Source organism: Bufo gargarizans, chromosome 11 (genome assembly GCF_014858855.1).
Source record: "Bufo gargarizans isolate SCDJY-AF-19 chromosome 11, ASM1485885v1, whole genome shotgun sequence".
NCBI classification, from domain to species: domain Eukaryota; kingdom Metazoa; phylum Chordata; class Amphibia; order Anura; family Bufonidae; genus Bufo; species Bufo gargarizans.
The window spans coordinates 17,386,920-17,458,974 of NC_058090.1; the positions used below are offsets into that span (position 1 = coordinate 17,386,920).

General features: G+C 46.6%; 1 protein-coding gene across 1 annotated transcript; it reads left to right on the forward strand.

Annotated features, from left to right (window-relative positions):
* Window positions 1–14,465: 14,465 nt before the first annotated feature.
* RCOR1 (REST corepressor 1) lies at window positions 14,466–54,359 on the forward strand. The gene is made up of 12 exons (XM_044271943.1): window positions 14,466–14,866; window positions 14,964–15,023; window positions 39,150–39,230; window positions 40,087–40,139; window positions 41,374–41,535; window positions 43,863–43,981; window positions 45,248–45,326; window positions 47,649–47,843; window positions 49,653–49,730; window positions 50,409–50,466; window positions 50,827–51,056; window positions 51,961–54,359. The coding sequence occupies exons 1-12, from the start codon at window positions 14,707–14,709 to the stop codon at window positions 51,997–51,999; spliced, it is 1,314 nt and encodes a 437-aa protein (XP_044127878.1). The 5' UTR covers window positions 14,466–14,706; the 3' UTR covers window positions 52,000–54,359.
* Window positions 54,360–72,055: the final 17,696 nt, after the last annotated feature.

A 72,055-nucleotide genomic window follows, 5' to 3' on the forward strand; every position in this document is an offset into this window, starting at 1 on the left:
TGTACCTACAGGAAAGCAGCAGAGACTGGAATCCGAGGTTATGTTTTCATTGCACAAGTACCTTCAGTTCTTAAAGGGGTATTTTCATCACAGACAATGGGGGTATATCACTAGGATATTCCCCCATTGTCTTATAGGTGTGGGTCCCACCGCTGGGACTCACACCTATATCGCAGCTGCCCTCCATTCATTTCCTATGGGGCGGCGGAAAATAGCCGAGGGCTATTATATTATCATAAGTAACACAGGATGTAACTGAGGATCAGTACAGAATAAGTAATGTATGTACACAGTGACTGCACCAGCAGAATAGTGAGTGCAGCTCTGGAGTATAATACAGGATGTAACTCAGGATCAGTACAGGATAAGTAATGTATGTACAGAGTGACTGCACCAGCAGAATAGTGAGTGCAGCTCTGGAGTATAATACAGGATGTAACTCAGGATCAGTACAGGATAAGTAATGTATACACAGTGACTGGACCAGCAGAATAGTGAGTGCAGCTCTGGAATATAATACAGGATGTAACTCAGGATCAGTACAGGATAAGTAATGTATGTACACAGTGACTGCACCAGCAGAATAGTGAGTGCAGCTCTGGAGTATAATACAGGATGTAACTCAGGATCAGTGCAGTGATGAAATATATTTATAAGGTTGCTTAGCATTTTGCAGATATATCAGTATGAAAACTGTTTAATTCTGTTCAAGGGTGAACAAATGCTGTAAGTATAGGTTCAGCAAATATTCCCTATTTTTAGCTAAAGCTGAGAACTGCATTTGACAAGGGGGAGGTGTCCCTCCTTCTGAATAGGGGGCTCACAATGTGAAATAGGCTTGTTATAGCGATGCCACCCCTTTCATAACATCATCATCCATTCTATACAAGCCTTTGCTAGGCACTGCATCAGCTCTACATACATTGATGCAAAAAAAACTGTATACAGATACAATGGTAAACAAAGAACTGGGACAAACCCCTGTAGGGTCCATTTAGAGATGTAGCTCAACCCCCCCCATCTCATGGGTGATGTGATCCTGCAGACAACTTCTCTTTTCCTCTGGCACTGAAATGTTAGGACACACACAAGGGTGGGGGGGGGGGGGGGGGGGGGTATCCCAGGGCTTACTCTGCCCTTCTTTGCTAGAAGATATTGGAGGAGGACCAATAAGCATTAGGCCCACCAGCTCCATGACAGGGTATAGTGTGGTAGTGTGAACCATCACTAAGATGGGGAGGGGGGAATTCACACTAATCAGTGCCAAGAATGGGCGAGCAGTGATATCGCCCACACAGGTTACAGACAATGCACTGCCATCCTGCAGGTATTCATCTGCAGCTTTGTTCGTACAGGATGCTGAAGGGAAGCAACAGACATACATAATACAGAGTCGGGGCATTACCAACAACCAGAACCTGCGCCACTTAGATGTTATACACAGAGTGGGATGGATTTAATTCAAAGAAGATGATTTATGCCTAAGAAAGATACCAAACCTTCCCCCAACTAATAGGAACTTAAATGCTACAGTCATCATCATATCTTTAGATACATTGTAACATATAAATGAATACGTTTTCCTAAGTAAACTAAAATATATATATATATATATATATATATATATATATATATACACACTATGTGCAAAAATATTGCCCCATTTACAATAAAACAACTATAATACTGCTCCTATGTACAAGAATATAACTACTATAATACTGCTCCTATGTACAAGAATATAACTACTATAATACTGCTCCTATATACAAGAATATAACTACTATAATACTGCTCCTATGTACAAGAATATAACTACTATAATACTGCTCCTATGTACAAGAATATAACTACTATAATACTGCTCCTATGTACAAGAATATAACTACTATAATACTGCCTCCTATGTACAAGAATATAACTACTATAATACTGCCTCCTATGTACAAGAATATAACTACTATAATACTGCTCCTATGTACAAGAATATACCTACTATAATACGGCCTCCTATGTATAAGAATATACCTACTATAATACGGCCTCCTATGTATAAGAATATACCTACTATAATACTGCCTCCTATGTACAAGAATATAACTACTATAATACTGCTCCTATGTACAAGAATATAACTACTATAATACTGCCTCCTATGTACAAGAATATAACTACTATAATACTGCCTCCTATGTACAAGAATATAACTACTATAATACTGCCTCCTATGTACAAGAATATAACTACTATAATACTGCTCCTATGTACAAGAATATACCTACTATAATACGGCCTCCTATGTATAAGAATATACCTACTATAATACGGCCTCCTATGTATAAGAATATACCTACTATAATACTGCCTCCTATGTACAAGAATATAACTACTATAATACTGCTCCTATGTACAAGAATATAACTACTATAATACTGCCTCCTATGTACAAGAATATAACTGCTATAATACTGCTCCTATGTACAAGAATATAACTGCTATAATACTGCCTCCTATGTACAAGAATATAACTGCTATAATACTGCCTCCTATGTACAAGAATATAACTGCTATACTACTGCTCCTATGTACAAGAATATAACTACTATAATACTGCCTCCTATGTACAAGAATATAACTACTATAATACTGCTCCTATGTACAGGAATATAACTACTATAATACTGCCTCCAGCACCAGAGAGGCCGGTGCCTTTTCCTATAGTGTGCAAGCACGACCACCTCTGATAGATTGCGAAGTGATAACTATGGAAATAAGCAGCGTATAATGTGATGGAAAAAAATGAATCCAACCAGCAAAGGAAGCAATATGGAGAATCACAATACATTAGTACAGGGATCAGCAACCTTCGGCACTCCAGCTGTTGTGAAACTACAATTCCCAGCATGCTCCATTCATTTCTTTGAGAGTTCTGAGAAGAGCAGAGCAAGTATGCATGATGGGAGTTGTAGTTTCACAACAGCTGGAGTGCCGAAGGTTGCCTACCCCTGCATTAGTAAGTGACTTGTAGTAACTATCTCTACATAAAAAAAATTCTACTTTCTGAAGTGCGAGAACCCTTTTAAGATAAAGATCCTTAAAGGGGTTGTCTAAGTTATATTTATTGATGACCTATCCTCAGGATAGGTCATCAATGTCAGATCGACTGGGGTCTGACAACCGACAACAGCTGTTTGACGAGAAGGCGCGCGCCGTGCCAGCGCTGCCTGCCCTTCACGGTTTACCTTCTCGCCATTGCATCTGCAGCGGTGAACAGGTGTAATTACACCCAAGCCGTCCCATTCATTTCAATGGGAAGGATCGCTCCTTACACACTTGAGTGGGACGGCTTGGGTGTAATTACACCTGTTCACCGCTGCAGATGCAACGGCGAGAAGGTAAACCGCGAAGGGCAGGCAGCGCTGGCACGGCGCGCGCCTTCTCGTCAAACAGCCGATTGGCGGGGTGCCGGGTGCCGGACCCCAGCCGATCTGACATTGATGACCTATTCTGAGGATAGGTCATCAAATAATATAATTTAGACAATCCCTTTAAAATAAATTGGCCAATAAAAATGTGGTTTTAAATGTGTGCACGGAGGAGGGTCTATAATCACCGGGTTTTCCTGCACTCCGGCCTCTGAGTGACGCAGGGGGATCGCCGGGTCCCTGCAGACAGCGAGGCTTGTTCTGGAGCGCTGCACGCAATTACTGCGCGATCAACACCATTCGGAAAAAAGATTAAAGACACCAGCAGGACCCACCACAACCTCCCAGTACAGATCCATCACCTGAAAGAGCTATCCGGCAGCAAGGCCCCCTCCCCCGCTTTCCTTCCTATTTAGGAGACATTTTGATAAATGGATTGTGCAGTTTTCCAACAGATCATAGGAAACTATTGTGAGAAAAGGAAAGATGGCGTTATATGCGGTAATCCATTTCACCAAGTGTCTCCAATCAGCTGACAAGGTCACACAGAGAACAGTCCAAAATGAGGGCACGGCGACAACCTCGTAGAGGGGACAAGGGCGTCAAATGTTCCGTAGGGTTGTCCTATCTTCCCTGAATTTGCACCTGTCCCCTCTCCTGACATCAATATTTTACAAACTACTTGCATTCCCCATGTAATAAGAATTCTGGGGCATCTATTCTTATGATTCTATGTTGTGCCATTCCTCTGATATTCCTCCTAGAATTTTATGAATGAATTGCCAGCAGTATGCAATGAAGGTCCAGCTGGGTGTTACCAGTTGGGGGGGTGTACCTGCACAGTCTGTCAATGGTTGCATTGACCAGAGTAGGCATGCTCAACCTGTGGCCCTCCAGCTGTTGCAAAACTAAAACTCCCATCATTCTCTGACAGCCTACAGCTATCATCCTACAGAAGGGCATCGTGGGAGTTGTAGTTTTACAACAGCTGGAGGACCGCAGGTTGAGCATCCCTGGACTAGACGGTTTCCGACTGTGCAGGGACACACCGCCAACTGGTAACCCCCAGCTGGACCTTTATTGCAGACAATTCATTACTGCTGCTCCATCCCATTAATATAAAAAAAACGGACAACCCTCTTAAATAATAGAAGGAATAATAGAGTCCTAAGAAAAGATGCTGTTGAATTGTTAGCAACTAGTTACTACAACAGACAAGTCAAGAGAGGGGACAGGTCTTCCAAGACTTTAATACTGAATAGGTCATCAGTATCTAAAATCGGTGGGGTCCGACCCCCGGGACCCCCGCCGATCAGCTGTTTGAGGATGCACCGGCGCTCACAGTAGCGCCGCAGCCTTCTCTCAGCTTTTCCTAGGCCACGTCACATTCATCTGCCACGTGGCCTAGGAGCAGCTCAGCCGCGTAGAAGTGAATGAGGCTGAGCGCGATGCCAAGCACGGCCACTATACAATGTGCGGCGCTGTGCTCGGTGAGAAGACGGAAGGCTGCAGCACTCACAGGAGCACCGCTGCCTTCTCAAAACAGCTGACTGGCGGGGGTCCCGAGTGTCGGACCCCCACCAATCAGATACTGATGATCTACCCAGAGCATAAAAGTCTCGGAAAAACCCATTTAAGTTAAAAGGTAGCTTTCCAATACACTTTGAATTTCAACTCTTTAAAATTTTACGATGTCTGCTTACTGTCAGTGAATGAGAACATTCTTGTTTATAGTCAGAGGCTGAAAGTCCTGACACACCTTGTCCCACTGCGCAGCGTGGTATACTGTACCCGTGCCCTGCGCTCAAGACTGGTCACTGGCGGTCTATGCCGATTTACGGCGTGCGATGCGATGGCACGGCAAATGTATTGTAAATATTGCAATTTCAATTGCATTTTGCATTGAGAACTTACATGCAATGAGATTTTAAAAAAAACGTGCATATATCCCGATTGAATGGAGCTGCATGCCCACAAGACATTTTAGCAGCAAAACTATATTTTGATACATTTTATGCCATTTGCGCCATTCTCACTGACAAGTAAACGCATGCATCCTGCCACACACTATTGACAGATCCTCCCCTCGGAATACAATCAACATCGCCATTCACTGACAGCAAGCAGTGGCTATTAAGGCAATGAGGAATTGAAATAGAAAGTAGCTCAGGTCTTATGGGAGGGGGGGGGGGGTGCTGTACTGGGGGGTCCCTTGTTTTATACTATTTACAACCCTAGGGGGCGCAGTGGGGGTGACAAAACGGATGCACTGGGGTACTTACAGTAAGGGAGGGTCCAGCTTTAGGGCTCATGCACACAACCGTATGTATTTTGCGGTCCGCAAAAAATGTGGATGACGTCCGTGTGCATTACAGTACAGCTGGCCCCTAATAGAACAGTACTATGCTTGTCCGTAATGCGGACATACGGAAACGAATTGCACATGGAGTAACTTCCTTTTTCTTTTTTGTGCAGACCCATTGAAATGAATGGTTCTGCATACGGTCCGCAAAAAAAACTGAATGGACACGGAAAGAAAATATGTTTACACTGGACACATCTGGTCAGGAAGGATATACGAGACTGTACATAGGGCCAGTTTTCCTTCACAGCAGAAATCTGAGTGCTTCTTCTCGCCGTCTGCTATCTATAATGTACGGTTGCATATAGCGGGGCAGTGTACCCATGACCTAATGTACATGTGCCTACCAGCGGGCGGTCACCAGAATTCGCAGGTCATAGGTGTTTTTTTTCCCCCTAGGAATTCTGGGAAGTGTAATCCAATGAGGGAGGAAGTAGCTAACTTCTCCGCCATCTAGGTTTCAATGCTAATGAGTATACATACAGCCCGAGACATACGAGTATGAACAAAGACGTAGCAAATCTACTGTACAAACCAAGACACATATCTGGAACCGACTGTATCCAAATCTTTGGAAATATGGAGGACTAAGTGCCAGAAAAGACATCCGGTGGCAATCAGACAGCTACTTCCTGCCGGAGAAACTGCAGACGGGTGACATATGCAGCTCAAGAGCTTGAAGGGGTTTTCTGAGAATTTAATACTGATGACGTATCCTCAGGACGCAGCTTACCAAGCACAGCGCCGTACAATGTATAGTGGTGGTGCTTGGTATTGCAGCTCAGCCCCATTAAAGGGAGTCTGTCACCACATTTTAGCATGTTAGACCGTTAAAATAGGGTTATGTGATCCACCCAGAACATAAAAACGGTACCTTTGTTGTAGAAAACTGACTTTTCTTTTTGCCGAAAATGAACTTATAAGATTATGTTCTGAGCCCTCTCAAGTGCCCAGGGCGGTCTCTCAATCCTCGGAGCCCCAGGCAGGCACCTCCTAAACGGCTCATAACCCCGCCCTCCGTGCGCCTCTGCCCGCCCGTTTACTCCCCTCCCCTGTCCTCTTCCACTGCTGCTGTGCGGTCCAAATCGTAGCGGGCGCAGCTCATATAGGATTCTGTAGACTGGATACCATTGTAGCATATCCTCAGCTGTGACTGTGAAGTATTCGGTCTGTACAGGTTTTCAGGCCCTGCAGTGTATGCGAGAAGTTCTCATTCACTTACAGCAAGCGGAGGTCTTGAATACGGCCAGGAATCAAGGCATTAAATATATGAAAGTTGAAATAACTTCCTGTTTAAAGGGGTTTAATACTTGAAAAAAGTGGCCATGCTTTTCTAACCCGGAGCATCCCCTGTAAAGGTTTATTTTCAGGAAATTACAGTTTTTCTGACTATAAGACGCACTTTTTCCCTCCAAAATGGGGGAAATGTGCTTCGTATGGTCTGAATGCTAACGACTGCCTCCATCATGACACTGGTCACCAGCATGCGGGAGGCTCAGGAAGGTGAGGGCAGCACTGCGCTGGCTGTACTCACCTTCCCTGGTCTTCTGCCAGGTCTGGCTGTGGTGTTCTGACCGGGCACAGTGGCAAGACGTAGTGCGCGTAGGCACGCACTATGACCTGACGCTGTGTGTGGTCAGGACATCACGGCGGGACCTGGAAGAAGCAAAGGAGCTGTGTGTCCTGGATCTGCAGTGCCGTCCTGAGCAGGCAAGGTCATTTTTGTTTGTTTTTTGTGACGTCATAGGTCTGATGGGGGCTGGGTGTGCAATCTGAGGCTGATGGGATCCCATTAGGGGTCTGATCTGAGGCTTTGGGCCTGGGGGGTCCAATCTGAGGCTGAGTGTGGTGGGGGATCTGAGGCTGATAGGGTCTGATGGGGGGATCCGATCTGGGTCTGATGGGGGGATCCGATCTGGGTCTGATGGGGGGATCCGATCTGGGTCTGATGGGGGGATCCGATCTGGGTCTGATGGGGGGATCCGATCTGGGTCTGATGGGGGGATTCGATCTGGGTCTGATGGGGGGATTCGATCTGGGTCTGATGGGGGGGATCCGATCTGAGGCTAATGTAGGCTGGGGGGGGGGTCTGATCTGAGGCTGGGAGGGATCTAATGGGAGGCTGATGGAGGTTGGGGTCTGATTTGGGGGTCTAGTGAGGATTAGGGATCTGATGAAGAATGGAAATCTGATTTGGGGGGTCTGCTCTGAGGTCTAATGGAAGATATTTTTTTCTCATTTTCCTCCTCCAAATCCTAGGTGCGTCTTATAGTCCAGAAAATATGGTAAATATTGCTAACTTATTCTCAGTATCTCATTGGTGGGGGGTCTGACTCCCTGCACCCCCTCCAATCAGCTGTTGCTGTCTGGTGAGCGCAGCAGCCTTTTCATAGACCAGTGACTTCACAGTCATCGGTTACATGGCCTAGGCTGAGCTCAGTCCCGTTCAAGTTAAAGGGAGTCTGTCACCACATTTTAGCATGTTAGACCGTTAAAATAGGGTTATGTGATCCACCCAGAACATAAAAACGGTACCTTTGTTGTAGAAAACGGACTTTTCTTTTTGCCGTAAATGAACTTATAAGATTATGTTCTGAGCCCTCTCAAGTGCCCAGGGCGGTCTCTCAATCCTCGGAGCCCCAGGCAGGCACCTCCTAAACGGCTCATAACCCCGCCCTCCGTGCGCCTCTGCCCGCCCGTTTACTCCCCTGTCCTTTTCCACTGCTGCTGTGCGGTTCAAATCGTAGCGGGCGCATGCGCAATGCGATGCCCGCTCCTGGCAGGGCATCGCAATACCTACATGCTGCTGGGTTCAGGATTGTCTAGACTGGACGCAACTGGAACAAACCCTCAGCTGTGAGACGTCTTAGGCCTGTACACATTTATAGCCACTGGATGTGCACAAGAACGTTCACCTCTGCTGAAAGCAAACAGAGGTCTTAAAAATGGTGTCACAATATACAATAGAAGCCTTGAGTTATTTCTATGAAAATGGAAACTCCCTTTATGGCAACACTATTGCCACTGTGTCAGTCTTCACTGCTGTACTGGCGTTCTGTTTCTGAACCTGGAAGCTCAGGATGAGCACAGGTCTGGTGAAATTCCTTATCGGTTAATGTGTCAGAGGAAGCAGCGCTGTGTCTGTCGCTGAGGCTTCCCGGATTCTTTGCGGCCCCGTCATATGTATTAAATCTGATCACGTGTTACGGTTAGCGCTAAATAGGGCAGGTCAGCACGCACTATGCTAAAGTGGAACTCCGAAATCGCCTCCACATGTTCCCTCGCATTGCATACTTTTACTGTGCAGTAAAGGGCGGCTTTAACTCCTGCATTGCTGGATGGTCAATTCCTCCGTCCTACCATTACCGTGTTTACCAAGAGCAAATAAAACGTCTTAATACGCAGCTCAGGCGCCTTGCAAGCGTTAACCCCCGGCGGTCTGCAGGGGACAGCTGCATGCAGCGAGCGCTCCTGTGATCGCTCAGCAATGTCACCTCAGGAGACAGAGGGTGGAATCGACGTCTGCAGGATCCTCACTGCACAGGAAGTAGCTCGATTTCTGCTTGAGAGAAGAAGAAGAAATGAAGTCTGACCCCCCCCCGGGCCCCGGAGCCAGCAGAGCCGGAACCCAACGGATATACCACATGTATCTTGTAGATTTCTAATCCTAATGGAGCAAACCGAGGGATCCCTTCCTAGGATCGGGGGCAGGTTGGCTCCACTGCACATCATCACATGCAATAATAAAGTGACCCTATGAGGAAACAAAATGCCTATAATTTGGGGTTATCCCCCAAAAATCCAACATGAAAACACGAGTGCAAACACAATTCAGTGCAGCAGAGCTGTGCCCCCCCCCCCCCGCCCGCCTTTAAAATGTCGTGAGACTACAACTCTCAGTCTACCCAGACCGACAGAGGCTGCAATCACTACAATTCCTACAGCAATGATTTCTGCATCCCATACTGTTGTGAGACTACAACTCTCAGCATGCACAGACAGCCCAAGCTCCTAAGGGCAGTGACCTCTGGATCTCTAGCTGTTGAGAGACTACAATTCCCAGCAGAGCGGGATAGAAAGAGGCCGTGACCACTACAAATCCTTATGGGAGTGATCTCTGCAACTCATACTGTTGTAAGACTACAACTCCAAGCATGCACAGACTACCCAAACTCCTTAGTGCAGTCACTTCGGAACATCCAGCTGTTGAGAGACTACAACTCCCAGCACACCGGGACAGCCAAAGGCCGTGATCGCTAAAATCCTTACGTCAGTGATCTCTGCAACACATGCTGTTTTGAGACTACAACTCCCAATGTGCCCAGACAGCCAAAGCTCCTTAGGGTAGTCATCTCTGGACCTCTAGCTGTTGAGAGACTACAACTCCCAACATGCCTAGATCCCCCAAAGACAGTGATCTCCAAATTCCTCCTGTTGTGAAACTAAAACTCCCATCATGTGTGAACAGCCAGATCTCAGCGATCTCTAACCACTAACCGTTGTCATACTACAACTCACAACATGCACAGCCAGTGATGTTTGGATCTCCAGCTGTTGAGAAACTACGACTCCCAGCATACCTGGACAGAAAGAGGCAGCGATCTCCAACCTCTGACTGTTGTGAGACTGCAACTCCCAGCATGCCTGGACAGCCAGAGGCAGTGATCTGGAAGCTTCTTACAGCAGCAAGCTCTGGACCACCTGCTGGTGTGAAACTACGACTCCCAAAATGCATGGACAGCCAGAGGCAATGATCTCCTCCCTCTAACTACTGTAAGACTACAACTCCCAGCATGCATGGACAGCCAGAGACAGTAAAGCTTCTTACAGCAGCAAGCTCTGGACCTCCTGCTGGTGTGAAACTACGACTCCCAACATGCATGGACAGCCAGAGGCAATGATCTCCTACCTCTAACTACTGTAAGACTACAACTCCCAGCATGCATGGACAGCCAGAGACAGTAAAGCTTCTTACAGCAGCAAGCTCTGGACCTCCTGCTGGTGTGAAACTACGACTCCCAACATGCATGGACAGCCAGAGGCAGTGATCTGGAAGCTTCTTACAGCAGCAAGCTCTGGACCACCTGCTGGTGTGAAACTACGACTCCCAACATGCATGGACAGCCAGAGGCAGTGATCTGGAAGCTTCTTACAGCAGCAAGCTCTGGACCACCTGCTGGTGTGAAACTACGACTCCCAACATGCATGGACAGCCAGAGGCAATGATCTCCTCCCACTAAACAACTGTAAGACTACAACTCCCAGCATGCATGGACAGCCAGCGACAGTAAAGCTTCTTACAGCAGCAAGCTCTGGACCTCCTGCTGGTGTGAAACTACGACTCCCAACATGCATGGACAGCCAGAGGCAATGATCTCCTACCTCTTACTGCTGTGAGAGTACAACTCCCAGCATGCCTGGACAGCCAGCGACTGATGCAATGATGGGCCCAAGTCGTACTGTGCCTCATGTCTGTCACATATGTACACCAAATGCTCATCCAGAAGAAAGTGTACGACTTGCTGTCAGTGAATGGAAACATTTGTAACAAGTCTGTAACAAGCTGCTCAAGAAATGTTTCCATTCACTGCCAGCAAGCAGAATACATGAAAACAGTGAGGAATGTATATTATTATTTATACTTCGATTACGTAAAAATCTGAAAATTCTTTTAAAAATTGAGACATTACCATTTCTTACCGGCCGCTCAAAAGGGCACCTCGATCTATAGAGGGTCATTAGAAACTATGGTCTGCATTTTTTCACAGAAACAGCGCCGCCCTTGTGGGCCGTGTCTGATATGGCATCTAACTGTAACAAAAGACACAGTTGGATTTATTTGTCCAGCGCTGGGGAAAGTTGGTAGCTTACTAATACAGACAGCGCCACCCCTGCCCACAAGGTTGTGTGTGGTACTGCAGCTCAGTCCCATTCACTTCTCTCATGGGGGGAGGTGTTTTGACCAGAAGGCCTGCCAGGTTTCCCTGATCCTGGACAACTCAGTTTCAAGCAAAAAGCATTTACCACCTAGCCATAGTTTTCTATGATGGGAGAGAAGCATCCACTTGGGCACCGCTTATCTGGAGACAAACAAAAGGAAAAAAATAAATAAATCTAACCTGTCTACTTTTTTTTTTTTTACCATGGGGTGGGAGGGGCAGTTTGTACAAGCATTCAGTATTTGCACCTACCTCGCCATGCCCAGGTCCAGACGACTCTCCTTCTTGTGCTGAAAGAAGAGAAACATGCTTAGAAAAAAGCTCAGGCCTAACGAGAAAAGCCATCACCCAGCTTTCCCGGGATCCTGACCAGCATCAGCCTATTAAGCAACAGTCAGAGAGCAGGCGGCCCCCCAGGGAGTAGGGCAGGGAACAGGCTGTCCCCCCCCCCCGGGGAGGGGGTGGCGAGGAGCAGGCTGTCCCCCTGGGGAGGGGGAGCAGGCTGTCCCCCTGGGGTAGGGAACAGGCTGTCTCCCTGGGGAGGGAGGGGCAGGGAACAGGCTGTCCCCCTGGGGAGGGGGGACAGGGAGCAGGCTGTCCCCCCCCGGGGAGGGGGTGGCGAGGAGCAGGCTGTCCCCCTTGGGTAGGGGGCAGGGAACAGGCTGTCCCCCCCGGGGAGGGGGTGGCGAGGAGCAGGCTGTCCCCATGGGGTAGGGGTCAGGGAGCAAGCTGTCCCCCCGTGGAGAGGGGAGGGCAGGGCAGGGAACAGGCTGCCTACCCCAGGGAGGAAAGTGGGTTAATCCCCCCTCCCCCATGGAGGTGGGAGGGGCAGGGAACAGGCTGTCTGCTGTCCCCCCATGAGGGCAGCAGGGAGCAGGCTGCCCCTCCCCCCCTCAAAGTGCCATTTATTTTGTTGGAATGACCCAAATAAATAGGGATTCAGCCTACTCCTGGCCACCCTGCTCTATAGGGGGAGGGGGCAGCCTGCTCCCTGCCTCCCTCAACAGGGGGATAGCCTGTTCCCTGCCCCTCCCACCTCCATGGGGGTAGGGGTCAGGGAGCAGGCTGTCCCCCCCCCCCTGGGGAAGGGGCAGGGAACAGGCTGTCCCCCCCCCCCCCCCGGGGAAGGGGCAGGAAACAGGCTATCCCCCTGTTGAGGGAGGCAGGGAGCAGGCTGCCCCCTCCCCCCATAGAGGATGGTGGCCAGGAGTAGGCTGAATCCGTATTTATTTGGGTCATTCCAACGAAATAAATAGCACTTTGAGGGGCTTGCAATAAAATGACCGGAAGCTGCAGAACATCTTAGGCAGCAGAGCCGTCAGTCATCATTAGCGTAGCTCAGATTTACACTAGAACAGAAATCCCCCCCCCCCCCTCAGTAAACATGTCTCTCCAATATGTTCTGCAGCTTCCATTGACCTTCCTACAGGGTCCTCTTAAGGAAATATAAGTTCTTGAGTCACGCTCAGCCCCCTGAAGACGTTCTGCAGCGTCTTCTGACCCGACAGTAAATCTCAAGCCTTCCTTTCTATTTACCTGGTCCAGAGTGACCCATTGGAGTCCGCTCCAGTAGGATGACAACCAATATGGCCGCCGTGCCATTTCCCATAGGATTCAGTTTGTTACCCTAGCCTTGTACCATTTAGAATTGCTTATTACCCCCACCACGACACCCTTCCCCTCCCCCAAACCTAGAGGAGTTGTCACCCATCTTTGGGTATGCACTGCAGGCGCTGAACCCAGTGCTGTATATTTGGCCGCTCCGCTAAACCTGGATGACCAATAACGCAGCGGCCATCTCGACGGCCACCCAGCTTTCCCAGGAACGGAACGGATGTGGATTTTCTGGAAATGTCATTTAAAGGGCCCTGAAGGAATGTGAAAAGAAGCTGCAGAACCTCTTGGGGAAGTAAAACGCTGATCGCCGCTCTGCTCGGAATTAACGTACTGTGAATTTACGGCTAATATTTCGTCCCATAAGGCGCTCGTAACCTTTGCATAGGGCGTTCATCGTCACCCGTGCCCCGTTATTAACAATAAAAATTTTATTAATTACATTTATGGGAAATGTGCAATAATCAGATAATTAGAAATAAATTAGGCGGTGGAGACGGAAAAACTCCTGGAAATGCGCTCATTCCACAAGTTGCATGTGGATGCCTGATTTTTCTGGCTAATAAGACATTGCAAAATTATTTGCCCCCCTCCTATCTAAATCTCTCCCCCCCAATACTCCAGGCCTAGAAGCATAACCCCCATCATGGACCTATCACTCTTCCCTATGTATTATACTAAGAGATAAAGAAGTCTACTCTGTGTATCCTTCCGCCCCAGTGAGCAAAAAAATAGTCCCCTTCACTTCTAATTCTTTTTATTGCTTTCAAAGTGTCTCCCACAGCCGGCGGAGCCTCCTTCTCCCCTTCTGTGGAGGTTTCCCGGTGACTTTCATTCAGGTGCCTCTATTTCCACATCCTTTCCACATAAAAAAATAAAAATCCTCACAATAAAAAAAAAGAACCTGATATCAAGGGGCGTAGAGATTGCAAACCCCAAACCCACGTACAAGAGAGAGAGAGGAGCTGCGCCTCAACCAAGCGCGGACAAACGGAAGCGCCGGCTTTCTTTTGACCGACGGCCCCATCGACCAATGGAAAGAGAGATCTCCATCCAAAATTCCCCAGCGCCCAATAGGGATGTCGGAAAGGCGGGAATAGCCCGAGCAGCGGGTTAGGTTGCGCCCTCAGCCGCTGTGGCTGTGAGGCAGAGTGTGGCTGTAGTCGTGCGGGCGGCGATGTGACGGGAAAGTTGTCGCTTGTTTTGTGGGTGACTCGCTCGGGCGCCCGGCGCGGACTTCTCATTACCGGGGATTTATTAATCGCCTCCTTTTAATTCGACTTCACGCCTGGTGACTACTGCCTTCGCCCATTTTTATTTTATTAGAATTTTTTTTCCCCCCTACCTCGGAGGGGCTCCCCTCTAAATGCCAGCAGCCATGCTAGAAAAGGGGACAGAGGGGTCGGCCAAGAGGAGGGGCAGGAATAACGCTGCCAGCAGCAAAAGTTTGACGGCTCCCAATGGCAATGGCAGCAACTCGTGGGAAGAAGGCAGCAGCTCGACCTCGTCCAGCGATGATGAGCACGGTAAGGTGGTAGCCTCGAACTCCCCGCCCTGCACCCCCTCTCCGGGGTCTGCCACCCCCCCATCCTGGCCTCACCCTCTACCTGTCCTCTCTTCCAGGTGGCGGGGGCATGAGAGTGGGCAGCCAGTACCAGGCTGTGGTGCCAGAGTATGACCAGGGTAAGTTCTGCACTATTGTGCTGCTGCCAGCGGTGGAGGTGGTAGCCTAAAACTCTAGTCATGTGCTCGCTTCCAGGGGGGGCTAGCTCTTCCCATGGCTTGTCTGATGGGTGACATGTCTGCTTTAAGGAATGGATTGAATGGGAATTAAAGGAAAAAAACAACAACTTTTTTTTTTTTCATTATTATTATTTTTCTTTTCTTGTTGCATGGAGAATAGCAGGAGATGTGCATCCTGGGAGGGAGAGGATGCACCGCCTGGTTAATTACTGGGGGCGGGCGGTTATTTGTTGTTTAGTCAGTGTGATGCAAGGTAGTATTGTGTGAAGTCACCCAGCTTTTCCAGCTGACAAGGGAGGGGGGGGGGGGGGGGGCAGCGGCAGCCACTTAGTTTTCTAAGACAATAGGTGGTCGTGCATGTCCCCAGTCATAGATTAGAGGGAGAGAATGGCGGGGCACCCAGCTTCCCGAGCCTTGTCGTTACATGGAAGTGAAGGATTCACCCAGCTTTCCCAGACTCCTGACCCTTAGTTACAAGGATGGGGAAGGTGGTCACCCAGCTTTCCCAGACTCCTGACCCTTAGTTACAAGGATGGGGAAGGTGGTCACCCAGCTTTCCCAGACTCCTGACCCTTAGTTACAAGGATGGGGAAGGTGGTCAACCAGCTTTCCCAGACTCCTGACCCTTAGTTACAAGGATGGGGAAGGTGGTCACCCAGCTTTCCCAGACTCCTGACCCTTAGTTACAAGGATGGGGAAGGTGGTCACCCAGCTTTCCCAGACTCCTGACCCTTAGTTACAAGGATGGGGAAGGTGGTCACCCAGCTTTCCCAGACTCCTGACCCTTAGTTACAAGGATGGGGAAGGTGGTCACCCAGCTTTCCCAGACTCCTGACCCTTAGTTACAAGGATGGGGAAGGTGGTCACCCAGCTTTCCCAGACTCCTGACCCTTAGTTACAAGGATGGGGAAGGTGGTCACCCAGCTTTCCCAGACTCCTGACCCTTAGTTACAAGGATGGGGAAGGTGGTCACCCAGCTTTCCCAGACTCCTGACCCTTAGTTACAAGGATGGGGAAGGTGGTCACCCAGCTTTCCCAGACTCCTGACCCTTAGTTACAAGGATGGGGAAGGTGGTCACCCAGCTTTCCCAGACTCCTGACCCTTAGTTACAAGGATGGGGAAGGTGGTCACCCAGCTTTCCCAGACTCCTGACCCTTAGTTACAAGGATGGGGAAGGTGGTCACCCAGCTTTCCCAGACTCCTGACCCTTAGTTACAAGGATGGGGAAGGTGGTCACCCAGCTTTCCCAGACTCCTGACCCTTAGTTACAAGGATGGGGAAGGTGGTCACCCAGCTTTCCCAGACTCCTGACCCTTAGTTACAAGGATGGGGAAGGTGGTCACCCAGCTTTCCCAGACTCCTGACCCTTAGTTACAAGGATGGGGAAGGTGGTCACCCAGCTTTCCCAGACTCCTGACCCTTAGTTACAAGGATGGGGAAGGTGGTCACCCAGCTTTCCCAGACTCCTGACCCTTAGTTACAAGGATGGGGAAGGTGGTCACCCAGCTTTCCCAGACTCCTGACCCTTAGTTACAAGGATGGGGAAGGTGGTCACCCAGCTTTCCCAGACTCCTGACCCTTAGTTACAAGGATGGGGAAGGTGGTCACCCAGCTTTTCTTATATCTGGGTTTAGCACTGCCAGCTCCCAGAATCCTTTTACGTCTTCTTCTTCTATGGGAGGTCCAAGAACAGTCGAGTGAGTGTGCATGCTGGGAGTTGTAGTTTAGTTTCACCGCAGCTGGCGTGCCGAAGGGGACATTGCTATAAGGAAGAAAAGGATAGTCACCCAGCTTTCCCAAACTCTTGGGCCTCATAGCTACGAGGGAGGGAAGGGTAGTCGCCCAGCTTTACTAGTTTTCTTAGACTTCTGGCTATAAGGAAGAGACGGATCGTGACCCAGCTTTCCCAGACTCTGGAGCTTCATCGCTACAAGGGAGGGAAGGGTAGTCACTTAACTTTGCCACTTTTCTTGGCCTTATAGCTGTAAGAAAGAAAAGCATAGCCGCTCAACTTTCCCAGAATCCTGAGCCTCATTCCTACAAAGGAGAGATGGGTGGTCACCCAGCTTTCCCAGAATCCTGAGCCCTATAGCTACAAAGCAGAAAGCGTATCCGTATTTCTTAGACTCACAGCTGTAAGGGAAATTAGAGTAGTCACCCAGCTTTTCCAGGCTGCTGAACATAATGGACAAAAAGGGGAAACTAGACGGGCACTTTGCTTTCCTGGAGAATAAGTAGACGACCGACTTCCCCAGACTCCTGAGCCTCGTAGATACAATGGAGATAAAGGTGGTCACCCAGCTTCCCCAGATTCCTGAGCCTCATTCTTACAAAGGAGAGATGGGTGGTCACGCAGCTTTTCCACATGACTGAGATTTCTACAAGGTGGAGACTGGCTAGGCACACAGCTTTCTCAGACTCCTGAGTTTCTTGGGGGGGGCGTCGTCACCCTGTCTAAAATTAACCTATATAGAATCTGGGAAAGCTGGGTGACTACATTGCTACTTATGCAGCTCGTTGCTGTTCATATGGCTGATTTATGCAGCAATCTGTTTCTGGGTGACAACCAGTATGATAGCCATACTATCTAAGGCAGGGGTTGTCACTCGGCTTTCTTAGCTTTGCAGGCCTTCAGTCTGTGGTAGTGTGCGGGCAGACAGATGAGCTTTTCAGGAGTCTGGAAAAGCTGAGTGGCAATCCCTAGAAGAGCTGCAATAGATTCTACCTAGTCACCCAGCTTTCCCAGGAACAGATCTACCTAAGCAATAGTGATTTAGAGGTAGTGGTAGCCTAAAACTCTCCAGCACTTGCTGCCACGCTGCAGCTGTTTCCTCATGTAATCCCCTATGTGGACAGCAGGGGGCACCATCCTAATCTCCTGCAGATCCACCCCCCCCCCCCCCCCATATCCACCATTACTTGTATCAATTCTGGATTTATATATTGATTAAATAAATAATAAATGTGATTCCCCCTCCGTAACAATATGGTATCTGGCCAGGAAATGTGCCCTGCAGAGATAGGATGAGACAGGGGCTTCACTGCTTGGGGTGGGTTGTAGGATGAAAAGCCAATTTATTGTGGTTCCATTCCATGGATGTTGTGTTTTATATATTATTTATTTGTATATGTTTTGGTTTTACTGCAATGTCTTGTTATTTTGTAAACAAACAAAAAAACTGATGTAAAAATAGCAATTTGTATCTGTAGGCACACCCAGCTTTCCCAGAAGCCTGAGCCCCTGAACGGACTATGTGTCCTGGCTGTATGACCTCATGGCCGTCAGTCGTGGTCGTAGCTGTGGGTGGGCGCTGCAGAGATTCAGTCACACCTTGTGCCTGAGGGGGTGAATGGTTCCTCCTGCTATAAATGCCGAATTATTGATTTGCCTCAGGAATTCATAGGTTGCAATGACTGCTGTTATTTGGGGGGTTTGTAAGACTGTATTAGGGGGCAGGAGAACATTTGCTGCATGGCAGTTCCTTTTACAGTGTTTTTATTTTTTTATTTTTTTTTATTCATAAGTAGAGCTAAAATAAGGAGTGATATAAGAGCACCTACTGTTCAGAGAGAGAAACGCAAGCGAGGAAAACGCGTCCTGCCAATATAGACCCGAATAGTCCCGGCTGCAATGCCCCGGGTCAGGAGCGCACGGCCGGCTGCTTGCTCTATGCAACTCCTTGGGAAATTGTGCACTAGGTTTTTACCAATGCATCCATTTCCCTAGATTTCCGCGGAGTGTGACTGTTGTCTGATCCAAGTCGCCGACCGCTGCAGGGAGGTAATGAGACTGGCTGGCTGCCAGGCTATAGGCCGTAATGTTGGCGGAAGTTGTCGTCTGTCCCCGGGCCTCATTGCCTAGTCCTGCTTTTGATGAGAGTACCACCATTGGAGAATATCTATAGACCTCCTGTCAGTGTGTATATATTAGGATAATCTCACTGAGCTGATTCGGCTGCACTTACTAAGCCGGCCTGCAGGAGGTTTTATATTTTTTTTATTTTATTTTTCGCTAATGCAGTGTATTGGAGCTGGCCGTGCATTCGTCGTTTAGCACCTTTGTGGATGGAGGGTGTTGACTTTGCTGGAAGGTGCACTGCCTGCTGGAGAAGTGCGCTGACAATTTTTTTTAATTTTTTTTTTTCTCCCCATTATTCACTATGCATTGTTATGGGAGACTGCATTAACCAGTTCAAGGCTGGAAACTATTCACAAAGCTTTTTTTTTTTTTTCCCCCTTTATTTTACGCCGGCACATATTGCACACCCTCCTCTCTCTATTCAGTGAGGCCCTCTTTTAAGCTATGCAAATGGCAGCAGCCCGGGCCAAGACAGATTCAATCACTTGTTCTCAGCAAAGACTCCTGCATTGTATTTCTCATGAGCTGTGAAAACTGCCCGTCCGCCTACTTTACAATATGGCGAGCGTGCGTGTGCTTTGTTAGGGGGGTCTGCAGTCCTGAATAACTTTTGTACTTTTTATTGCTCACCATAAGCTCCTTGCAATTAGGTCCTTCCTTATATAATTCTGTTTATGTTGCTGTACATGGAGAGTATTGATAGTCGGGCGACTACGTCCTCTTTACTGCTGCATTGTGTGTTCATACTGTGTAAACGCCTGTTATTTTGTTAGAAATATAGTATTTTATGAAATGTTTTTTTTATGTCCTCCCCATAACACTGTTTCACACTGTATAACATTAAATGGGTATTCCCATCTGGGATATCTATGGCATATCAATAGGAAATACTATACACGTCTGATAGGAGCTGGTCCCACCTCTGGGACCAGCGCTTATCTCAAGAACCGGGTCCCAAAGTGAACAGAGGGCACACTGCGCATGCGCAGGATCTTGTCAGTTCACTGCTGTGGGACTTCCCAAAATAGCCGTACCCATAGAAGTGGATGGAGAGCGAACCACACAAGCCTGGCCACTTCTCATTTGACCACTGTGAGGCTTCTAAATAACAGCCAGCGCTCAGTTATTATTGCCCCAAAGCAGTGAATGGAGAGTGGCTGCGCATGCACAGCTTGTTCTCCCTTCACTTTGTGGCCCTGTTCTGGAGATGGGAGTGGGTCCTTTCTGTGAGACTTGCTCCTATCTGACATTTATGGCATATCGGAAGAATATGCCATAAATATCCCAGATGGGGATGCTCTTTTAAATTCTTTAGGTTATGCAGAGATATATATATATATATATATATATATATATATATATATATATATATATATATATATATATATATATATATATATTTGTTTTAAATACAATATATATCAGTTATGCCAAAACAGATGAGCTCGCCTAAAGTTATGCAGATGCATAATAGCTTTTTTGTTTTTATCAAAAAAAAAAAAGCATTTTGATCACTTTTTGTAACTTTATTTTTTTTTCTTTGTATTGAATCTTTGAATCTCTTTAGGTTTAGCATACATCTGTCATCTGTAGACGTCATTGTGTGTGACAGTTGTTAGGGCAGTATGTAGTCTACAGACAACACTGGAGTCGTTTCTAGGCCCCTGAGGCTAAATGCACGGGATTCCCAATTGCGTCCCTGAGAAAACAGATGACGCGATCTAATGTGGGAGTTCTGTTTTGATCATGTTGCAGTCACTCCTGCCCGAGAGGTTTTCTGGGTTCAGGATATTTTTCTTAGGGATAGGCCATCAACATTGGGTCGGTGGGGGTCCAACTCCCTGTCCTGCCACTGAAGGGAGCACCGGGTGCAGAATGAATGGCAGAGGTGCTGAGTTCGACCCCCTGTGATATTGATGGCCCATGCTGACTACTGGCAAGCAATACTAAACCCCTTGAAGTGGCTGGGGTCGGAAGTACTGCTATAGCATGAACTAGGCTGTCATTTGTAGGACTGCACAGGACACCCATGCAGCACTGTGCTCTAGAATTAGACCTAATAACCCTTTCAGGACCAGAGGGGTATTTTGTAAATTTCTTTTTTTTTGCGTTTTCGTTTTGCGCTCCCTAACTTCTGTCTGTTCACATAGCCATATGAGGGCTTGTTTTTTGCGGGACAAGTTGTACTTTCCAACGCCACCATTTAATATTGCATATGATGTAGTGGGAAGCACTATAGTTTTTTTTTTTTTTCTTGTGTTTTGATAGTGCTAAAAAAAGTGGGCAAAAAGTTTTTTTCTTTTATTTATTTTTGTCAGCATATTTTGACCTCTAACTTTTTTATAATTATGTGTACGGAGCTGTAAGGGGGGCTCATTTTTTGCGGGACGATCGTAACTTTTCATACCATTCTGGGGTGTGTGTGACTTGTTGATCACTTTTTCTACAAATATTTTTTGTTTTTTTATAAAATGAAGCAACCAAAAAACGGTGAATTGGCCATTTGGACACTTTTTTTCCGTTTCACTGTATGGGGAATGTATTTTTATACTACGGGCGTTTTCGCACACATTGCAGCACCCATGATGTGTATTTTTAAATTTTTTTTTTTATTTTTTGGGGAAAATGTTTTGGTTTTATTTTTTATTAAATTCTCCAATTGCCACACGGTGGAGCTGAAACACAACCGAAAGTGCGCACTTTCAGTTTTAGCGCGCTCAGATGCCTTGGTCAGGATTGACCACCGCATCTGAGGGTTTAAATGTCCGCGATCGGCATTACTGCCAGTTGCGGACATGAGCCGCGGGTGTCTGCTAAAAGAAGCAGGCGGCCCCTGCGGCTATGGCGCCCGCAGCTGGCATGAGAGGGCGCAATCTTTTAAAAACCCGCCCAGCGCCGTACATGTACGGCGCTGGGAGTGGAAGGGTTAATGACCGCTGTGTAAAAAAAAAAAAAAAAAAAAAAAATGAAAAAAAAGTTGACTTTTATTAAAGGGGTTATCGTAACAAATTTAATCCAGACATGACAATCTATTTCTAACAAAGCTAGATCCGGCCCTGTACCTCACATGGCTCCAGAGATCTCGCCATTCATTGTTCTGATAGATTTATTTCAAGCTGACAGCTCAGGGGGTGTGCCCTTTCTGCTGCAGCAGGGTGCAGCCCTGTCATTCTGCTGGTACATCAGTGTTTCATTTGCATGGAGAAATGAAAGGACTAGGAGGTGGTATGAAATTCCTTCAGTATGGCATCTGATCTGATGGAAGGGCGATGCGCTTCTATTAATCTTTATGGGGATTCTGAAAATGGCACTTGGCTATTTTCGGCGGGCCAATAGGAAGGCTTGGTGGTGGCCGGACCCGTCCCTGCCGGCCACCACTTTGCCTGCTTCGTTTCCGGCTGCGATTGAGATTGGTGCAGGTTCTGAGACCTGCACCAAAGCAGACAATGGGGGCATATCCTTTGGTGTCAGTCTAAACTGTAGTTCAGGTGTTTTTATTCTTGTACCAGGTATAAATCCCAGGTTTTCAGCTGTCCTGCAGTGTGTGGTCATGCATGGAAACTGAAATCAGTGGGACTTTAAAGACGCTGGGCACACATGCTCAGTCACTCTCCTGACAGGCAGGTCTCTGCATAATGATCCTCTTCACTGCCGAGCAGCCAGTAGAAGGAGCTTTTTGCCTTTTGTCCAAGCAGAGCCTCGGCAGTAGCATGGCAGTAACCCTCCTTCTGCAGAGGAAGCACATTGTCAGCTGCCAGAGGGGGAAGGTGACTGATTCTGTTCAGATCCCACCCCAGCATACAGATTAGCAGCAGCAAGGGAGCATAAAATAATGAAAATGGTATGTTTACCGCTAGAAATACTGCAAATTACTTGTGATTAAACTGCTATTAACAGCTTGAGGGGAAATGCGATGACTATTTGATGTGATATGATTATTGGATTTGATTGAAAATTGTTGTATGAATTTGCCTAATTGTCATGTCAGTGGCAGCGAGGGTCATGGAGTCTTGTAGGGAGCATGTTAGCGAGTCGTAAATGGCTGCCAGTGCCGTGCCTGAGCGTGACCTTGTGTACTGCAGACTATTGACCGTGTGCTGGAGTATAAAGCCATGGTGGAGGGCTGTCTGGCTCTGTCCAGAATGATTGCGTTTTTATATATTTACGTACAGACATATGGGAATAGACTGTTTATTGTAATCCGAGAGAAAACTCTAGGATGTGTCTGTGGCATTGTTCTATTGTTCAGCAGCTTTGTGCAGCCATTTCTGTGACTATTCTGACTTTCACATATACAAAATAATAAATTTAAAGTGGTGGTATTAGATCTTTTTGCTGAAAAGCTCAGTGTTTCTTGCCCCATTTGTGTGCATCCCCCCCCCCCACCACCAAAATACCCAGCAGCCCTTTGTTACCGCAGCAGCTTTTGGACAAAGCCTGGCGTACGCTGTAATGCGGATCTCCCGGCCGCTGTGGACCGGTACTTGTAAACCATCCCATAAAGTGATCTAAGGCTCTGTTCACATCCTCCAACTGACTTGTGTGGCCTGCCACAGTTTAGGGAGGAAACTGAGCCACTGACACAGATGTGAATGGAGACTTAGGCCTCTTTTCACACGGGTGCAATGCGTGAGGTGAACGCAATGCACCCGCACTGAATCCGGACCCATTCATTTCTATGGGGCTGTGCACATGAGCGGTGATTTTTAGAAGTGAATGGGGCTGTGTGAAAATCGCAAGCAAGTGCGGATGCGGTGCGATTTTTCACGCATGGTTGCTAGGTGACTATCGGGACCCGATATTTATTATTTTCCCTTTATAACATGGTTTTAAGGGAAAATAATAGCATTCTTAATACAGAATGCAAAGTACAATAGGGATGGAGTGGTTAATATATATATATATTTTTTTTTTATTAAACTCACCTCATCCACTTGTTCGCGCAGCCCGGCTCGTCTTCATTCTTCTTTGATGACCTGGGAGGAAAAGGACCTTTGGTGACAACATTGCGCTCATCACATGGTCCATCACCATGGTGATGTACCATGTGACGAGCGCAGTGCAGTCATCAAAGGTCCTTTTGCCAGGTCCTGAAGAAAGAATAGGAGATCCGCTACGCGACCAAGTGGATGGGGTGAGGTAAATTTATTATTTTTAACCCCTCAATGGACATTTTACTAGGCATTCTGTAATAAGAATGCTATTATTTTCCCTTTATAACCATGTTATAAGGGAAAATAATAAAACCTACAGAACACCTAAACCGAACTTTAGTGAAGAAGTTCGGGTCTGGGTACTAAACATGCCGATTTTTCTCACGCGTGTGCAAAGCACATTAAAACGCTTTGCACTCGCGTGGAAAAATCGCGCATTTTCCTTCAACGCACCCGCTTCCTATCCGGCCCTCACATGCAACGCCCATGTGAAAGAGGCCTTAGATTACAGATAAAGATGCGGGTCCCATTTATATTAAACATGGGATCCTATTGTCATGGCATACATTATGGCGGCAGGTTGTAAAATGCATAATTATGCAGATCTACTTGTCGCTGTAATGCCATTAGTGGCTGTAATACAAGGGACAATGCGCTAATATATCTGCATAGAAATAGCGGTTTTTGTGACACAAACTAGGAGCTTAGTCCCATGTTCCCAGCTGATGCATTGAGGATGAATGAATGGCCGTCAGCATCACACTTCCCACTGCCTCGACCTTAAAGGGGTTCTCCGGGAATTAAGAAAATGATAAAAATTACTTTATTAAAAAAAGATGTTCTCAAATACCTTTTATTTATAATGGCTTGTTTTTTTTCGGGGGTGCAATAATCAGGGGAAACAAAATTACTTCAGAGCACTGAGGTAAAGAGCTGCCTCATCCTCCTCCTCCTCCTCCTCTCTACCTGTCAGGGATTATGATCCTGAATACAGATGATAAGAACTTTAGCTGAATCTCTGGGGAATTTAGTTCATGAGGAGACATGAAGTACAAAGAGGACGGACTGTGGTAATGGAGACTGTAAACCAGTGCTGCTGCTCATTAGCCTCACCTCACCCTCCTCTCCTGTCTCCTCATCTTCTCCATTCCCACAGAGATTCGCCTGTATTCAGGATCATGGTGACCAGCAGAGCAGAGAGGAAGATGAGGCAGCACTAAGGCTCATTGTGGTGAAGTAACTTGTCCTCCTGTGTGATTAGGACAGGTTTCGTGTGTACTGATAGGACGGCGGCCATTTTATTTTGCCTAATTGCTCCCTAGCCAAAACAAGCCATTCTAAGTAATGAAAGGTATTTGTGAATATATTTATTATAAAATAATATTCAAGTATTTAAATTTTTAATTTTTTTTAATTCCTGGGGAACCCCTTTTAAAGAAGTTTTCTGAGACTTTTAGGCCCCCTGCACACGATCAGGATTGCGTGCGGAAAATCCGCACCGTAGGTCATGTACATTGTATTCTATGAGAATTTGAAATTCTCAATGCGCACGATGCAGATTTTTTCCGCGCGGATTTTGACCTGCGGTGCGGATTTTAAAATACGCGACGTCAATTATTATTATTTTTTTTTCCTGACCGGATTTTCTTATTCACTTAGTGAAATCCGCATGCGGAAAATCCGCACGCAAATCCACACCAATTAATGCGGATTGACCGCACGGATTTGCCTGTGAACACGTGCGGATTCTCCGCACATGAATCCTGAACGTGTGCATGTAGCCTAATACAGATGACCTACTCTCTGGATAGATCATCAACCTAAATACAATATATATCAGTTATGCCAAAACAGATAAGCTCGCCTAAAGTTATGCAGATACATAATGATAGCTTTTTTGTTTTTATCTAAAACCCCCGCCGATCAGCTGTTTGAGGATGCACCAGCGCTCACAGTAGCACCGTGGCTTTCTCTCCACTTTCCCTAGGACAGTGACGACACATTCATCTGCCACGTGGCCTAGGAGCAGCTCAGCCATATAGAAGTGAATGAGGCTGAGTGCGATGCCAAGCACGGCCACTATACAATGTGCGGCGCTGTGCTTGGTGAGAAGAGGGAAGGCTGCAGCACTCACAGGAGCACTGCTGCCTTCTCAAACAGCTGACTGGCGGTTGGACCCCCACAATCAAATACTGATGACCTATCCAGAGGATAGCTCATCAGTATTAAAATCTCAGAAAACCCTTTAAAGCCTTATTCACGCGTCAGTGATTGTGAGCCAAATTCGGGATTGGAGCCTCCACAGACTTACCCTAAGTTCACACCTGAACGCTCAACACATGAAAACCAATGCTTCCCTATGGGAATGGTTCTCACCTGGGCGTTTTACAGCGCGTACGATCGCGCTGTAAAACGCCCGACGCATAATCAAGTACTTGAGCTTCTTTGGGGCGTTTTGACGTGCGTTTGTGGCCATAGGACACTGCAGTCAATCACACAAACGCGCGTTTACTATTACAAAAAAACGTGCATAAAAACGCGCGAACGCATCCGGAGCCCATCCGTCACGCTCGTGTGAAAGAGGCCTTAGTTGCCGTCTTTGGTCTTAAAAAGTTGGACGTTACCTCTACAGAAGAAGGTGCATTTCTAAGGCCTCTTTTTCACATGAGTGAGTTTACCATCCAGAGGCAATGCGTGTAGAGGACGCTGAGCATCCGGACTGAATCCCGACACGTTAGTTTCAACGAGTGTCGACATTTATTTATTTTTTCCCCTCCGCATCATCTCTGCATCCAGGGAAAATCCCAGCGTGTTGTATATTGGGCATTTTGTACACAGCCCTAGCTCCATAGAAGTGAATGGGGCTTGAGTAAAAAATCTGGATGCAATGCGTTTTTCACAGTTGCTAAAAGAAGTAGATTGTTGGAAAAAACGCACACAGTTGCAGAAAAGAAAACTGATAAAAATAAATATTTATTTATATATATATTTTTTTTTTGTCCTGACACAATCCGTATAGCTTGTGTGAAAGAGGCCCAATTGTCTTCAGCGCCCTTCCCTTGTAGCAACGTGTTTCCTTCTGTGCGGCTGTAAAGCCAGCAGCCCGAGCGGCACAGTCCTGGGCAGCAGGAACGTTACACATCAGACGGCACAAACACGGGCAGATTGCTGAACGCTGCATTGTACTGCGTGTTCCCAGAGTGCTCTCAGCACCCACAGAGATCCTGCTGATGCCAGCCGCTCTCCCACCGCCAGCTCTGGGAGGTCTTTATGTGGTGGTCTTATGCTTCTATTTCTGCCATTTAGCTCCCATATGTGGATCTTTTTAATTTCTACTTCCTTCCCCTTTTGCCTCTGCACATGGATGTTTATAGTAGGACCGAGCGCAGACAGGACGTTGGATGCGTCAGCAGAATCCACACTAGAGCCGTCTGTGTGCAGTTTCTGCTCTGAAATTGTGGCTTGGATACAAGCGGAGTGCCCCCTTTTACTATCTTTTCCCTCTTAGCTGATCACATATTCATATTGAATAGAGAGAAAAAAATTCAGCAGTTCCTCCTTCTAGGCGTTATCTCTATACCCCCTCCCTCTAGTAGCCAGAGCAGAAACCTGCCAAGTAAAAGTAAAACAACCTCCCCCCCCCCCCCTCTCTCCTGATTGCCTACCCAAACCCCTCCACCCCTGACAGTAGTGCTGGCTCCCTAGTGCGCCAAACCCCCTCCGCTGACAGTAGATCTGGCTCCCTAGTGCCTCCCACCGACACTAGTGCTGCCTCCCTAGTGCCTATACATCCCCCGACAGTAGAGCTGGCTCCCTAGTTCATCCACGTCGTCGCCCAACCTACAGTAGTTCTGGCTTCCTAGTGCATCCCACTGACACTAGTGCTGCCTCCCTAGTGCCGATGCATCCCACCGACACTAGTGCTGCCTCCCTGGTGCCTAGCGCCCCATCCCCTGACAGTAGTGCTGGCTCCCTAGTGCTGAAACCCCTCACAGCTAGTGCCGATGCATTGCGGACTGCTAAATGTAGTCCACAATACGGGCACGGAGTACTTATGGTCGTCTGAATGAGCTATAAATTCAAAAAATCTGGGATCTTAACACCTTGTGTTCTCTGCAGGATTTGTAGGATAAAACTTCAGGGCATAGGAACCCCAAATGGTGCAAAAGTTAAGTGCTGGAGAAAAGACATTGGGGGAGATTTATCAAAATTGGAGTAAAGTAAATTTTACTTAGTTGCCCATAGCAACCAAGCCAGGTTTCATTTTCACCAGTTTTGATAAATCTCCTCGGAAGCGTTTTTGCTGATCCGTGGCAGATCCAGCAAAAACGCTGGTGTAAAAGTAGCCTGTTCTAACAGGGTGCTGGCAGCTTGTATGTTTATTTTTTTTTTTTTTTTTTTTTTGCACAATACAGATAAAGGGAGGTTTTCTTAGTTCGATCAAGTCCATTTGACTTTTTAGTTCTATGGAGGAGATAAGCGGCTCTCGGACCTCAGTGGTGCTGCTTATCGCAACAGGTTAGGACAAAAAAAAAAACATCCTATCTGTTCCTTCCTTGCAGTTATCATCTGATTAGTAAAATTAAAAAATATTAACATGAGTTAAAAGCCGGATTCATTGATTACTCTTACATGGAGGACAGTGTATCCAAGTAACTGGTCTTAATTAGATTTTCAAGGTCTTGCTGATCTATAGACCATCTGTCAGACCATGTAGGGTTGAAAGGTAAATCAATTTTTTGTTTCCTGGAAATCCCTATATTTAACTTCCTGTTAAGATTAAGAGACTATTTGATGCAGGTACACGGCACTGAGCAGATTTTAATTGCTTCATACTCCTCATTAGAGAACACGGTAACGTACTGCTTTCATATAGCTTCTTGTATCGGCATGCCTGTGTAACCTAGTACGCCATGAGCCTGGAGCTGTGATCCCCATGGTCAGCTCTTAGGACTTTTGAAGGGCTTGTAGAAGATCAAGAGAAATGGTGCCACTCTTGTTTGCAGCCTGCGACTAGTATTGCAGCCCCATTCAACTGGGCGTTTCCAGTTTTTTACTTTCTAATAAACTATGAGGGAGAGCTCCTCCGCTGCCAGACTATGCGCCCAATACACAATAGAAAACGGATCGGTCCCCCATTGACTTTCAGTGGTCATGACGAATCCGTCTTGGCTGTATAAGACCTAATACAACCGGATCTGTTCATGACGGATGCAGGCGGTTGTAATATTGTTACGGAAGCATTTTTGCAAATCCATGACTGATCCGCAAAAAAACGCTAGTGTGAAAGTAGCCGTATTTTCATTCCTCGTCTGTTTCCAAGATACTTTTGTTACAATTGTATCCACAAGTCTTTAGTTTTCCTGATAGTTTGTTAGGGTACTTTCACACTTGCGTTGTTTGATTCCAGCAGGCAGTTCCTTTGCCTGAACTGCCTGCCCGATCAGGCAAACTGTATGCAAACTCATGTAATTTTTTTTTCTGACTGATAAGGCATTTTTCAGACTTATCAGGATCCTTATCAGTCTTAAAAATTCCTGATCAGTCAGAAAAATGCATTGAAATACCAGATCAGTTTTTCCGGTGTCATCCGGCAAAATGGATCCGGTATTAATTTTTTTCACATTTTTAAAGGTCTGCGCATGCGCAGACCGGAATTACGGATCTGGCATTCAGGCAAGTGTTCAGTTTTTTTTGGATGCAGCGGTATTATCTCCGTCCTGAAAAGTCAAAAAGACTGAACTGAAGATATCCTGATGCATCCTGAGCGGATTGCTCTCCTGGGGATAAAACTGATCAGTTCTTTTGCGGTATTGAGCCCCTAGGACGGAACTTGGCGCCGGAAAAGAAAAACGCAAGTGTGAAAGTAGCCCCTAACACTATTTCAGTCTAGAGTTCTGCTCCTTCAGCTCGCAGAGGATTCTCTAAAGTGGATACAATTGTATCAGACCCCGAGAAGTAATAGTTCTGTACAGCTTCTTAGTCTCTGAACAAGAAAGTTCCTATTCACTGTCAGCAAGCAGGGATATTGAACATTGTAAGGGATTGAAACGCAAAGTGTACTGGAAAGCAGGGGATCTTTTCATTTCACAGTGAGAGCATTGGTTGACCCCTTAAAAAGGGATATACCATTATTGTCAAAGTTGTGGGTCCCATCTTTCTAAAATCCAATGTTCAGAATGGGGTTCCTGGAGTAAAGGGGGGAGCAGCTGAGCGTGCAAGGCCACCCTTCGCTCACTGCTATGGGAGTACTGAAAATAGCTGAGCCAGTGCTTGGCTATTTCTGCAAGTCCCATAGCGGTGAATGGAGAGGTTGCCGCGCATGCGCTGTGTTCTTTGGGTGCCCTGTTCTGGAGATGGGTGTGGGACCCGCAACTTTCTGACTTTGCTGGCTTATCCTAGCGATATCGATGTCCCATATGGGAATACCCCTTTAAGTTCCACACCTCTTTTTCACAATTGTTTCTTTCATCAGTGCCTGTCCCCTTCAGATACTTCGGTGCAAAAGAGAAGATTCTGGGAAGATGTTCATATTCTCAAACTATTGACACCCCCCCCCCCCCCCTGCTTTTTACAAATTTGATCAGTGATGTAAAATATCTCCACCTGAAAAATAAAACTCACCAATTTCTGTGAAATTTTATGCCTGGGTTATCTGTAGGTCTGTTGTTCAGTTATTGTAACAGGCTCTAAATTCCATAAAGGGGTTATTTCCTGATTGATGTAAAGAATGGTAATCTGACATCATACAGTTGTCATGGCAATCTCTAATAAAGCTAGAACCAGCCCTGTACCTCACATGGATCCAGGGATCCTCCCATTCTTTGCTACATTTTCTTCCAGCTGGAAGCTCAGGGGGTGTGTCCTTTCAGCTGCAGCTCTCCCCACATCGCAGCTCGGGGGGTGTCCTTTCTTCTGCAGCTGTCTGTTTCTCTCTCGGACTCTATCTCTCTCTCTCTTTTCAGACCAGCATCTTCACTACAGGAAAAGAACTGCTCCTGTGACACACCCTGATGGCATTATAACAATTCATAATGCTGTTTGCCCCTGCCCGACCTTCTCTGTACTAAATTGTACTGACATGATGCCATAAGTGCAGGGACGCACAGCATTATAAATCGTTTTAATGCCAGGAGGTTGTGTCACAGGAGCCCTGGAAATGGCTCTGACACAGGGAGTGAAACTAGCCTAACTGTCCAGCTTCTAACGGTAGATCCGGCTGGTGGAAGTTGAGGGATGGAACTGAGCATGTGCGACCACATCAGCAATGTTACTGAGGTGGACAGAAAAATGGATACAAAAAAAAACAAAGAGCAGGTGGTGCTATACAGGGATTATATTGAATAACTCCGTGGCTACGCAAAATTTTTACTTGCATAAAGTGACAAAATTATTCAGCTCCAGATGCTGCTTTGAAAAACGTACAATAATTTTCGGGGGGTGACCCCATTCTAGAAAAAACAATTTCTTAATTGTGGCAAAAAGAACGGAACAGCTGCCCCCTGATAACAGTATTATCCTTGTCCGTAATGCAGACAATAATAGGTCATGTTCTATCTTTGAACCGAGAAACTGAAGACATACGGAGGGCCTTCGTGTGTGTGTGTGTGTATTAATTTTTATATTTTTTGGTTACGTGATGAAGGTGAGTTGTGCTTAGTCAGAATAATTACACGGATGTAACTGCGTCCACGTGGCCTCTGTCTGTTCCTAATCCTGGGAATTCCTGTATTCGGTGGTGTTTATCTCGTCCGCAGCAGGATGTTTCCCGGGTCTGTCATCCGATACGGAGAACTGAGACTTGCGCCCATTAATACAAAGCTATTGCCAATTATTGAAGCCTATATCCAATCTTACAGTGGTCTGCAGATGCGAGGGGCAGTTCTGCTTCTCCTTGTATCGATCAGGAGGATGGCTTCTGCTGTCCGGGCCTCCTCCTCTTCACCAGAACGGCTCTACCATGTGCTGAAATATGTATAACCCTGGCTGCTTCTAGGAAGCGAGCTGACCGTCTGACGGCATCCTGGGTCTGAGGTTCGCTTATTTCATTGCTACAAGTCAAAAAAAAATGCCGAGGGCAAACCCGGGAGGGCAGCTTATAAAAAAGAGCAGCACAGTCACTCCTATAGATGTATATGGCTGCCATAAAGAGGTCCTCTTCACGGGGTGAGCTACTGCGCAGTCTCTGCCTTGGAGGACTCGTCGCAGCCTTTTATTACATGGCTGCCTGTGTAATACACCACTCGTGCAGCCACCTTCTGTAGACTTCGTTTGGGCTCCATGATTTGGAGAAGAGGGTGTTCAGTTGAGAAATATCTGAGCTAAATGACATCACGTGGAGGTGGGGTGTTAAAAAAAATATATATATATATATATATATATATATATATATATATATATATTTATATATTTTTTTTTTTTTTTTTAAATACTCCTCAGTATGTGATAGGCGGGGGTACCAGGTGTCAGTCCCCCACCAATCAGTTGTTCGGGAAAGCATCGGCGCTGCCTTCTCACAGCTCACCAAGCACAGCGCCGTGCATCGTATAGTGGCCATGCTTGGTATTGCAGCTCAGCAACATTCACTTCTTCTATGGGGCTGAGCTGCATCTAGGCCGAGTGACTGATGAACGTGACGTCACTGGCCTAGGAAAGGCTGCGGCACTCGCAGGATATCCGGTGTCTTCTCAAACAGCTGATCGGCGGGGGTCCCCCACCAATCCCATATTGGTGATCTATCCAGATAGGTTATCTGTAAAAAGATGTCTGAAAACTTTTTTGAAGAGACACTAAACCGAAAAATGTAACCAGGAGATTTTATGTGCAGTAATCTTGCAGAGAACACAGGGTTAATATATTCATGATCTGATTTAGACTGAATGAAGGATGGAGCTTAGTCAAGGGACAGGGCTTAATTCTTTTTGTCCTGCTGCAGAGGGGAGGGGGGGGGGGAGGATAGGCTCCTGCTGCAGAGGGGAGGGGGGGGGATAGGCTCCTGCTGCAGAGGGGAGAGGGGGGGGAGGATAGGCTCCTGCTGCAGAGGGGAGAGGGGGGGGGGGAGGATAGGCTCCTGCTGCAGAGGGGAGAGGGGGGGGGGGAGGATAGGCTCCTGCTGCAGAGGGGAGAGGGGGGGGGGAGGATAGGCTCCTGCTGCAGAGGGGAGAGGGGGGGGGGGAGGATAGGCTCCTGCTGCAGAGGGGAGAGGGGGGGATAGGCTCCTGCTGCAGAGGGGAGAGGGGGGGGGGAGGATAGGCTCCTGCTGCAGAGGGGAGAGGGGGGGGGGGAGGATAGGCTCCTGCTGCAGAGGGGAGAGGGGGGGGGGAGGATAGGCTCCTGCTGCAGAGGGGAGAGGGGGGGGGAGGATAGGCTCCTGCTGCAGAGGGGAGAGGGGGGGGGGAGGATAGGCTCCTGCTGCAGAGGGGAGAGGGGGGGGGGAGGATAGGCTCCTGCTGCAGAGGGGAGAGGGGGGGGGAGGATAGGCTCCTGCGCAGAGGGGGGGGAGGATAGGCTCCTGCTGCAGAGGGGAGAGGGGGGGGGAGGATAGGCTCCTGCTGCAGAGGGGAGAGGGGGGGGGGAGGATAGGCTCCTGCTGCAGAGGGGGGGGAGGATAGGCTCCTGCTGCAGAGGGGGAGAGGGGGGGGGGAGGATAGGCTCCTGCTGCAGAGGGGAGAGGGGGGGGGAGGATAGGCTCCTGCTGCAGAGGGGAGAGGGGGGGGGGGAGGATAGGCTCCTGCTGCAGAGGGGAGAGGGGGGGGGGGGAGGATAGGCTCCTGCTGCAGAGGAGAGAGGGGGGGGGGGAGGATAGGCTCCTGCTGCAGAGGGGAGAGGGGGGGGGGAGGATAGGCTCCTGCTGCAGAGGGCAGAGCTGAAAGGGGGGGGGGAGGATAGGCTCCTGCTGCAGAGGGGAGAGGGGGGGGGGATAGGCTCCTGCTGCAGAGGGGAGAGGGGGGGGGGGGGATAGGCTCCTGCTGCAGAGGGGGGGGGGAGGATAGGCTCCTGCTGCAGAGGGGAGAGGGGGGGGGGAGGATAGGCTCCTGCTGCAGAGGGGAGAGGGGGGGGGGGAGGATAGGCTCCTGCTGCAGAGGGGAGAGGGGGGGGGGAGGATAGGCTCCTGCTGCAGAGGGGAGAGGGGGGGGGGGAGGATAGGCTCCTGCTGCAGAGGGGGGGGGAGATAGGCTCCTGCTGCAGAGGGGAGAGGGGGGGGGAGGATAGGCTCCTGCTGCAGAGGGGAGAGGGGGGGGGGAGGATAGGCTCCTGCTGCAGAGGGGAGAGGGGGGGGAGGATAGGCTCCTGCTGCAGAGGGGAGAGGGGGGGGGGGAGGATAGGCTCCTGCTGCAGAGGAGAGAGGGGGGGGGGGAGGATAGGCTCCTGCTGCAGAGGGGAGAGGGGGGGGGGAGGATAGGCTCCTGCTGCAGAGGGCAGAGCTGAAAGGGGGGGGGGAGGATAGGCTCCTGCTGCAGAGGGGAGAGGGGGGGGGGATAGGCTCCTGCTGCAGAGGGGAGAGGGGGGGGGGGATAGGCTCCTGCTGCAGAGGGGGGGGGGAGGATAGGCTCCTGCTGCAGAGGGGAGAGGGGGGGGGGAGGATAGGCTCCTGCTGCAGAGGGGAGAGGGGGGGGGAGGATAGGCTCCTGCTGCAGAGGGGAGAGGGGGGGGGGGGAGGATAGGCTCCTGCTGCAGAGGGGAGAGGGGGGGGGGGAGGATAGGCTCCTGCTGCAGAGGAGAGAGGGGGGGGGGGAGGATAGGCTCCTGCTGCAGAGGGGAGAGGGGGGGGGAGGATAGGCTCCTGCTGCAGAGGGCAGAGCTGAAAGGGGGGGGGGAGGATAGGCTCCTGCTGCAGAGGGGAGAGGGGGGGGGGGATAGGCTCCTGCTGCAGAGGGGAGAGGGGGGGGGAGGATAGGCTCCTGCTGCAGAGGGGAGAGGGGGGGGGAGGATAGGCTCCTGCTGCAGAGGGGAGAGGGGGGGGGAGGATAGGCTCCTGCTGCAGAGGGGAGAGGGGGGGAGGATAGGCTCCTGCTGCAGAGGGGAGAGGGGGGGGAGGATAGGCTCCTGCTGCAGAGGGGAGAGGGGGGGGGGGATAGGCTCCTGCTGCAGAGGGGAGAGGGGGGGGGGGGAGGATAGGCTCCTGCTGCAGAGGGGAGAGGGGGGGGGGGGAGGATAGGCTCCTGCTGCAGAGGGGAGGGGGGGGGGGGGAAGGGATAGGCTCCTGCTGCAGCCAGTTGTCTCATAGCCAGAATCTGGACAGTGAGGAGGAACAGGAGGGGTCCAACGACACAAGATATTTTTCAGTTTTAATAGTAATAGGGGAAAAAACTGGATAAAGAAAAGACAAAAAGTAATGGGATCTTTCTTGTGCGTTTTCTATGCCATTTCCTCCCAACCAAAAGCTTCTCTGTCCGAACAGCCACGTACCACAGCCCAGACAGCAGGCAGATGTATGCATCGTGGCTGGGTCTGTATCAGGTAGACGACCTGTCAAATTATTTAGAGAGCTTTATTGCGTCCTTGCTGAACTCAGAAGCAGATCTTGTAGTGACTACTGTGTGTTTCCTAGTTTGGAGAAGCATCGGGGGCCGTACTAGACAGCGGCTGGGAGCAGGGGGTTTGCACAACAGACGGGTGCACTGCTTGCTGCACAGTGCAACTTCCTGCTCATCCAGATCCCTACAGTATTAACCGTATTTTTTGCAGCTAGGGTTTTAGAGGAGGACAATAAGAGAAATATTTTTCATTGGACCTTAGCTAACAGCCTCAATCAAATTTCCAATGTTAATAAGACCCCAATCAGACCTTATGAGCCCCCATTGCCTCTCATATTGGCCCTCATTGCCTCATATCCTCATATTTAATCCTCTGTATCCCCCATTGCCTCTCATATTGGCCCCCAGCAGCCCCCATTGCCTCATATCAGCCCTCTGTAGCCCCCATTGCCTGTCATGTTTAATAAAATAAATGCACCACTTACCTCTCCTGCTCCTGGACGCGGTCGCTCCTCACCGCCTGCACTCTGTTTTCCTCCTGCTGTTGGCTGTGCTGTGAACCGGCAGCCCTGCGCAGCTGACAGCCGATGACTAGGAAGCGGTGAGTACAGAGCCTTCACCGCTTCCCGGTCCTCTGGTACTAATGAGCGCTTCCATAATTAGTACCAGAGGACCAGGACCGCTCATTAGTATTTGCCCCATAAGACGCAGGGGAATTCCTCCCCCCCCCCCCCCCCCCACAGTTTTTTTTTTTTGGGGGGGGGGGGGGGGGGGGGTAAATGTGTCTTATGAGGTGAAAAATACAGTAATCTCTGAGAAGGGCCTGGTTAGGAAGTCGCCTGCGCAATCTTTTGCTGCTTCCCTTTGGCAGTGGACATATCTTCCCTGCACGTGGTTACTGTATCTTAGTTACTTGTGTAAGGGATACATTTACATTTTGTTAGTGTGTACTGGTATATAAAGAGTATTTTCACCTGTAAACATTGTGTTATACATAGTGCAAAAAACAGAAAAAGAACTGGTTGGCACATCCACATGCTTTGATCTCATAACTGCTACTCGGCGCATGTGTACCGCCTGCTATGCTACATGCTAACTGAGGCATTAGTGTACATTTTGATCAAAAGACATAAGCCCACTCGCCACGCCAAGGTTGCCTCTATAAGTAGGACCTACTCTAAATTTGGTGCGGCGACCACTGACACCGCAGCGCCGACCCAGCAGCCAAACCTAGCACTGGGCATGTGGATGTGCGATCCAGTTCTTGTTTCTTTTTTTCTTTTTTGCACATGGTGTTATACATAGGTATTATGTCTAAAGTGTGATACTTTGCAAATACCTTACTTCTCATGTAACTTTCTCCAGTTACAGACTGTATGCTTCAGAGCTGCACTCCCTATTCTGCCTGTGGAGTCATTGTGTAGATACATTACATTACTTATCCTGTACTGATCCTGAGTTTCATCCTGTATTATACTCCAGAGCTGCACTCACTATTCTGCTGGTGGAGTCACTGTGTACATACATTACTTATCCTATATTATACTCCAGAGCCGCTATCACTATTCTGCTGGTGGAGTATCTGTGTACATATATTACCTATCCTGTAAATATAGCATAATACAGTATGTAATGTACAACATAATATATTATGATATATACAGGATAGGTAATGTATGTACCGTTACTCCACCAGCAGAATAGTGATTGCGGCTCTGGAGTATAATATAGGATAAGTAATGTATGTACACAGTGACTGCACCAGCAGAATAGTGAATAAAGCTCTGGAGTATAATACAGGATGTAACTCGGGATCAGTACAGGATAAGTAATGTATGTACACAGTGACTGCACCAGCAGAATAGTGAGTGCAGCTCTGGAGTATAATACAGGATGTAACCCAGGATCAGTACAGGATAAGTAATGTAATGTATATACACAGTGACTGCACCAGCAGAATAGTGAGTGCAGCTCTGGAGTATAATACAGGATGTAACTCAGGATCAGTACAGGATAAGTAATGTATGTACACAGTGACTGCACCAGCAGAATAGTGAGTGCAGCTCTGGAGTATAATACAGGATGTAACTCAGGATCAGTACAGGATAAGTAATGTATGTACACAGTGACTGCACCAGCAGAATAGTGAATAAAGCTCTGGAGTATAATACAGGATGTAACTCAGGATCAGTACAGGATAAGTAATGTATGTACACAGTGATTGCACCAGCAGAATAGTGAGTGCAGCTCTGGGGTATAATACAGGATGTAACTCGGGATCAGTACAGGATAAGTAATGTAGTGTATGTACACAGTGACTGCACCAGCAGAATAGTGAATAAAGCTCTGGAGTATAATACAGGATGTAACTCAGGATCAGTACAGGATAAATTTTAGGTTGTGATGTTTCATAGTAATATGGATTTATTTCCTGTTCAGACTTTGTGAAAGCAAATGATGACATCACCCATTATCTGTAACCTATACTTAAGAGCAGATACAATATTAAATATTTCTGGAAATATATATAATTTTTTTATTATTATTATTTGATGGTAACCTTACCCCTTGTCATCTGTCTCCTTGTTCTGGTGGAGAACCTTTCCCTGGTGTCACATATGAATGTATTGTCAGCGTTCAGCCTTTCTGTTCTCCTACTCCGTAATAGGGGCAGGAAAAAACGGAATGGACGGATTCGGCACATAACGGAGCCTACAGACCCCATAGACCCCCATAGACTATAATTCGGTCCGTTAGGTTTACGCTCAGAAGATGATTTTGGAACGGAGACAAAAGTAGTACATGCAGGATTTTTTTATCTCCGCTTCAAAAATCTTCCTCTGGGCGGAAATCTAACGGACCCCATTATAGTCTATGGGGTCCGTAGGCTCCGTTCAGCTCAGTTATGTGCTGAATCCGTCCTTTCCGTTTTTCCTGCCCATATAACGGAGTAGAAGAACGGAAAGGCTGAACGCTGATGTGAACTTAGCCTAAGTGACAAGATGGCATATCCACAAGAGAGCTGTTGTCGCAGGTGGCCTTGCCCTTTGTTGCAGCAGCCGGAGCATAGCCTGGCTGTAGGATGATTACCTGGATGTAGTTCCTGACTCGTTAATGACTATTTATTTGAGCTGCCCATAAGCATTAGATTATAATCTGCAGATTGTGTAGTTGTGCAGATCAGCGCTCCCTTGTCCAGGCTACTGAGCAGGATCACGCGGCCACCGCTCCATAATGCAGATCGTCTGCCCTCTAGAGGGCACAGCCGGAACTTCTGCCTCAGTACATCAAGCCTATAATTTCTGAGATTTAAGATGTGTTCAGTCACTGTATAGTGAAAGTCCTGAGATAACCTTAGTTTTCTGCTGCATAATGTATGGGTCCCGTCCTAGACGTATTACAGCATTATTTTATGTGCTCTTCAGTGACCTGTTTCCGAGCAGGAGCCTCATGATATACACAATTTATCTTTAGTAGACAAGGTATCTGCTTTTATAAAATTTATATAAAGGTGCAGCAGAAGATGCTACAGCTCCGCGTGAACCTATATTTCTCTGTTTATGACATCTTCAAGTCCACATTCAAAAGAAAAATCTCTGGTTTTATGGTGCTAAGGCCCAATATTGTATAACTAGAGAAAGTCGAGAAGATTTTACGTTTTCCACCTTTGCCCTGCAGGCAGTTCAGGCCCCCGCTTGCAGGAAAATTTTGTTTGCTCATAGAAAGTTCTGTCCCCGTATTTTCAGATATAAAATGTATTTGTCATGTGTTTTTTTTTGTTTTTGTCTCTTACAGAAGTAGCAAAAACCTGTCAGGAGCGAGAGAATCTGGGCATGCTGGTGTGGTCACCTAACCAGAATTTATCGGAGGCTAAATGTGAGTGTCCCACCCTGTATAACATGGTCCGTAGCTTTTATTGAGGAACAGGGCTGCATTGCAGGTTGGGTCATGTATTCATGCTTGTGGGCCCGTCTTTAGATATTCAGTGTTCAAAATTATTATTCTCTTTCTGTGGATTTTTTTGTTAAATAACCCTCAATAGTTCATGTCTACGAGTCTTATTTTCTCACCTTTTTACAGCAGATAAATGTCTGTGCTGCAGTCTGTACGCTGCCACTAGATGGCAGTCATGAGCTGCGCATGAATCCCATTGCACGCTATGGTCGTAGGTGTCAGGCTGCAGGGTTCAGTCCCAAATCACACATTACTATAACATTGGGCTCTACACACAGTTTACCTTTTGATTTGTTGGGGAAATGATGGAACAATCTTTGCTGTAACATCTTTTCTGTAACAGTTACATCTTTGCTGTAACAGTTTCTGATGTTTACAATCCCCTCCACCTTCTTTGGACAGCGTGGCATTGGGTCCTTATATTGAATTTTATAAATCATGCCACACTCTTAAAGGGGTTGTCTCACTTCAGCAAATAGCATTTATCATGTAGATAAAGTTAATACAAGGCACTTACTAATGTATTGTGACTGTCCATATTGCTTCCTTTGCTGGCTGGATTCATTTTTCCATCACGTCATACACTGCTCGTATCCATGGTTGTGACCACCCTGTAATCCAGCATCGGTGGTTGTACTTGCACACTATAGGCAAAAACACCAGCCTGTGTGCACGTCCATGGTCCTTACCACCAGAGAGGGCGGCACTTTGGACTTATTCAGATAGTCGTCCTATGATCTCGCCTCATCCATTAATCTAACCTCTGTCTGTTTTTCAGTGGATGAATATATTTCTGTGGCAAAAGAGAAACACGGCTATAACATGGAGCAGGTAATGAGTTGTTTCTACCGTTTGTAGTGTCAGGCCGGGTTTAAACGTGACAAAAAATCTGCTGTGGTTTTTGGCGCCTTCCTGCAGCAGAAATCGCATGTGTGTTACATGCGGTGTTGGCAGCGGAAAAGCCAGCAGATTTCACTCTCTCCATTATAAAGGGTGAAATCTGCTTTATAAATTGACTGGGTGCAGATTTCAATTCTACGATGCAACACCTTTTCTGCTGCATTTTATTATAATTTTTTTTTTGTTTTTTTATGCAACGTGTGAATGAGAATTCAGAAATTCGAATCCACTTTGCTGGTACTGTACAACACTGCGGATCTGCTGCATGAAGATCCTCAATGGCAAATTTGCAGCTGATCAGTCACTGGTTCAAAGTGGGATAGAAAAAAGATAAGCCTATATCCATCCTTCACCGCTCCCGTTCTGGCACCGGGTTCCTCTGGTCTTTGCTTCCTGATCCAATCTTGACACGTCGGAAATGCCTGGGGATGTCCGTTCTGCCAATCACTGGCTGCCGTGGCAACCAGCCTCGTCCAGTGATTGCCAAAGCGTGCCTCTCGTGAGGTAGAGACTAGCGGCGACTTGGCAAGCTTCACAACTGGAGCGGTGGGGGGCTGGTGAGCGAATGGCCTGTTACAGGGCCCCTTTCCTTTCCTACACTATTACAGCTGCTGTGCAGGGAAACATCACTGCTCTGTCTTCATGTAGCAGGACTAGTGAAATCCCTGGCATCGTGTAGCCAGTGCATGCAGAATTTGCCACCAGCACCTAACTTGTTGGCTTGTCTTTTTATTACTTTCTATGATATTCCCCAAATTGTAGCTTTCTGATTTTTGCAAAAATGCATCTCCTTCCATGCCTTGGCCACGTGTGGCTAAGAGTCGTAGTCCTGCAAAAGAGTTGGGGATGCAACAGGTATAGGATAATTTATCAGAGCGGCCCATAAAGTGTGCAGAGCTTTGCTTGTCCCTTCTTCCAATGTGCTAATGCTCCAGGCTGAGGTACTCGCGGTTGTTATATTAAAGGAACCTGGGTCTTATTATTGTCACATAATTTATTTGAAAGCAGATGACCTCCCATGTTAAGCTCTTTGGCACATTGTAAAATGCTAGATTACTGGACGGACCAGAAGCGCACACGTCTGTGTGCAAACATTGGCCGCCTGCTTCTGACATGTTGTTCACGTCCCTGCCGTGACTTACACAATTACATGCTTCCGTCACAGGCTCTTGGAATGCTTTTCTGGCACAAACACAACATTGAGAAGTCATTGGCTGATTTACCTAACTTTACCCCGTTTCCTGACGAATGGACGGTGGAGGATAAAGTTCTGTTCGAACAAGCGTTCAGCTTTCATGGAAAAACCTTTCACCGGATCCAGCAAATGGTAAGAACCATGCAGGGAAAATCTCTGCTGCAGCGAAGCTGTGGGTTACACTGGTACTACATAGGGGGACACGTTACACACCATTGCTTGCAGAACTACATTATACTAGGTGTCATCTGGAAAAGTTTCTGCACCTTCCCATGGCAGTAGCAGTAGTGTTACAGCCATATGACAAGCCCTTTCTGTGCAGTTGAAGGAATTGCCAACTTATAGATGGCCCAACTGTCAATGTGATAGTTGATTGGAGCCCTGTGCAGAGTTATAAAGGGGGTTATCAGGGATTGGTATTGATGGGTAGGTCATCAATATCAGATGGTTCGGGGTCCGAATCCCGCCCACCCCCCCCCCCCCCCCCCCCCCCCCGTTGACCAGCTGTCTGAAGAGGCTGCAGCGCTCTGTGAGGCTTCTTCCTAGGTCAGTAACGTCACCCTACATGGGTCAAACGGCCTAGATGCAGCCCAGAATGGTAGGTAGCTGCAATACCAAGCACAGCCACTACCCAGCTTATAGAGCACAGCACCGTACACTGTAAAGAGCACAGTGGCCTCTTCATTGATAGGCTATAAATATAATATTTCTGGACAACCCCTTTAATGTATATGCTTGATCTCCCCTTGGATTGCATAATGGGGTATCTTTGCGATGCTACCAAGGCTTATGCCATGTATTGCAGAAAGCACATTGAAGGACTCCCCTGGGCTGGCTGACTACATACCCTGTTAAGGCATACGTTTGAATACCCAAACAATTAGTATGCAGGCTAATTTACTTTAGTACATGGATATATGCCGGCATATTATGGTTAAAAAAAAAATCTAAATTTTAAAATTACCCTTTGGGTTTTAATAAGAAAAAATTAAATTGACTAAAGCTATGCTAAATAAAAATTATAACCTCACTTGTTTATTAACTGCAAGTCCCAAAACCTAAAATAATACACAAACTTGGCATCATCAAGAAATAACCTGTACAATGCATTCTGCCATCATTTATGATGATCTGTGTATGCTGTAAAATAAATAATTAAAAACTGCAGCGGGATTGCTCCCCCCCCCCCCCCCTTCTCAGAATTTTTACCATTACGAAAACCTAGATTAATTTAAGTTGTATGTTACTAGCCCCATCCTCACAAGGCATCAGAACATGCACTTGCACCAACTTTATCCAGCTGGGCCGGCACAGACTAATTTTCTGACAAATCTTTGCTTAAAGGCGTTGTCCTATGAAAACTATTCTACAAGCACCTGGATCTGAGTACTTCGTATTTGCTTGTCATTAAAATGTAGTATGGCCGCTGAGTTTGCCAATAAATTGTATCTGTATAGCGCCACCTGCTGTTTTAGTTCTGAAATTTTTCTGTCCAACTCGCTGAGAAGGCTGCACATTCTCACTTCCATCCTGCAACTGCCTCCTAAGCTGTTATAGGGAGAGGGCTGCCTCAGAAAGGACACACCCTCTGAGAAAGACATGCCTCCTAAACTGCCAGCTTGGAGCCATGAATGGGGGAGATCTGTGAGGTACAGGGCTAGTTCTAGCTTTGTTAGAAAGAGATCGTCATGTACTACATGATTTTCATTTTTTACATTCATCATTGGATAACCCTTTTAAGAGGGTGATCCCATGATTGATGTAAAATGATCAGACGACATATAGTACATGACCGTCTCTTTCTAACAAAGCTAGAACAAGCCCTGTAGCTCACATGGATCCAGAGATCTCCCCATTCATTGCTCCCATTGCCCCGCTAGATTCCCTTCGGGTTGGCAGCTCTCTCCCGATGACAGCTCGGAGGGGGGGCGTGTCCATTCTGCTGCAGCTCGCTCCCTATGACAGCTCAGGGGGCGTGTCCATTCTGCTGCAACTCGCTCCCTATGACAGCTCGGGGGGGGCGTGTCCATTCTGCTACAGCTCGCTCCCTATGACAGCTCAGGGGGGGGCGTGTCCATTCTGCTGCAGCTCTCTCCCTATGACAGCTCGGGGGGGGGGGCGTGTCCATTCTGCTACAGCTCGCTCCCTATGACAGCTCAGGGGGGCGTGTCCATTCTGCTGCAGCTCTGTAACTGTCACAGCCTCTAACAGTAGATCTGGCTGGTGGCAGTTGAAGAATGGAACGGAGCATGTGCGACCAGCCCAGCGACGTATCGGAGATGGACAGAGAAATGCAGAAAAAAATAAACAGCAGGTGGCGCTATACAGATAAACATCAGTTAATAATTCGGTGGCTATACAAATTTTTTAATCGCATTCAATTTCAGAGGCATTCAGATCCAGGCTCTGGTTTGAATGTAGAATATTCTTCATGGGACAACTTGTTTAATTCCTTGCAGCTTCCCGATAAATCCATCGGCAGCCTAGTGAAATTTTATTACTCCTGGAAGAAGACCAGGTCCAAGACCAGCGTGATGGATCGCCATGCGCGCAAGCAAAAACGTGAACGGGAAGGAAGGTAAAAGAAGGATTCTAATGTGACTTTCTGCTTTGTGTAAGGAGCGCCCGCTCCCCCGCCTCTCACCTCCTCGCCCGCACCTGCTCCAGATTTATCAATGTACTTTCTGTTCCCAGTTCTGTATTTTACAGTGAAAAGTGTCCTTTTGTTAATCACTCCAGGAATAAGCCGAAATGGTCCTCAATTCACTGGGGGAAAATATCCATAGCAACATTACTTTCAGTTAAGCGCCAGCATTATTTGGACGGCTGGTGGCTTTGTCAATTACATGTAGGAGTTTTGCGGAGTGCGTTTCGATGCCGGCTTAAGTCTACTGAATGCTCGTTCGGTCGACGACTGTGTCGCCCCATAGACAAGCATTTAATTCCCTCGAGAGGGGGGTAAAAATCTGTGGCGCTGGCAGCACTAATCTCCTGCAGGGGTAGGTAGGTCGTGCTGCCCCGTCCAGAGGAGACTGTAGCTCAGGAATCCTCCAGTGTTCATGTTGTGTGCGGCCAGATGTGGCCTCTGTTCAGACAGTGCAGATGTCTGCAGGAAAAATTCTGCCACGTACACATGGGCGAAAACAGAGAGAAGCACGGCTGTTGCATGAGAATGTAAACACCGCTTAAGTGGCTGCTGGCCCTGCTTGAAGGGGTTTTCTGAGACTTAAATCTAGAGTATAGGTCATCAGTATCTGATCGGTGGGGTCTGACACCCAGGGCCCCCGCTGATTGGCTGTTTTAGATGGCAGGGGTGCTAGTACGGGAGCCGAGGCCTTCTCTCAGCTCGCCAAGTGCAGAGCCTTACATTGTATAGCCACTGCTTGGTATCGCGCACAGCCCCATTCACTTCTATGAACGTGTCACTGGACTAGGGAAAGCTGCAAGTAGGCTGCGGTTCTACTGCGGGCGCCAGTGCCTCCTCAAACAGCTGGCTGTCAGACCGCCACTGATCAGATACCGATGACCTAAGTCTCAGAAAACCCCTTCTAAGATTTGTCTTTTTTAGTACACGGCCATACTTCTCCGTGGCTTGTGTCGGGAAGTGAACTTGGCTGAGCTGCAGTACCACAAACAGCCTGTGGACCGGTGTGTCGCTCCTTATGCAAGAAAGCCGGCATGTTTTTCTAATCCTCTACAACCCCCTTTAAATTGTCTGACAGATCAGTTTTCCACTACATTGTAATGGCTGACAAGGAGCAAGCTGAAATAGATTATGTTAATTTTTGCATGTATGTGTTTTGTATGTGTATTTTTAAAAATCTTTTTTTTTAAATTTTCTTAGTGGAGACGAGGTGGAAGAGAACAATGGCAACAACGCGATTGATATGGTGGTCGATCCGCAAAAAGAACCTAAAAAAGAGGCAAGTAATGCACGGGGGCTGCTCTAAAAACATATTCACAGAGGACCTGTCTGCATCTGTTATCAAATGCAGGCATTGGGGCATTGTTTCTCAGAACTCTGCGTTGTGCTGTTCCTCTTTTACTCCTCCTGGAAGTGTATGTACGGTAACTATATTGTGTGTTACCAATCCCCTTGTCTGCAAGGTGTATCGCTGCACTGATTGGTCTGTGTATGGAAATGTCCCATTTATTAGAGGAATGGTTAAACAAACATTTCCAGGAAGAGTGAGATGAACACCACAATGCAGAGTTCTTGATAAGGAAGCTCCAGAATTATTTTATGGGGAAAGCCATTACAGGATTTTTTTTATAGATGACCTATCCTCAGGATTGGTCCTTTGACTCCCGGCATCCCCTCCAATCAGCTGTTGTAAAGTAGCTCCAGGACTGCACAGCTCCGTCTATTGTGTTGTGGATGGAGCTGGTTACTGCAGTGCTTGTGGAAAATCCCTTTAATCAGTGCAGGTTCAGTATGCCAAAGACTTGAAGGCAGCAGCGTGGTCCCTAATTTAGATGCAGCTTTCCTCTAAGATGATTTCTGCAGTAATTTTGCATCTATAAATGGAAGTACGAGTCCTTGCTTAGAATGAGGGAGATGAATGTGTTGTGTTTAATTGTCAGCAGGCTTTTGTGTGCTAATGGTGAACATTCATCTCTCGCTGCTCTCCGCATATTCTACATTCACCAGCTACAATCGAATTAGAGGATCAGTCGCTGATGAGGAAGCTCCTCATGCAACAGTTTTCCTTTGCTTTAATTCACCATATATTCTGCTAAAAGTATCTAAAAGTTGTACGGTTTAGAGAACAACATTGCCATAATTGAAAACGCCATCCAGGGTCAAATATATGTCCAGTGTAGAGTGGTATCAGTTTTATTATCAGTGCTAATAAAAGTATCAGATTTAGTTTTCACATTACATAATCTGAGTTACATCCTGTATTATACTCAAGAGCTGCACTCACTATTCTGCTGGTGCAGTCACTGTGCACATACATTACATATTCTGTACTGATCCTGAGTTACATCCTGTAATATACTCCAGAGCTGCACTCACTATTCTGCTCATAGCTGGCATAGATTTTAGTAATTCATTTATAATGATAAATGTTCCTCAATATTCCCCACTGTTTCAGAAACTGGTGAGGATCGTGTAAAAAAAAAAAAAAATTGCAGGTGCAACTAAATTTGGTCGTAATTGTATTAAAAAAAATTGCAGTACCGTGTGTTGCAACTTTTTAATAATATATATACCTGGCATAGGGAGAGGATAAATCTTTGAGTTTTTATGGGAAATGAAAGGTCTCTGGTAGGAATAAGGCCTTATGCACACGACAGTATTTTTTCACGGTCCGCAAAAACGGGGTCCGTAGGTCCGTGATCCGTGACCGTTTTTTCGTCCGTGGGTCTTCCTTGATTTTTGGAGGATCCACGGACATGAAAAAAAAGTTGTTTTGGTGTCCGCCTGGCCGTGCGGAGCCAAACGGATCCGTCCTGAATTACAATGCAAGTCAATGGGGACGGATACGTTTGACGTTGACACAATATGGTGCAATTGCAAACGGATCCGTCCCCATTGACTTTCAATGTAAAGTCTGGAGAACCTTTACTTTCAAACTTGCGTTCAGAGCGGACCCCAGTTAACTACAGGGGAGGGAGGGGGGGGGGCCCACTGGCCACCAACGAGTTAACTACAGGGGAGGGGGGGGGGGGCACTTTCTACCAACGAGTTAACTACAGGGGAGGGAGGGGGGGCCGGCCGCACTGGCCACCAATGTGTTAACTACAGGGGGGGAGGGGGGGTCTGCCCCCTGCTGCCTGCCAGCACCTGCCAGGCAGCAGGGGGCAGTCATGTACACAGTTCGTTGTATATTCTAACCTGAAGCGTCCCCATCACTATGGGAACGCCTCTGTGTTAGAATATACTGTCAGATCTCAGTTTTCACGAATCTTCGGATCCGTCTGTATGAAAGTAACCTACGATCACGGACACGGATGCCAATCTTGTGTGCATCCGTGTTCTTTCACGGACCCATTGACTTGAATGTGTCCGTGAATCGTTGTCCGTAAAAAAAAATAGGACAGGTCATATTTTTTTGACGGACAGGATACACTGATCACGGTCTCGGCTGCAAAACGGTGCATTTTCATTTTTTTTTTTTTTTTTTTTTTTTTTTTTTCCACGGACCCATTGAAAGTCAATGGGTCCGCGAAAAAAAACTGACAACGGCCACTGATGCTGTTTTTTGAATTTGCACTTCATATGTGTTTTATGTGGACAGGAGCCAAAAAACGATACCATCCCTCATGTGAAGAAAGATAAACATCCATCACAAGCCAAGAACAGAGCTAAGAGGAACCCTCCCAAGGGAATGTTCCTTTTCCAAGAAGATGTTCAAGCAGTTTCTGCAAACGCCAATGCTGCGACGACACTGCTGAGACAGCTGGATATGGAGCTAGTGTCCATAAAGAGACAGGCGAGTACCAATACCCAGGGATCGCACGGATTGTAATTCTTAAACGCAGTTTTTACGGCTGCCATTAAAATGTTTTTTCGAGATCTTGTTACCGATGACCTACCCCTAAGTCATGGTCGATCAACTTTTTGAGAAGGCGCCGTGGCCTTCTCCTTGCTCGCCACAGCGCTGTCCATTTGATAGCAGCTGTCCTTGGTATTGCAGGTCAGCCCCATTCACGTCTATGGAGTGGAGCTGCGCTTAGGTCACTTGAATGACCAATGAACGTAACATCACACGCCCTAGGGCAAGCTGCGAGAAGGCGGTGGCAAAACTGCGAGCGCCAGTGTCTTCTCAAACAGCCTATCAATAGGGGACCCAGGTGTCGGAACCCCCACCAATCAGATACTGATGACCTATCCCTATTATTGTAAAACCCTTTAAGCAGCCTTATTTTAGGGTGCTTCCCCCCCCCCCCCCCCACCTCGTTTCCCTCCTACGGTGCTGAAACATAAGCCTTGCACTGATGTCCCATTCCTCCCTGATTGACAGCTGGGCTTCTGCTGTAATGGGTGGGATCAGAGGAACTCTGCCTATTAACTCTTTCATTGGTTTGGTCAAGATTAACCATGGAATGATCAGAGGGTCACCTGTACAGAAATGGGCCCCAGGGCTGTCTGTTCATTACACTTGCTTTTAGGGCCACCAAGCATTGCCCTAATCTCTGCTACCGTGACACAAATCATAATGCATTGATATCCAGAAGCATGATGATATAACTGTAAAATAAGTGTAAAACAGTATTTCTGTAATAGGTTTTAAAAAAAATAAATAAAAAAAAAGCTATAAAATATATAACGAGGCAATAAAGCTTATATACACCCTCAACTTCTCATGCATAGGAGAAACCCTCAAACACGTCATTGAAGAAATTTAGAAAACATCTGCTGACATGAAGAAATTTAGCTGATTATCAAAGGGGTTGGCCCATCTGGGACTTATGGCATATCGCTAGGATATGTCATCAATGTTGGATAGCTACTGGTCCCAGCTGTGGGAATGGAGCCTCTAAAGAAAAGGAGAGTATGACGTGCTCTCCATTCATCGCTGTTAAAGTTCTGAAAAAAGCCAAGCGAGAGCGCTCTGCGGTTTTCAAGTGTCCCATAGTGGTGAACGGAGGGTGGCTGTGCATGTACGGCTGCTCTCCATTCAATTCGGGGGGAACGTTCTAGAGATGGGAGTGGGTCCCTGAGGTAGGACCTGCACCCATCTGACACTGATGGCATATCTTGGTGATATGCCATCAATGTCCCATATGGTCCAAACAGGCCTGGTTATTAAAGGTTTATTGCTGACCTATCATCAGTGCATAGTAAGTTAGGAGTCCAACCCTGGAACTCCTGCTCCTCATCAGAATGGGTAGTTTGCAGTAATGTGGTCCAAGTGTTAGAAGAATTGCAAGTCTTAACGGGATATACCAGCTTTTTCAACTGATGAATAATGTGTAATTGATGGGAGCAGGACCCCGGGAAACCCTATGATCAGCAGAACGAAGGAGACACACTAAGGATTAATGACCTTACCTAGAGATTGGACATTTAATGTTAAAGGCTAAAATTCCCATTCACTATTTTTGTCTACACCATAAAGGGATTTTCAGGCTGGGCCATCAGTATCACATTGACAGCGGTCCGTCACCCTGCACCCCTGCCAATCGGCTGTTTATTTGTAGCTTCGGTGGCAGAACTACACAGTGAACAGAGCTGGTAACTGGACAACCACTTTAGGATCAGTGGTGTTTTTATTTTCTAAATTCTCTCTTCTCCTTAGATCCAAAATATTAAACAGACAAACAGCGCTCTCAAGGAGAAGCTACAGGGAGGAGTGGAAGAGTTCAGGATTCCTGAGGTAAGTACAGACCTCCAAGCCTGAATTGACTGTTTTCTATCATGTTTGTCTTGTGGTATCGAGGCTTTGTTCACACCTGCATCGTGGCTTCTGCTCCTTAAGGAAGTCACGACTGTGTTGGATCCGTCATGTGGTAAATCCTATTGACGTCTGTTTTTTGACAGCAAGAATAGCGCTGCCTACTAGTGGGATTACTGTAAGTGAAAATAGCCTGATATGTGTATTAGGGCTTATTCACACGACCATATGAATGTGTCCACATCTGTTTTGTAGTTTTGCGTAACTTGTTCGGACCCATTCATTTCAATGGGGCCACAAAAGATGCGGACAGCACACCGTCTGCTGTCCGCATCCGTTGTTCTGTTCCACGGCCCCCACAAAAAATATAGAGCATGTCCTATTGTCAAAAATAGGCATTTCTTTAATGGACCTCCCTTTCCACAAATGTATGTGTATTTATTTTTTATTTATTTTTTCACCAATTTTCTGGTGTAATCTTGAAGTTAATTTTCATCTCTCACCACCTCAAATTTTAAGATTTCTGTATGCTGTCAGTAAATGGAAGCATTTGTTTTTACTTGCACATGTGTCAGTGGGGCGTATGGTATAGATGCAGTCTTATATGTTTACTATGCTTGAGGTTAATTTTTTATATATATTTTTTTTAAATATATTTAGGTTGCTCAAAAGTTTAATGCTCGCTGGACAACAGAGGAGCAACTTCTCGCCGTACAAGGTAGTAATAAATGGCCAACCCTATTATGAGAGTACTGTATCAGCTATGCGCTGTTTTATTTGTTTTTTTGCGCAGTCCATATCCAAGGAGTGCTTGCAACTCCTAGGCCTTGATGCTAAATCTTTACCAGGAACCCCCTTCCTTTTAAAGCATCCTATGTCGTATATAGCACTGCTGACCTCTTGTATGTCTTTGGGAGAAGGCAACAGCCCAGATGAGTGTCTGTGCGGGCTCTCCGCAGTATGTTACACGTGTAACAGTATAATCAACCTTGCTGTGAATCTTGCATCGGGTTACTCATTTTTACGTTTTGTCTTGCTGTGCCCAGATCTGCTTCTTACTTTGTTCTTTGATCTGCAGCCATCCGAAAATACGGACGCGATTTCCAAGCAATCTCTGACGTCATTGGAAACAAATCTGTGGTTCAAGTTAAAAATTTCTTTGTGAATTACCGCCGTCGCTTCAACATTGACCAAGTTTTACAAGAATGGGAAGCTGAGCACGGTAAAATCGAGGAGAATGGAGACTGCATGGAGAAGCCAATAAAGTTACCAGATATTGCTATTAAGATGTCAGATGAGGAGGAAGAGGTAAGACGCACTCGGATGTACTGGACCCTACGCTCGCCTGCTTCAAAGCTTTCCTCTGGAGCTATTAGGCCCCTTTCACACGGGCGAGTATTTCACGCGGGTGCAATGCGTGAGTTGAACGCATTGCACCCGCAAGCACATGGCCAGTGCCCGTATACTGTGGACCCACCATTTGCGGTCTGTAATATGGGCACGGAGCCTTTATGTTTGTGGGAATGAGCCCTAAGCCACATTCTTATCAGTAAGATAAGAATTGAGCTATGAGTATTTAGGAGGTCAGATATGAGGAGCCATCAGCTGAGCTGCCTGACAGGAAAAAATAAAAATACAGATCCTGCTACTAGAGAAACTCAAGGCTGTACAGAGAAAGGGGCTCAAAATATTTGAATAAAGGCCAATTGAGAAGTTGTTTATTTTTATTTTTTTGCTCAAAATGAGTACAATGCAATAATAAAAAATATATTGCCCCCAAAGGGGTCCATAGCCTTTAAATCATGTTTGAGACGTGTTTAAATTCGTTAAGGCCATATGGATGTGTAATAGAGGAGAATCTCCCAACTAAGGGCTTTCACATGACCGTATGCATTTTGCTTTCCGCAAGAAACTGATCCGCAAAAAATACTGATGTCGTCTGTGCGCATTCCATATTTTACGGAACGGAACAGCTGGCCCTTGATAGAATAGTCCTATCCTTGTCTGTAATGCGGACAATAATAGGACATGTTCTATGTTTTTGTGGAACGGAAACAGAATGCTCACAAAATAAGTTATGTTAAGGGCTAATAGGCACCTATTCAAACCATGAGGACAGCTGATGTGCGGAGTTTTGCAGGGGTCCTCTGCTACGAATGCTACTACAGTGGTTTTATTATTTTAAATAATTTCTTACATTTTGTCTCCCCAGGCTGCTCTTCTAGACGTCAGATTCACCCCTGCCTCATGAGACAAAGAACTGTTAGTGTTGACTACTTAATTTGCCCAGAATTTCAGGTATTACAAGAACTCAGCCAACCACCCGCGTCATGCTTTGTGGACAAGCAGCTACTTACCAAAAAGGCAAATGACTTCCAGCCCTTTGAGAGATCTGCCTTAATCATCTCTAGTTACCCTCACACACACATCCACACTCTGCTTCCAATCTTAGTAGCGAGGACAGAGACTAAACTTGGAACAGTGTGACCTCCTTCTTCAGTCTGTAAATAACTCGCCGCCCGTTCCCCTCACCCCCCCTGAGTCTGAGACACGTTCCCGGCTGCCTGATGACCACAGTTCCGGCTGTACAGATGCTGCATGCACAAACTTGTTTTCTTTGCTTTTTTGGATGTTAAATTAGTTTAGCATTAATGAAGACCACCACCACCACCCCCCTTGTACACAGGACTTGCCCCCTCCTTATTTTGCTTTATGGACAAAAACTCTGCAACCGATTGTCTGGTTCTGCGAAGGAGGGGGGGGGGGGGGGGGGGGGAGTTGATATCTGTGGACACCTTGCAAATCTTGTTTAGTGAATTTTTACGCCATGCTGGTTTTCTGGGTGATGTCTCCTAGCCAGTTATCCTTTTGACCGTAGCTCGGGAGGGAGAAAGATCTGTTAGTTTCCCTAAATATTAGGGAATTTTTAGTTGTTTTTTTTTTTTTTTTTTTTTCATTATATAGATTTTTATTTCTTTAAGATATATATATTTTTTAATTTAAATAGCTGCTTATCGTCCTCGTGTACAATTCACTTCTTCACAAGCAAAATATCACAACTTTGCATTTACATCCTCAGATCATGTATAATAACTGTAAGGCCTCTTTCACACCTCGGTGGATCAGACGTGTGCGGTCTGTGGGTTCCTTGGACAGCACACGGACACACCCATCACATCAGTGGTTTCCCACAGACCGCGCCCACGGTAGCATGCCCTATTTTGTCCATGCTTACGGATCCTGCATGCATGTTATAGTCTATTGGTCCGTGAAAACCACAGATACAACACGGATGCCATCCATGTTTGGTCCGTGATTTTCACAGATTGGTGCTAGGCGATGCTCTGGAAATTAATTTTCAGCTTACCCGTGTCCGTGAATGCAATTTGACATGCAGATAGCAAAAAACTGGTACACGGATCAAACACTGACTCTTCCAGGATGTGTGAATGAGGCCTAAGAGTGTTTTGAACTTCGACATCCTATTCTCCAGTCGCACCAAGAGCTACTTTAAAACCTGTGCTGTTGGAGTTTGGAGTCAGACTGCGCTTCATTGATGAAACCCAATGAGGCTTAACGACTCTGTTCTTTACAGTCTCCCATCTACACCGCAGTTTCAGGAAACCAATGGGAACTTTGAATGCAGCTTTGGCTGTGAGTGGAGCATAAAAGGCAATGTAACTGAAAAGCTGAAGATGGGTCATTTTGCTTTACTGTACATTTTGTGTAGATCTAAAATGAAAAGAGGATTTCCTTCTGAGCATTGACATGCAATGTCCAGGTGATCCCGCTTGCAATCCATAGTTGTTGCACATGTAAAGTTTATATCATGTCTATAATTTTATTCTTTATACACATCTGTAACTTTACAAAACTCTGGAAACCAATTTACTCCCCTTCGTATCTCCATGATAGTTAATACAAATTTTTATTTTATTTTTTGCTTCATAATTTATTTCTTCAACAGATTGTCTTTATTTAATCAGTTTTTCAGTTTTGCTTTTTTTTTTTATTTGCATGCTTGTCTTACGTGCCTCTACATTTAACTACTGGCTAATATACTGTATTCGTAGGTATATTAAGATGTCGTTTTTTTTTTTTTTCCCCTCTTGTATTGTGTAGCTATTCTTTCCGGTTCAGAAAATTAATATATTCAAAAATTATTTCTATTGTATGCAATAATTCTGGAAGCAAACGTTATATTTATTTGACATTGATTATTACCTGTAAACTCTATACAGAGTTGTACCTGGAATCTGTCGCTGCGTTGTACTGTTAAAGCAGATTTGTTAGATCGCTGTCTGAGGGCAGTGTAGAGTAAGCAAGGAGCCGCTGGTCTTGGGGTTAGTTTTCTATGATATAATACAGTATTTTCATTTAAAAAGCTGTTTATATGCTGCCAGAGGCTGTGAGGCCTGGTTCCCCCACATTGTCCACTGTATACAAATGGAGACAAATAAAGCTGTCCGTCATTGTATGGGCGACAGGAATCGGGACAGTCTTAGTGATCAGGGGAAGCAGGACTCTCAGGCTTTGGCCTCCTGCACACGGCCGTTGGTTTTGGTCCGCATCCGAGCCACAGTATTTGCGGCTCGGATGCGGACCCATTCACTTCAATGGGGCCGCAGAAGATGCGGACAGGACTCAGTGTGCTGTCCGCATCCATTGCTCCATTCCGTGGCCCCGCAAAAAAAAAAAGTAACATGTCCTATTCTTGACTGCGCTTTGCGGACAAGAATAGACAGTTATATTAAAGGCTGTCCATGCCGTTCTGCAAATTGCGCACCGCAAAACACACCACGGTCGTGTGCATGTAGCCTTTATCTATGTGTAGGTGGGGAAAGCAAGACTCTTGGGGTGCCTACACATGATACAGATTTAAAATGCTTTCGTAGATTTTCTGTCCATGCCTCCACATGCCAAAAAGTAGTCCATGCACTACTTTTTAGCGATGCGGTCCATCCGATGTGGATCACTGAGCCCATTCAAGTGAACGGGTCCGCGTCTGCAGATGGCGGACCCATGGTCGGTGGCCATGCATTACAAACTACAATTTGTGGTCCGCAACGTGGACATGGCCAGCACACAGTCGTGTGCATGAGCCCGAAGTAAAAAAGCACAGTACTACGTCAGATTAGTCAAATCTCATTCACTTTACTGATACTGTATTATGCTGCAGTTTTTATGCACAACATCTAAACCAGGGATGCCAAACCTGCGGCCCTCCAGCTGTTGTAAAACTACAACTCCCAGCATGCCTGGACAGCCTACAGCTATCAGCCTACAGGAGGGCATGCTGGGAGTTGTAGTTTTACAACAGCTGGAGGGCCACAGGTTGAGCATGCCTGGTCTAAACTGTGTGCAGCCACCCTTCGGCTACGTGCACACTGGTGAAGGATTCAAAACACAAAATCTACAGTTTTTCATGCAGATTTCTGTGTGTTTTCTCACCACAAAGTGCACGTGTTACTTAAGGTTTTTGGTGCGGCTTTGCTGAATCCCACACCAAAAATCTCGCAAACAATTGATATGCTGCAGATTTTTAATTCCACATAGTGGGTCAATAAAAAGCAAAGTGTATATTTGTACTAATTTGTCTAATTTTGTACACTGACTATTACACCATGGTTTTTCCACTTGAGAACCCACACGCGTAATCCACAGCATGTGCAGTTAGCTTTACCCTGGGTTCAGACCTGAGCGTTTTACAGCGCGTTCCTACGCGCTGTAAAACGCTCAACACAGAGAAACCAATGATTCCCTATGGGAATGGTTCTCACCTGGGCGTTTTACAGCGCGTACGATCGCGCTGTAAAACGCCCGACGCTCAAACAAGTTCTTGAGCTTTTTTTGGGGGCGTTTGTCGCGCGTTCCCGTACATAGATATTCGGGAACGCGCGACAATGTGTGCACGCCTGTCTCTGTATGCGCGATTGTAAACGCCCGTACAATCGCGCATACAGAGCGCTCGTTTCAGAACGCTCAGGTCTGAACCCCCTGTTAGGCTCTCTCTGGTAGGTGAAGCAGGGCTCAGACCTCTACCCCCTGCTTCTCTCGGATAGAGACCTAACAGATCCATTTAAAAAACCCTAAGTCTCACACAGATGAAAATGGGACTTTCTTCCATCGAGAGTTATTTGCGTAGCTTATAGTACAGTTGGTACCTTCCTCCGTTGCTGAGCTTTTAGCTGCCTTTCTTACATCTTCAGATCATGCTAAGTAACTGCAAAACTACTCCAATCCCACCGAGAGCTGCTTTCAAAACTCTGCTGTTTAAAGAGATTCAGTTATTCAAGTTATGAATATAGTTGGTACCATCCAGACCCATTCTCTGCTGCTGAATCTCCTTTCTTCTTGTACAGCTTTTTGTAATGGAGCTCTGGTTTGCAAATCTAATATTTCAGGTCTCCTACAGAAGACGGACGATTCCTTTTCTAAAGCGCTCTAGTTTTGAACCCCGGGAATGGCGATCACACATACGGCTAAGGCCTCTTGCACACGACCGTAAGCCGTCCGTGAGCGGGCCAGATGTCCCGGAGCAGCATACATCGTGTGCACAGCATCTGGCCGCCCACGGGACTATTTCCGCATTCATAATATCATATGAGTGCAGGACAATAGTCCCGCGGGCGGCCCGATGATGCTGTGCGCTCCCGTGCACACGATGTATGCCGCTCCAGGACATATGGCCCGCTCACGGACCATATGTCTCGGACGGCGTATGGTCGTGTGCAAGAGGCCTAAAATCTTGTTTTAGTTTCCAGCATAAGTGTTTTTATTATAATCTATAGAACAGTTGCACAAAAAAAAAACTTATTTTTCCATTTCTTTTTTTTAACACTAGGAAGAATAGTTACCATTGAGCAGAGGGGTTGTAGGACTGACTCCCCTGAATCTCTGTAAGTTCTTATTAGCATTAATTTAAAATTCTGGCCTAATCTATCTATCGATGTGAAGATTTAATGCTCTATTCTAGTGAATTCTGGAAAAGTATAATTTATTGTGGGAACTCTAGAAAACGAGCTTTAGTTATCACAACTGAAAGTTTTCCAGCTTTTATAGACTGTTTGTGAAGGTTAACAGATTATTTAATTTGAGCACAATTCACTTACAGCAAGAATATGTGGAAGATGGACCCCAGTACAATCCTGTTTTTGAGTAATGAGTCACACATTTCCAACCCTCTTTTATTCCTGTTATCTTATTGTGTATAATATCTTATTCTATTTATTATTCCTTCCATAAGGAGCAAAGTGCAAATATTTAATTAGATGTTTTTGGATGTGCCCGTCCTTTACATACATCATATAGCTGACAAATGCCCTGCAAAACCTGATTTTAAGGGGTTTTCCTGGACTTGGCTATTGATGACCTATTCTGAGGATAGGTCAAATCGGTGGGGGTCTGACACCTGACCACCCCACAGATAAGCTATTTTGGACTAGCCTCAGAAACTATACAGTGGATGGGAGCTGAGCTGCAGCACAGTGTACGGAACCTTCTGCTTCCGGCTTCATCCGCTGTATAGTTTCCAGTTGCCCAAAACAGCTGATTATTGGGGGTGCCAGACCCCTGCTATTCTGAGCATAGGTCATTAAAGGGCATCTGTCAGCAGTTTTGTACCTATGACACCGGCTGACCTGTTACATGTGCACTTGGCAGCTGAAGGCATCCGTCGGTCCCATGTCCAAATGAGCCGGCATTGCTAAGAAAAATGAAGTTTTAATATATGCAAATTAGCCTCTAGGAGCAAAGAGGGCGTTGCCATTACACCTAGAGGCTCTCCTCTCTCTGCTACTGCCGCACCCTCTGCAATTTGAAAGGGGCCAGGCAGTGTAAACGTGATCACACCTAGTCCTTTCAAAGTGCAGAGCGCGCAGCAATTGCAGAGAGAGCAGAGCCTCTAGGTGTAACGGTAACGCCCCCGTTGCTCCTAGAGGCACATTTGCATATAATAAAACATAATTTTTCTCAGCAATGCGGGCACATACGAACATGGGACCAACACTGTCTTCAGATGCCAAGTGCACATGTAACGGGTCAGCCAGTGTCATAGGGATAAATCTGCCAACAGATGCCCTTTAATATCAAAGTTCTGGAAAACCCCTTTTAAAGTGAATGTTCACTTTTTATCAACTTGTCATGTTCAGGTCCACTAATTTGATTAAAGGGTTTGTCTGGGTTCAGAGCTGAACCTGGACATGCCTCCATTTTCACCCAGCACCCAGGCAGCCCCCCCAGCAGCATGAACTGCTCCGATGCTCTCCTTTGCCCTGCGCTAAATCTCGCAGGGCAAAGGCATTTATTTGGAGATCCAGTGACGTACCGGGGCTCTCCATGGGGCTGCCAGGAAGCCCTGTGACGTCGCCGAACACGCTGCCGGTAAAAAATAAGGGTATGTCTAGGTTCAGCTCTGAACCCGGACAACCCCTTTAAGTTCACAATATATCTTTATAGCCTTGGGTGCTATATTTTGCTGATACAGTGCTCCAGATCCCCTGCATAAATGTAGAGCCTTCAGCTACCCCTAGAGCGGGGATGGCCATCCTGCGGCTCTCCAGCTGTTGTAAAACTACAATTCCCACCATGCCCTGCTGTAGACTGATGCCTGTAGGAAGTCTGGGCATGCTGGGAGTGGCAGTTTTGGAACAGCTGGAGAGCCGCAGGTTGGCCATCCCTGCCCTAGAAGAAGCTTGCTGTGCTATTGATTTCAGTGTAGACGCTGTATGCAGTGAGCTCCCTCTAGTGGTGGCTACGGGAGCTGTCTCTGTGCAGGCTGGGCCATAAGATCATTACAGCGTGTTTCACCTCTGCTACATAGTATTGGGGGTCAGAGACTTGATCGACTGAAAGCAGGTTCATCCAGTGGACATGGCTTCCAGCACAGTTTATGTAGGAGGCACTTTAGGTTGCTGCTCTGTGCAGGGATCCCCTTCTCCGGCAGCACTCATAACTTTTTATTATGGTGAGTATGAGATTTTTATAGTTCATTTCTCTTTTTTTATATTTTTTAAGTTTGCATCAATTTAAAAAAATTCAATCGACTTGACAACTGAGAACAAATTTGTCGTGCTTTAAATCCGGTGCTTCTGCTGGGAGCTTAAGCCACTATGTTCTGACACTTTCGGAATAATGAATACTAAGGAGCAGCTTTGCTTTTGAACATCGTTTTGCCGTTTACGTCTACACATTCGCTTGCAAAATGCTTTGTTTTTGCTGCTCTTGTACTGATTTGGGACTTATTTACTCCAGTCACATCCAAAGCGGCATTTGGATTAGCCGCCTCTGCAGCAGTAAAGCACTACTACATTACAGTACATTGTAATAAATGTAATGTTTGAAGCACGGGGATGTGAAGTCATAGACTTTGAGAAGAAGAGGAAACTTTTTAACTGCAGCTCCGGATGTGACTGGAGTATACCGCTTCAAGTAAAGTTAGGTTAGAATTTTTGCAAGGCTGCTTGATGATTTATACTTTAAAATGATGATCAAAGGCCAGGGTTACATTAGGAGTCGATGTCCTGCACCCCCTGGAAATAAACTCCTTCTTTCTTAAAATGCATCTGTTAAGTTCCTATAAGAAGCAAAGCACAATGGCCGGGAGGTAAGATTAGGACCCAGGGTATACTTGTTTTTGGCCAGTGTGTTATCCCTGGTTTGCAACTCTAGGTAATTCGTTAGCAAATGATGATGGGGGTTGTATTACCGCCACAGCAAATCATTACGCCAAGCACTGGCGACCCCTGGCTTAGACTATGCATGTTGTATAATAGGGTGTTTACATATATGAAATTGCATTTATACCTGCGATTCTGCTAAAGCGTTGCTACCTGATGCTTACAATTTGCTGCAGATGTACAGGATAAGAACAACATGCAATACTTGTAGAAAAATAGACGTGTAAAATACAAAACTAGGCCCAGAAAGGGGTTAAACATGGTGTGTTGTCGGTAAACTCTTTTTTTTTTTTTTTTTTTCTGTTTGTTTCCTTTTCTTTGTGAGATGAATGTCCATTGCTTATCAAACCTGCGTAGTCACTGGCAATTTTTTTTTACTTTTTAATATTTTACTGTTTAAAAAAATAAATAGTGGAAGCTGAATTTTATTTGTGATCTTACATAATTAAATATATTCTTTATACATGAGTAGAAGTGTGTTCATTTTTATTTTTTTCCCAGAGATGCTAAATCTCAACTTGAATTTTTGCATAAAGGATTGTTGTATATAAGTGTGTGTGTATATATACCGCGAATTACACTGCTCAAATAAAGTGAACACTTACATTGTGTTGTTTAACTCCAAGTCATTACACTTCTGTGAAATCAACCTGCCCAGTTGTGAAGCAACACTGAATGTGAATCCATTGCACCTAGTGTTGTGCAAATTGAACAGAAATGGCAATTAGCAAGACAACCCCCCCATAAAGGAGCGGTTCGGCAGGTGGTGGCCACAGACCATTTCTCTGGTCTCATCCTTTTTGGCTGCTGTTTTGGTCACTTTTGCATTTTGTCATTGCTCTCACCCCTGAGGCAGCATGAGGCGGTGTCTACAACACACAGAAGTTGCTCAGGTAGTGCAGCTCATCCAGGATGGTGATCATCAATGCGAGTTGTGGCAAGAAGGTTTGCTGTGCCTGTCAGCACAGTGTCCAGAGCATGGAGCAGATGCCAGGAGAGGGCAACAACCCAGCGGCAGGACCGCTACCTCCTCCTTTGTGAGGAGGAGGAGGAGCAGTGCCAGGGCCCTGCAAAATGACCTCCAGCACGCTACTGATATCAATGTGTCTGCTCAAACTGTCAGACTCCGTGAGGGCCCGACGTCCACGAGTCGGTGTTTGCAGCCCAACAATGTGCAGGGCGATTAACATTTGCCAGAGCAAACCAAGATTGGCAGATTTGACATTGGCGCCCTGTGCTTTTCACAGATGAGAGCAGGTTCGCACTTAGCATATGTGACAGACTTGAGAGTTTGGAGACGCCGTGGAGAACGTTCTGCTGCCTGCAACATCCTCCAGCGTGGCCGGTCAGTAACGGGGTGGGAAGGCATTACTTTGGATGGCCATACCCCTCCATGTGCTAGCAAGGGGGTACCTTGACTGCCATTAGGTACCGGGAATTGATGCTATGGACTGGCCTTCCCCAGACCTGAATCCAATCAAGCACATCATGTCTCGTTCCATCCACCAACGCCACGTTGCACCACAGACTGGGCAGGAGTTGACTGATGCTTTAATACAGGTCTGAGAGGAGGTCTGCCGCCGACTCATCAGGAGGAGCATGCACAGGTGTTGTAGGGAGGCCACACACACTACTGAGCCTCATTTCCTTGTCTTGAGGCATTTCCAGTGAAGTTGGATCAGCCTGAAATTAGATTTTCCACTTTGATTTTGAGTATCATTTCAAATCCAGACCTCCATGGGATATTCATTTTGATTTACATTGATCATTTTTATGTTTTATTGATCTCAACGCATTTTACTATGTAATGACAAGATTTGCAACTGGCATATTTCATTTATTGAGATCTAGGATGTGGTATTTTAGTGTTCCCTTTATTTTTTTGAGCAGCCTGTATTATGCTCCAGAGCAGCACTCACTATTCTGCTGGTGCAGTCACTGTATACATACATTACATTACTTATCCTGTACTGATCCTGAGTTACATCCTGTATTATACTCCAGAGCTGCACTCGCTATTCTGCTGGTGGAGTCACTGTGTACATACATTACTTATCCTGTACTGATCCTGAGTTACATCCTGTATTATACCCCAGAGCTGCACTCACTATTCTGCTGGTGCAGTCACTGTGTACATACATTACTTATCCTGTACTGATCCTGAGTTACATCCTGTATTATGCTCCAGAGCTGCACTCACTATTCTGCTGGTGCAGTCACTGTGTACATACATTACTTATCCTGTACTGATCCTGAGTTACATCCTTTTTCTGTAGGGTGTGGATGATTTAGTACCACTACTGGTGCTATAGCGCGCGGCAGGTTTTTACGCCTGCAAATCCAGTGTTGGAAATCTACACGGAACATACCCTTAGGCCCCAATGCAGATGACCGATGGGGAAACTTGTCCTTGTTTCTAACCAGAAAAACAAGTCCTTTTGCTGTATCGGATAAAGATAGAGCATGCTGAGATTCCCTCTCCATGGACTAATAGTGTGTGCTGACCATCGTCCATGTGAATGTATCCATTAGATTGAGGGGGTCTGTGTTCCTTTGGGTGTTGTCGGTTCTGAACTCGGACAGCACCCAGATGGTAATCGCTCGGGTGAGAAATTCCTTAGCCTAGAGTGACGCATGCAGCGTTTTTAAGCCGTCTCAGGACATTGATTAGAAAAGAAGGTAAATATGAAGGACTTCTCACTCTGCTGCCACAGAGTTTTTGTCGGGATTTTTTTATTTATTTTTTTCATTCCCCCAAAAAAATGGCAATTTTTTGTAGCTTATTATTTCCTTTATTTAATTTTTTTACTTTTTTTTTTTTTTGCATTCTTTGTGTTTTTACACAGAAAACTAATAGCACCGTATCATCAACAAATATAAAGAACAGTCACAGTAGCAGATTTTGGGCCATTTTATTATGGCCTATAGTCCCGCAGGTTCCTGTGCCTGACGTCATGGAGATTAATTTTCTGAAATTAATGAAACGTGCACATTCTACATGATTCTAAAATTAGGCATTACAATTTAATGTTTTAGGGTATACTGTATATAAACAATCCAGTCCCATTATTCTGACCAGCAACTAATAGCCAGATTAACCGCCATGGACAGCAGCTAGACGGGCCCGGAGTGACTCCATAAGGTCCTGGTAGGTGGTCACAGGTGTCTGGAGCCATGCTGACTGCAGTGCATCCCACAGCTGCTGGTGGGTGTGTGGGGGGAGGATTCATAGAGCGAACACGACCATCCAGGTGGTCCCACAGATGATCAAGTGGGTTCAAGTCTGGGGTGTTAGGGGTCAGGGTGCTACTGGGAAGTCTCGGTCAGGGTCTTCCAACCAATGTCAGACATTTCTAGCCGTGTGACACGTCACATTGTCTTGCTGGAAGATCCCGTCCGCTTCAGAGGAGACAGTCAGCATGTATGGGTGTACGTGATCTGCAAGGATGGATTCATACACAGATCAGTGGAGAGCGCCTTCCACATGAATGAGTGGCCCAGAGAACGCCACGAAAACCTTCCCCAGACCATAACGCTGCCCCCACCGGCTTGTGTTCTCAGAGAAATGGTTGCAGGGTATTTGTTCTCTGATGTTTCTCTCCTGACACGCCAACGTCCGTCCGTTCCATGAAGCAGAAAGCGTGACTCATCGGAGAAGACAACCCTTTACCAATCACCGGAGGGCCGATTCTAATACTGGCGCGAAAATTAAAGCAGCATCTTTAGCAGAGGTGCAGTGACTAGTGTTGAGTGAATCTATCCGAAATTCAGAGAAAATTCAATTTGCAGCGAAGCCAAATTTCCTCGTGCTTGGTGGTAGCGAATCTATTTTTCCTGAATGGCGGTTAAAAAAAAATAAAAAAAAATCATACTTACCTCATCTGTTTGGGTGTGAGGAGCGGGCTGCCGCCATCTTGATTGAAGATCTCGGCACGAAATCCTGTGGGCGGTGATGTATGATGTCACCACGCCTCGCGAGATTTCGAATCTAGATCTTTAATCAAGATGGCGAAGGCTGGCTCTTCACAATCAAATTGATGGGGCACTAGAACACTGTGTTCTCACTGCGCAGGTTCAGAAATACCGCCACCCATTGCCCAAAAGCCAATAATCTTTCTTTTTTCAACTCCTGATAAATCGCTCCTCTTACCCATGACCGCAACGCGGGATATGTGTTCAGACAGCCTATTACACACTTATACCCACCGAGCCAGCTCAGCACACGGGACTTCCTTCATGAGGTACACACTGCCGACGTCTAAAGCAGTCAGAATAATGGGACTAGACTGTGTGTGTGTGTGTGTGTGTGTGTGTATATATATATATATATATATATATATATATATATATATATAATTACACAGTACAGACCAAAAGTTTGAAACAACTGAACTATGAATTAACACATGTGGAATTATATACATAACAAAAAAGTGTGAAACTACTGAAAATATGTCATATTCTAGGTTCTTCAAAGTAGCCACCTTTTGCTTTGATTACTGCTTTGCACACTCTTGGCATTCTCTTGATGAGCTTCAAGAGGTAGTCACCTGAAATGGTCTTCACTTCACAGGTGTGCCCTGTCAGGTTTAATAAGTGGGATTTCTTGCCTTATAAATGGGGTTGGGACCATCAGTTGCGTTGTGGAGAAGTCAGGTGGATACACAGCTGATAGTCCTACTGAATAGACTGTTAGCTGCTTTTTTCTTGCCATAATACAAATTCTAAGTAAAGAAAAACGAGTGGCCATCATTACTTTAAGAAATGAAGGTCAGTCAGTCCAAAAAATTGGGAAAACTTTGAAAGTGTCTCCAAGTGCAGTCACAAAAACCATCAAGCGCTACAAAGAAACTGGCTCACATGCGGACCGCTCCAGGAAAGGAAGACCAAGAGTCACCTCTGCTGCGGAGGATAAGTTCATCCAAGTCACCAGCCTCAGAAATCGCAGGTTAACAGCAGCTCAGATCAGAGACCAGGTCAATGCCACACAGAGTTCTAGCAGCAGACACATCTCTAGAACAACTGTTAGGAGGAGACTGTGTGAATCAGGCCTTCATGGTAGAATATCTGCTAGGAAACCACTGCTAAGGACAGGCAACAAGCAGAAGAGACTTGTTTGGGCTAAAGAACACAAGGAATGGACATTAGACCAGTGGAAATCTGTGCTTTGGTCTGATGAGTCCAAATTTGAGATCTTTGGTTCCAACCACCGTGTCTTTGTGCGACGCAGAAAAGGTGAACGGATGGACTCTACATGCCTGGTTCCCACCGTGAAGCATGGAGGCGGAGGTGTGATGGTGTGGGGGTGCTTTGCTGGTGACACTGTTGGGAATTTATTCAAAATTGAAGGCATACTGAACCAGCATGGCTACCACAGCATCTTGCAGCGGCATGCTATTCCATCCGGTTTGCGTTTAGTTGGACCATCATTTATTTTTCAACAGGACAATGACCCCAAACACACCTCCAGGCTGTGTAAGGGCTATTTGACCATGAAGGAGAGTGATGGAGTGCTGCGCCAGATGACCGGGCCTCCACAGTCACCGGACCTGAACCCAATCGAGATGGTTTGGGGTGAGCTGGACCGCAGAGTGAAGGCAAAAGGGCCAACAAGTGCTAAGCATCTCTGGGAACTCCTTCAAGACTGTTGGAAGACCATTTCAGATGACTACCTCTTGAAGCTCATCAAGAGAATGCCAAGAGTGTGCAAAGCAGTAATCAAAGCAAAAGGTGGCTACTTTGAAGAACCTAGAATATGACATATTTTCAGTTGTTTCACACTTTTTGTTATGTATATAATTCCACATGTGTTAATTCATAGTTTTGATGCCTTCAGTGTGAATCTACAATTTTCATAGTCATGAAAATAAAGAAAACTCTTTGAATGAGAAGGTGTGTCCAAACTTTTGGTCTGTACTGTATATGTTTATGCACATTAAATAATTCTTTTGTGCTGCCATCTAGTGTTGAAGAGAGTTTACTGCTATTTTTTGAAGTTGTTCATTTAAGTGTAGGTTGCCATGGGGATCCAATTAACCTCAGAACCAAATACTTTCTCTGCGGTTGAAAGCAGTTGACATCCTAGAATGAGAAGCTACTGATACAAACAAGAATGGGAGCAGATCTGCAGCCTGGTGCACGGCTTAAAAAATGAGCGTCTACGTGCAATGTGCGCGTGAATACATGAAGGCTGCAATGACTTACGGGGTAAGTGCAATAATACAGGATTTTCATACAATGGAAGAGCCAAAGAGGAAAGTGCTTTCAGTTGATCGGACGGAGCACACTTTATTTTTTAAGATTCATACTCCCTGTTCCAACATGTTTATTTGGAAGGAGTTCCCGATGGGGGCGCACTGGGGCTCAGCACAGGAACGTATTTTCTTTCCGCTCCCATTCCGGGTTTTTTGCGGACCGTATGCGGAACCATTCACTTCAATGGGGCTGTAGAAAATACAGAAGTTACTCCATGTGCATTCCGTTTGTCTGCATGGCCGTTCCGCAAAAAAGTAGTGCATGTCCTATTATTGTCCGCAAATCAAGTCAATGGGTCTGCAAAAAATGCGGAACGCACACGGAACACATCCGTATGTCATCCGTATTTTGCGGATCCATACTGTAGAAATGCTATGCCCAGCCCATATTGCTCATGTGTTTGGTGATTAATAAGTTACTGTTTCTGTATACGATCCGCAAAAAACGGAAACAACGCGGATATGTTTTGTGCAATAATGGATGCGGAATGCACGCGGAACGGTGCCCGTGTATTGCGGATCCACAAATGCGGTCCGCAATACGGCAAACGGACACCTACGGTCGTGTGCAGGAGGCCTAATGGAGGATTTCAGTTTTTTTTTAACTCCCCCTTTTGACTATGCCCTGTAAACAAGAATGTTTCTATTCACTGTCAGCATGCAGAGATCAAATTGGTGAGGAATTATAACAAAACGTATGTTAGCAGGTTACAAAAGTTTTCATTATACAGTGATTAGAGGGGTATTCCAGAAGAAGGATAGGGGATATATATTAGATTAATGGGGGTCCGACCACTAGGGTCCCCACCAGTGATGGCCAGTTCGCCGTGTTCGCCCGCGAACACATGCGGGCTGCCATCTTAAATCACAAGTCCGGCGATGCACAGGTAAGCCCTTACCTGTGCCTCCGCCGCGAGCCGGTCTGAAACAAATGCGGTCACCGGGAGCAGGCAGTTCCGAGAACAGCCGGATGAAGGCCCCTCGGCAGCTGTTCTTGGAACTGCCTGCTCCCGGTGACTGCATTGGATTTCAGACCGGCTCCAGGCACAGGTAAGGGCTTACCTGTGCATCGCCGGACAGGTGAGTATACCTTACTAAAGATGGCAGCCCGCATGTGTTCACTGGCGAACACTGCAAACTGACCATCACTGGATGGAGTACCCCTTTAAGCTTTATTTTTAGGACTTAAATATTGATAGTCTAACCTTAGGACAGGCCATCCACATTAGGTCTGTAGGAGTTCCAACTCCCTCAACCTCCACCAATAGGCTGATTGTAGGGGACTTGGTTCACCGGCATGCCCTACATCGTTTCCTGGACACAGCGCCACACATTCTGAAGTGGCTGTACCTGATATCGCAGCCAGATCCCAAGTGAATGAGACTGAGCTGTAATACCAGACATGGCCACTGCAAAATTTATGGCGCTGTGCTTTGTTAACAATAAGGGCTGCTGCACACGGCTGTAGTTTTGGTCCACACCCGATCAGCATTTTTTGCAGACCCGTTCATCTCCACATCTGTAAGTCCGTTCCGCGCCACGCAAGAAAAATAGAGCATTTCCTATTCTTGTCCGTTTTGCTGACAAGGATAGGACATTTCTGCAGGAGAGAAAAAAATGGTGGCAGGCTCTCAGCTGGTATCTGTGTTTTTGTTTGCGGATTGCAAAAACTGATACGGTCGTGTGCAGGAGGCCTAAAGGAAATGTGGCATTCACGGATACGCTGCAGCCCCTTAAAGCAGCTGTTCGTGTGGCTGTCAGGAGTTGGACCCCCACCGACCCAATATTGATGGCCAGTCCTTATATAAAAGTCCCAGAAAACCCCCTTAACGCTTTTGTTCCTGTTCTGAGATCTTTGCTATTTTTTATATTGTGTCCTTTGCTGCCTGGTAAATGTTCCATTACCAAGAAGAGCTGTGAAAAACAAGAATTAACCACTTATCTCTTCCATTTGATAATGAAGAGCGCTCGTTACATTGTGTTCCCTCTTCCAATAATTAGAAGCATAGAGGCTGCGGCAATGGCAAGATCACAGGTCCTCATGTCCGCGCCTTCTCTCTCAGTATGGTCACTCGTTGCCGCCGTTTGGAATTTTTTATATGTTTTTTTTTTTCTAGGTTTCATTTTCGCAGCGTTCACATGGTGGGTGGCTGCACATGGTGCAGATTTGTGTGCAGAGAATACAAACATAAGGGGGCATTCACACGGCCGTATGTATTTTGCGGTCTGCGCACAAAATATGCATGACATCCATGTTGCTTTTTTTATTTTTTTTGCGGACTCATTGCAACAATGCTTATTCTTGTTAAAAAATGAACAGGACATGGTCTATCTTTTTTGCCGGACTATGGAAAGGACATACGGAGTGCTGTCTGCATTTTTTGCTACGCCATTGAAATGAATGGGTCTGCATCCGATCTGCAAAAAATGAACATCGGATGTGGGCCAAAAATACGGTTGTGTGAATGAAGCCTAAATCTGGACTATATATTATATTTTTGGTGCGTTTTTATGCTCTTTTTGGTGCAGATTTTATGCAGATCTCGTCCCTTTCAATAAAAAGGGTAAATCCACACCAAAAAAAACTCAACAACAATTGATATGCTGCAGATTTCAAAATCCACACAGCAGATCAATTTGTGTAGCTATAAGTGATGATCGAGCACCAAAGTGCTCGGGGGCTCTGGCCGAACACATCGGGATGCTCGGGTGCTCTACAATGGGAGAACCCGAGCATTAAACCAGGCACCCCCTGCTCTGAAGAGGGGAGGGTGTCTGGTCCATAGAAAAAGGTCAGAAATTGATGGAAACACCACCAAAATGGTTCGGGAACAGCATGGGGAGGATGTCTCGATGCATCTTGGACTCCCAGGTCGCTGCTGGGAACCATGTTGTCCGAGTAGTGCGCCACTTTTACAGACTGACAATCGTACCCCAAAAAACGAAAAAAAAAATCTATTTTAGAGGAAAAATTGTTAAAGGGAGTCTTTCACCTAAAATGACCATTATACACCACAAACATCATGATATCCATTACATTCCCCATATTATAATCTTACCTACCATATTGCTGTCCATCGCCTATTTTCTCTTAAAAACACTTTTATTCCATATGCTAATTAGCTTCTGAAGGTGCCCGGGGGCGGCATTTATGCGGCCGGTGCCCATGCCACACTGCGCTGTTCAAATCAAACCCCTTCCCTTTCACCCCTCTTGCCTGCCCTAGGTTCTTCAGATTCCATCCTCCCATCATTAACAAATCCGACGCCTGCGCCGTTCAACATAATCACAAGGAACCGGCACTCCAATACACCCTTTGTTACACATAAAGGAGGGCATCATACACACCCTTGAAAAATTATGATTGCTGGCCTGCTGGTGGCCTTCAAAAACATTTGGAGCAAGGGCCTGCTAATCTGACCATCTAAAACCTTAGGGGCGGGGACCTGCTGCCGCATCGGTGACTCTAGATAACCTCTGGCCGATTGTACGTCCCCGTGATGGCGACGATCCATTCGGATATCTGGCCTATCAACTTTCGATGTTCTTTTCTGCGCCTACCATTGTGATCACGGGTAACGGTCAATCAGGGTTCGTGCCGGAGAGGGAGCCTGAGAAAAGTCTACCACATCCAAGGGCGGTCAATGGCTGAAATCTGATTGGCTGTTGTTGCCTTGCCCCCTTTTTTTTTTTTCCTAATTGTGAACCACCCAGAGAGGGTGGGTCAAGTTATTAAAGCACAAGATTCCAAGAAAGGCAGCAAGTGCGCGGCAATTTCCCACTCCCGACTTGGGGAGGTAGTGACGATAAATAACAATACAGCACTCCTAAGCGGCCCTGTTATTGGAATGCGTACACTTTCTGTTAACGAGGATCTATTGGAGGGCAAGTCTGGTGCCAGCAGCCAACTTACTCCAGGCCTCCACAACGTTCACCCAGTGTGCCATCATGGTGAGGATTGTGTTGACCAGACTCTTGGCTACTGAGACTGGACTTGTAGGTAAGGGCCTGCTGCTGCTTTGTTGACTCTAGATAACTTCTAGGCGATCACATGTCCCTGTGACGGCGACGATCCATTTGGATGTCTTCCCTATCAACTTTGGAGCAATTTTTCAACAAGGACCTTCTGGTATAGCAACGTTTTGCTTGTCCTCTCCACCAGAGGAATAAAAGATGAGAAGTTCTCCTTGTAGCAGGGGTTGAGAAGAGTGAATAACCAGTAATCCGTGTTGTCTAAAATGTGCATAACGCGCGGGTCTTGGGAAAGGCAGCTTAACATGAAGTCAGCCACGTGTACCAACAGGCAAGACTTCGCTGTCGTCATCAGAAGGTGAGCTGACCCTGTAAAAGATTGTAGGTGAGGGCCTACAGGTGAGCTGACCCTGTAAAACATTATATGCGAGGGCCTGCAGTTGAGCTGACCCTGTAAAATATTTTAGGTGAGGGCCTGCAGGTGATCTGACCCTTTTAAAACATTATATGCGAGGGCCTGCAGGTGAGCTGACCCTGTAAAACATTATATGCGAGGGCCTGCAGTTGAGCTGAACCTGTAAAACATTATATGTGAGGGCCTGCAGTTGAGCTGACCCTGTAAAACATTATATGCGAGGGCCTGCAGTTGAGCTGACCCTGTAAAACATTATATGTGAGGGCCTGCAGTTGAGCTGACCCTGTAAAACATTATATGCGAGGGCCTGCAGTTGAGCTGACCCTGTAAAAGATTTTAGGTGAGGGCCTGCAGGTGATCTGACCCTTTAAAACATTATATGCGAGGGCCTGCAGGTGAGCTGACCCTGTAAAACATTATATGCAAGGGCCTGCAGTTGAGCTGACCCTGTAAAACATATGCGAGGGCCTGCAGTTGAGCTGACCCTGTAAAACATTATATGCGAGGGCCTGCAGTTGAGCTGACCCTGTAAAACATATATGTGAGGGCCTGCAGTTGAGCTGACCCTGTAAAACATTATATGCGAGGGCCTGCAGTTGAGCTGACCCTGTAAAAGATTTTAGGTGAGGGCCTGCAGGTGACCTGACCCTGTAAAACATTATATGCGAGGGCCTGCAGTTGAGCTGACCCTGTAAAACATTATATGCGAGGGCCTGCAGTTGAGCTGACCCTGTAAAACATCATATGCGAGGGCCTGCAGTTGAGCTGACCCTGTAAAACATTATATGCGAGGGCCTGCAGTTGAGCTGACCCTGTAAAACATTATATGCGAGGGCCTGCAGTTGAGCTGACCCTGTAAAACATTATTATCATTATTATTTAACCATATACCCTTTTTTGTGGTGGAAGGGGTGCATGGGAATACAGTGTATTCAGTACATTAAACGACACATTTAAACTGCCTTTGTTCATCCTCTTTTCTCTGGTGAAGTCGAGAAGCCTGAGGCAATCCGCGCCTTGTTCATTTAGAGTCAACCTGTCAGCATTTTCAGTTGTAATGCCACTAGCAGCACTAAATACCCGCTCAGACAAAACGTAGGCGGCAGGGCAGGCCAGCACCTCCAAGGCGTAGAGCACCAGTTCGTGCCACGTGTCCAGCTTGGACACCCAGTAGTTCTAAAGCACTGAGGGATCATTGAGGACGCTGACACGGTCTGCTACGTACTCCTTCACCATCTCCCAAACCTTTCCCTCCTTGTGACACTAGGCCGTGCATCAGGGTGAGGGTGCTGGCGGGGGTCAAGAAACTGTCCAGGCCTTGGAGAGTGTTGCCCTGCCTCTATTGGAACTGCTGTGTGTTCCCCTTGTCTTCCCTCCTCGGTTGGCCAAGGAAGTATTGACTCTGCCGCCAGCGTTGTCAGATGGACATATTTGGAGCAATTTTTCAACAAGGACCTTCTGGTATTGCACCTTTTGCTCGTCCTCTCCACCTGAGGAATGAGAGATGAGAAGTTCTCTTTGTAGCAGGGGTCGAGAAGGGTGAACACCCAGTAATCCGTGTTGTCTAAAATGCGTATAACGCGCGGATCATGGGAAAGGCAGCCTACCATGAAGTCAGCTATGTATGTCAGAGTACCAACAGGCAAGACTTCGCTGTCGTCATCAGGAGGATCACTCTCAGTCTCCTCATCCTCTTCCTCCTCTTTTGCCCACCCACGCTTAACAGATGGAATTAAACTTCCATGGGTACTACCCTCTGTAGCGGAGGCAACCGTCTCCTGCTACTCCTCCTGCTCTTCATTGTCCAATTCGCGCTGAGAAGACGGCTAGAGGGTGGTCTGGCTATCACCCTGTGTAATGTCTTCCCCCATTTCCACCTCTTCCACATGCAAAGCGTCCACCTTTAATTGTGAGCAGCGAGCGTTTGAGTAGACACAGAAGGGATGGTGACGCTGATAGCGTTATCGCCGCTCACCATCTGTATTGATT

Coding starts and splice junctions, on each gene's coding strand:
- RCOR1 (XM_044271943.1), top strand. CDS start 14,707: ATGCCAGCAGCCATGCTAGAAAAGGGGACAGAGGGGTCGGCCAAGAGG. Junction 47,844..49,652: donor TAGTGTCCATAAAGAGACAG/GCGAGTACCAAT, acceptor TCTTCTCCTTAG/ATCCAAAATATTAAACAGAC. Junction 50,467..50,826: donor GCAACTTCTCGCCGTACAAG/GTAGTAATAAAT, acceptor TTTGATCTGCAG/CCATCCGAAAATACGGACGC.